At 49.7% G+C, this 72,089-nt stretch overlaps 1 long non-coding RNA gene across 1 annotated transcript; it reads right to left on the bottom strand.

Annotated features, from left to right (window-relative positions):
- Positions 1–14,201: 14,201 nt before the first annotated feature.
- LOC144111909 (uncharacterized) lies at positions 14,202–47,254 on the bottom strand. The gene is made up of 3 exons (XR_013310153.1): positions 47,061–47,254; positions 17,334–17,511; positions 14,202–15,235 (listed from the first exon to the last, which is right to left on the bottom strand). It is a non-coding gene; the product is annotated as an uncharacterized LOC144111909 (long non-coding RNA).
- Positions 47,255–72,089: the final 24,835 nt, after the last annotated feature.

Raw genomic sequence — 72,089 nt, 5'->3', positions numbered from 1 at the left:
TGATTCACTGTGGCTTTGATTTTATGTGCTAAGCAGTAAATTCAATTGTTTTGAGAAGAAATGATCCATAGATACACCCTTTTTCCTGGTACTTCTGGTTCAATTTAACTGGCAGCAAGCATTTGGCCTTCTGAATTATCTGCTTGAAGAGATGATTGATATTTCTTCTAGGGCCACTGTAGTTGCTTTACTGGACAACAAAAAGTAAAAGAACTCTTTAATTTGAATTTTGATTTCTCTGAACTATTACTTTGGTTCTCTCAACTTGCAGTGCATTAAAAGAGCTTTTTATTTCGATTATTACTAAAATAAATTTTTTGTCTGCTTTTCTTGGGAATTGCTCTAAAACACTAAATCTTAATTATCATAGCTTAATGGTCTGTTGAATTTACAAGCTTGTTTCGTTATCAGGAAATGATTATCATCTGACCAAAACCAAGCACCAAATTGTGGCATTCTTGTTCGAGCCTTAAAAAGGCACTGAAAGGGGAGGGGCCCAATGAGGGTAAGAAATGCTGATGAAACTGGTAGATACTGAATGGCCTATCAGCCTCCTGCAAAAAATTTTCATTATAGCTTATGTAAAGCAGAGATATTTGCAATTAAGTACTGCCTCTACGTTTTACCTCTCAACTCGTACACCAGCCGCCACAGCTACAGACAGAGGAGGGAATACAAAGGGGGAGATGGTGCAGTCACCTTCGGGGCCGGGCAAGCAACCGTCCTTTTTCTCTGTATTGCTCGCGAACCAGTGATAGCACTCTGCATCATGACGTCATTTGCGTTAGCCAATGCAATGCGCGCAATCTCTGGCGAACATCTGGTGACATGGGTTGCGGCGCAAGAGCGCGAATTTTCGAAAATGTCTTGCAATTTACCAGCTTGCTCTCGAGGACTTGTACGTGACAAGAACGCTCAGTGGCATTTCCACTATATAATGCACATATTTGATTCCCACTTTTTCAACCCCCCTTTTGCGACCCTATAGCTTAAATTTGAGCTCTTTAATTTTCAACGTTACTCACATCTAGACCACCTTCGATTCCAAGTGGACACCCTTAAGTTAGAGGCCAGAAAAGTAATTTGCGAAAAAAACCCTGCAAAATGCAAACAGCAGTTGAGAGAGTCGCACACAAGAATTTTGACACTGACATTTGTTAGCTAATATTTTCTAGCATTTGCCCAGCCCTCTTTTAGCTGGGCCAGTTCTGGGATCAGGCCCTGTATTGGTACAGCCCCCTCTTTTTATTGGCTTTGAAATTTTTTATAACGTTTCAGTTGTTTGCTCCTTCCTTTTGTGGTCGAGGCAAGCCTGTCACATATCGTGTGAAAAACTACACAGACAGATAGACAGAAAAACTTTATTGAGCAGATGAGTTTTAGACCCAGCTGGGTGCCTGGGCCACTGCGCGGTCCCGCACTGCATCAAGTAGGTCATGCCGGGACATGTCGTCGGCAGCCCGAGTCACCGCAGCAAGCTGCGATGTCGGGTCTGCAGACATAAGCAGGACCTCCCAGTCCTCCCAGCTCGAGATGGCGTGCTGTTCTCGCGGGGGAGGGTCAGCAGGGCAGCCGAAAAGGATATGGGAGAGTGTGGCGTGGAGGTCACCGCATAGGGAGCATGCAGGGGATGTGCCGCAGTAGTGGGATAAAAGCTGAGGGGATGACAACGAGCGGGTCTGGAGGCGTCTGAAGAGCATCTGTTGGGAATGCTTAAGAGAGGGGTGGGGAGGAGGGTAAGTCCGACGGTCCAAACGGGGTATTTGCGTGAGCTCCGCAAATGTGTGCGCCCGCTCCCTCGAGAATCCTGGATCGAGACTGTCCTGAGCCCGGCAAATCAGACCTCGGGCCAATTTATCGGCAGCCTCGTTTCCATGGTTCCCAGAGTGAGCCGGCAGCCACTGAAGCTCTACCCTGCGTGGTAAATTTTTGGTAGGGGTGTTCAACAATTGCCAGGCAGGGGCGTGAATCCTGCCCCTGGTAAAGTTGGACAGAGCCGTTTTGGAGCCGCTGAAGATGTATTGGGGCGTAAGAATGTGCAAGGGCTAGGGCGATGGCGGTCTCCTCTGCCTCCTCAGGCGTAGAGCTCGAGGGAAGACGGTGAGTTAGGGGGTGAGGTAGGGTTGGATTGTAGGCAACTGCTACAGCTTCATGCGCTGTACATGCGGCGTCTACCCAAACGGCATCGTGGGCTTGCCCATAATACTTATGGAGGGCATTAGAGCGAGGTACGCGGCGAGGGATGTGATATTGGGGATGGACGTTTCGAGGAAGGGGTTTCACAACGAGAGGTGAATGGATGTGTCGAGGGATGGCTATAAGGGTTGACTGGTCAGCGGTATGTTGATGTGAAGGGAGGAGAGTATATGGCGGCCAGTGGCGCTCGTGGCAAGTCTAAGGTACTGTGTCTGAAGGTGCGCGTCAACTAGTTCCTGAATGGTATTATGTATGCCTAGTGCAAGAAGTTTGGCTGTGCTAGCGCTACGAGGTAGGTTTAGGGCTGCCTTAGTCGCAAGGCGGATCATTGCGTTCACGCGTTCGATTTCCGTGCGGTTCAATTTGAGATATGGGGTTGCGTATAGAATGCGGCTAAGCGTAAATGCGTGCACTACTAAGGTTCTTCTTAGCGTGATGACAATGATGAACCTAATTAGGGGTAAACCATTGGGCGAAGCAGCATTCTTCCGTATTTACTCGAATGTAACGCGACCATGATTGTAACCCGATGGTCGACATTTAGGGTGTGAAAAGGGGGAAAAAAACTACGTTTGTAAGGCGAGCTTGGACTTCGGGCGTGCGACAGAAAAACTGAAAGAACCAGAATATGACGCGAGGAACTGACATCGCATAGTTCTGAGGGTCAAAGACAACTTTATTGAAATACAAGCCAAACAGGCGTTCCTATACACCCTCTTCCTCACGGCAGTTGTCGCCGTCACTCTCATCATCATAGCTTGACTCTTCTTTGTCACTAGCTGCCTCCCACAGCAGGTCGTCCTCGCTTCCGTCTAGAGCATTTGAAATTGAGCATTTATTAAATGCGCGGTAACCCAAATCATCAGGCAGCCCGTACCAGGCTGCTGAAACCCAGTGGGCAACGCGCTTGGGCTTTTCAGCCTACCTGCAGGTGTTGTTGACCCGCTTTCAATCCACTCCCAGTATAATTGTCGCAAGCCATCCTTGAAGGGCTTGTTCATGCAAACGTCCAGAGGCTGGAGAATGGAGGTCTTGCCACCCGGTATAACAACGAGATGCGTTCAGTCACGCTGTAGCTTTTGTTTGACGCCGGGTGGCAGGTGACCTTGGAAAGAGTCCAGAACCAATATTGCTTCCAGATGCAGCAATGCGCCTGGCCTTCGGTCCCACACGCATTGAATCAAATCTATGACAAGATTCGAGTCCATTCAACCTTTTTCGTAAGAGCTCACGATAACGTCTTTCGGGAGTTTCCTTTGGGATCGTCTTCCGGCGAAAAATGATGGAGGGAGCTTGCGGCCGTCAGCTAAACATGCCAGCATAATGGTAATCCAATTTTTTTCGTTGCCTGTGCTTCTAAGGCGAACTTCATGCTCACCAGAATTGTGCACTGTTCTGGACACAGGCATGTCCAGATACACGGGGGTCTGGTCGGCATTGCCGATATGTCCAAGTGGCATGTTGGGAGAACGACGAAGATTGACGACGTAGCGCTGGAACTCTCGAAGTTTTGATTCGAAGTCCCCGGGCAGCTTCTGGCAAATAGAAGTCGTGCGTCGAAGGGAGAACCCGGCCCTTCGCATAAACGTCTGCACGCAGCCTCGTGATGCCTTAAACTGGTTTTGGGTCAAATCCGTGTTTCGCGCAAACTCCTGTGCATTGCACTGAAGCATTTCAATGCTTACTCCAAGTAGTCAAGGACGTTGCTCGCTAATGAACTCTGCAACGCGACGCTACAACACCGGGAAGCGGCCTTTCTTGGGCCCCTGAAAGCCTTTTCGCAGGCTGTTGCAGTTAAACAATTCCTCGCGATGTTTCCTCCATCCCCTGATCGTCAATTCGTTGACGTCAAAAATGTCTTGAAGCCGCTGAATTTCTCTCAGCAAGCGAAATAGCGTTGCGCTTGATGCCAGCTGTATACTGAACGTGTGAGCACGTCATTCCGCTTGACGACAACTCGACCGTTTTATGGGGATAGGCCTAAGACTCGAAGCACGGAACGCACAACTGCACGCACTGGCACCAAACACGAGAAACAGCGAACAAAGCGCGCTGCTCCATGCCCTGCTGCATGTTAGTCACGGGGCCACGTCTTTGGATCAGTTGCAAGGATTAACAGACAGATGGCGATGGGATCGCTCGCTCCTTTGCCGGCATCTTGGCGGCGATTGCGAGCGCTCGGTGCCTCCGAGATGGCCGTTCCATTTTGCGGTCATGGTTTCTAGACAACCTCGCTACAGGTTGCGAGCATTCGTCAAGAGGTGGTGCCCTCTTATCGCGCCAGTGACTAGCTGGCGTCAACTCCTGTTGGCTCGTTCTCATTGACGTCGTTTTTTTTGCGTTTGCGATTAGGTTGCCGCTTTTTCCTAGCAGTTGTGACCTGTGGTTCGCGTACTGGTTGACCGGCGAGTTGGACTGCGTGATTTCGAATGACCAGTACGATCAACGCACACGTTTGACACATGAAATGATTTTAATAGTGTGTGTTTGGTGCTCTTCATAACGTTTTTAATCCTAGTATTCGATGGTAACGCGGGGGATAACATTTTCTTTCTACTTTCGGTAAAAAAACTAGCGTTACATTCGAGTAAATACGGTAGATTGGGGTAATCTGTGGCAGGCCACATTGTCAATGAAAACCCTGTCAGTGTTACACTACCTCCTAGAAACTTTCCGTGCTATGCGATGCTGGCACTAGACAAATTGTGCAGCTGCACTCAACTTGTCACTTGCTTGCCTAATGCCGATGTGAAAGGTACCCCTTACTATATTTAGTTCCGCCTTGGAATACTGACAATGTACAAATGGACTGTTAACTACTTATGCATCAGAGAAAATGTTCTAGACTGATTGATCGCCTGTGCACTGCCACAGTATGGCATTGGTTCTGTGGAAACTGCCAATAGCAAAGTACTTATAACATTGTCTAGTTCCAAGATGTCGTATGGGTGAATAGTTTTGTGGATGCATGATGAGCAGCCGCTGGAGAATGTAGAATAGCATTTTCATTCAGCCTCATCTTTTATTAGTAATTACTGTAGTATATAATCCAGCATTAAATTGGCGCGCAGAAGTACACCCTTTAAGGACATTGTTCTTTTTTTGTTAACAGTAAAAAGTTTGCGGGACTCATTGGTATGTTGATGCCTGTGAGATGGGAAAATGCATTGAATGCAGAAAATATCGAATTTAAATTTAAAGTTTTTCCACCTCTTGTTCCAAGTTTGTGATGTTTACAATAGAAAAGATCCCATGGTCACCATCTTCAAGTTGCCGTGTAACATAGCATGTAGAATATGTGCTAAAAATTGGTTAGTGCTGCTTTCAGCTGTGTAATTAGTGAGCAGCAGTGGTACCTGTATTTTAATTTGTGGCTATTTTTAGCTTACCAAGGCTGTTTTCAGTGGGATGAGTTTTTTGGGATTAGCATGCATTATTTATTCAAACAGGCTAACAGTAGCGTTCTCTAGGTAAAGTGATGCCATTACAGGAAACTGGAATTACATTCTTTCACAGGCTTAGTAGAGCAGATACATATAATATAGATGATATGCGACTCTAGCTGAATATTCTGGTTCGAAATAAAAGGTATGATACACAGGCTATAACATAAAAGTACATGTTTGCGAGAAGCAAAATTTATTTACTGATTTCTGCTCATTGTTTATTAGCATTTGCTGAAATTTATTGTCATGTTTACAAAGATGTGCTAATAATTGGGAAGCTACAGACAGCTGGTCAAATTTGTTTTATTCGGTTTACATAACGAAAAAGTATGGTGCACATTCGAATGGAACAATGCTTTCAAGTTTTCGAGGTAGAGTTAATTTGCCGTAATTTTGAATAGAGCATGCTGTGATTTTTCCCTTTTCTTTTGCTTTCTCAGAAAACAGTCCATTTTGTGAGTCGCTAGCAACATTGTGCTCTTCAATTTGGTTTGTGCAGCTTCCACGCCTTCTCAGATTTGCACAAATTTCGTGCCTACTTTTGTGGGTAATGCAAATACACTTAATGTGTTTTTGCTGCAGTATTCTCTATGTTATTACAAGGTTTGGCCACATAGCTGAGAATTCATGTTTTCCACAGTTTGTAATTAAGTGTCTGATTACAGCTGCTGTGGAGCGGAGGGTGCCTGATGCAGATGTGGCCCGCATGAACTCCCGTATTCTAAGCTTTTTGTGTGGCGCCAGGGACCGGGACGGTGGCCGGAAGGTCAGGATGATCCTTACGCGGGCACTCCATCCTGACCACTGATGGAGCTTTTGTGAAATAATGCAATAAAACGTGCAAGAAAACTACTTTTCAATTTGATATATCATACTTCAGCTTTGCACTGCCATACCAGAGTCTGACTCTGGCCAATTTAATGCAGAGAAGCTTAAGATATTGGTGCATCTGCATAAGATGTTGCTTTGAATACATGGGATTTTGTATAATTTGACCTGTTTATGCATGAATAATGTGTGTGCAGCCAGTATTGTGTAGAGTTGAAATGAGTTGCCCAAACTGGGTTTCATCAGGGCAGCTCAGTTTGGTTGCCCTTATAAATGCTGGTCTGGGCCAAATTGGGCAGCGCACTTGTGCCCAGACTGGGCTACATCTGGGCAACTAAAGAGGGTTGCCCACTTTGGGCCGAACTGGGCTGCATAAGGGCTGCCCACTCGGTCCCAACAAGGGCCTCACAAGGGCATTGAAAGTAGGCTGCCCACTCAGGCGCAACAAGGGCCCCACCAGGGCTTTGAAAATGGCCTGTCCACTCGGGCCCAACACGGGCCCCAACAGCACATTGAAAGTGGGCTGCCCAATCGGGCCCAACAAGGGCCCCACCAGTGCATTGAAATAGGCTGCCCACGTTGGGCCAGATCTGTTTTTTTTTTCTGGCAAGCGAAATGGGCTGCCCAATTTGGTTCTCTTCTGGCTTCTTTAGGTTAGCCCAAGTGGGCTGCCCATTTGGGCTCCTCCTGGGCACGGGTTGCAAATCCCACATGGGGTCCATATGGGCTGATCACTTGGGGCCGACAAGGGGCCCCAATTCGGAGTCCACATTGTGCTACTTGGAGACGAAGGTTTTTTTCGTTTGGTTTGGCTTATGGGGGTTGAACGTGCCAAAGCGACTGGGTTTATGGGGGTCACCTGCGGTTCTTTACCGTATATTGACATCGCATTGTAGACGGGCAGCTAGAATTTTGCCTGCATCGAAATTCGACCGCCACGGCGGGTATCGAACCCGCGTGTTTGAGTCGGCAGGCGGGCACCATAACCAGAGCGCCACCACGGCTTTTTTCCTTAATGCATGAATATACACATCAATAAAATATCATAGTGGACATGCCCCTTGGCAGACAACCGTGTCTAATCGACTTTCATTACAAGTTGGTCTATCAGAGTCAATACATCATCTGCATAGTCCTACTGCTTCAGGACTTCTCTTAATTTATACATATGTTCGACAAAATAATCACATACCGATCGTGCATCCAAGTCACAATATCTGAAAGCCATTTTACTCCTGCAAATGCTGTGAAGGCCCATAACATAATCTGGTCATACTGCGCAACATCACTTTCAGTGTTCAGGTACCGAATTCCGCGCGGTGTCAATGACAAGTCTTTTTTAGGGTTCTTTGCAAAACGTCCCAGAAGAACACCGCATCCCAACAGTCCAAGAACAAGTGTTCTACCGTCTCTAGCTTTCTACACAAGAGACAGTTTGAGCCCCAAAGAACAAAAAGGCCCTTTTCCTTTAACCATGTTTTTACTGGTAGGGTTCCTGTATGCAATTCGAAAAATAATGTTTTAACGCCAGGTGCAAGTGTCATCTTCTTAACTCGCCTGAGAACGCCTTTTCCAGGGCCTTCACATTATAAGGTTCTGTACAGTGGAGCTGGAAACAACTGCTCAATAAGACCTTCTATAGTCGCTTCGGCGTTACACTCGCTAAATACTCTAGAGAGAACCGCTCTTGCAAAAACCTGAACGACCAGACCACCTCTCACAGGAAGCGAGACACTGTGTACCTCCGAGCATTGCACGAAGAGACAATGAATTCTGGAAGTGCACTGTCAGCATGGTTTGTATGAATGTTCGCAAGAAGGCGTCATTTTCGTCACGCAAGAAACAAAACCTTAAAACCACCTGCCGTACATATAGATGCATAAGAGGCAGTCCGCCAACCTTTACTCTCCGGAAGAGATTATCTCTGCGAATTCGTTTCCAATCGGACGCCCAAATGAAAACAGCAAACCCCGATGGAACCTTTGGATATTGTTTCGTGCACAATATATTATTGGAGTAAATACATGATCCTTGCAACAAGAAAGGTGTGACATACAGTTGCATGCGCGAAAATGGAAAGATTGCGGCCCATTCACCCTTTCGTCCTGTCCAGCATTTCTTCTGCTTTTTCATTCCTGTAATTGGTATTCTCCCCATATTTGTTCAGCGGGACTCCCAAATAGACCCCGGAAGTTGTAGCCCAACGTACTCCGCAGAAGAATTCTGGTTGTAAGTCCCATTGCCCATGCCAGACTCAGAGACATTTGTCTAAGTTAACAACGCTGCCAGTTTGCCTGCAAAACCTTTTGGTTATTTGTAACACTTATACAACACTTTTACGGTCTTCACGAAAGAGCGCTACGTCATCAGCGTATGCCAGTATTCTCACCTCACACGCTCCCAACCTAAAACCTCGCATGTGCCCACTCGCAGTTATCATCCTACAAAAAGGCTCCAAATAAATTGCAAAAAGTAGAGGGGACAGTGGGGCATCCGTGGCGAACAGATGCCCTTACATCAATTCTTTCACATAACAGTTTATTTATCATAAGACGTGTCAAACAACATGCATAATCCATTTTTATCCCTTTGAGGACAACTGAACCAATACCAATATGTTCCAACAAACAGTAGAGTATTTCATGAGACACGCGATCGAACGCTTTTTCAAAGTCAATTTGAACCATAGCCACTTTCTTATTTAGAGCATCGCAGCACACGAGCACGCTGCGTGCTACATGAATATTTTTAAATATGCTTCTTGTTTTTATTCCACACGTTTGGTGAGGTCCAACAATATCCTTTATGACGTATTGCAATTGCTTAGCTAACACTTTCATCAGAATTCTATAATCAACGTTTGTTAACGTGATCGGTCTATATCCTGTAACCTTTATTAGCTTGACTGGGTCATCTGCGTTAGGAATTAAGACCGTATGAGCATTGCTAAACGAAGGTGGCAGCCTACCGACCTCAAAACACTCCTTGAAAAGCTTATAAAGCATAGTGGCAAGGTCATATTTAAAGCTATTATAAAAGGCCGCGCTCAAACCGTCAGGTCCCGGCGACTTTCCGGCATTCAGTTCACCAATTGCTGTCACTATTTCGTCAATACTTAATTCGTTCTGTAATTCTTCAGTGATCTCATTTCTTAATACTGGCATAAGAGGCAAAAAGTTTTCCCGAAACCTTTCCGCACTTGGTGCTTTGCTTGTAAACAGCTCACGGTAATGCTCCACGAATGCACTCAAAATTCCACTTTGATCACTCAGGATTTGCCCTTTGTATTCGATAACTGAGATCTGGTTCGAGCGCGCGTATCGCTTTTCACTGGAGAGCGCGCGTTTTGTTGGCGTTTCGCCAGTAAGCCATTTTTCTGTGCGTGCTCTTATCGCTGCCCCTCTGTACTCCTGAGCATTTAAAGCTTCTAGACTAACTTTGACGCCCTTTATGTCATGCATGTACATGCCCTGCGTTTGTTCCTCTTCTCGCCATAAATTCGCCAGAAGCTCTCGCAGTTGCTTTTCTTCTTTTTTTCCTCATACTTTATTATGCTTGAACGCTCAATGGCATGAATTTTCACCTCTTGCTTAAAGCGTTCCCAAGATTCAATACATCCTGTTTCACTATTATTAAACATAACCATGCCTTCCTTAACTTTTCTTAAACATATGCCGTGTTCTATAAGCCTTGAGTTTATCTCCCACATATCCCGGTTCATTCTTGTTTTACGCTGATTCCTTCCTCCCAAAGTTACCGTAACAAGGCAGTGGTCACTAAAGGACACTTGCTTCACTTCATACTGCTCACAGGAAGGCGAAAACTCCGGCGACTTATATTCTGTCAAGTCGTGCACGGCTACGTCCTTGAAAATGCGTAAAATGCACATGTTTATGACTTTTCGCCAGGCCCATTACGTCCTCTAAGCTGCATTCGTTCAGGACACGCTTCAACAAATCAGCACTCCGGTCTTATACATCCTTTACATTTGAACGATCTCTAGGGTCTAACGCACAATTGAAATCACCCAATAATATGGGCATTCGACTGCATTCAAGGAACGACCCTAACTGTTTAAAAAATCCGCGGCGTTCCTTTTGTGTCGTAGGAGCATACAGGAAAAAACCGTCACCGCGAGTGTTTCGTATCTGAAGTAACACGATAAACCGCCCCCTTGGACAAGTTATTTTTTCCTCTAATATGCCTATGTTTTTCCTCAGGAAAAGACAGCATCCCGGCGACAAACCATCCACATGGCTTACAGCAACATTGAATCGCGACCGAAAACCAAGCACCATGTTATCTGTTTGCTGGTCGTCCTCAACTTTTGTTTCTTGAATAGCCGCGATATCTAGATCTAACTCGCCGAACAGTCGGTTCAACAGCACTTGCTTACGCTTCGAGGCAAGTCCTCGTACGTTCAGCGTGCCTACTTTTAGCGGTTTCTTCAAGTAAGCCATAGAGTACACACAGGAAACAAACAACAGTGCTTTCAAAGTTCCCTGCTTGGGTCTCTCGTCACGACGAGGACCGTGACAAGGCTAACCTGCCTTTCTTGGCTCACTCCCCTATACAATGTCTTTCTAGCCGACGAAGTTCTCTGTCCGTAGCCGGTGCCTTTTCGAAGTCACGAGATCGCTTAATGGAAGCGACTGTCGTATCCATCGGTTCCTCCGAGTCGTGGTCGCCTGTAGTGCTGCCCTTCGTTGGCTCTTCTGGCGGCGCAGCAGCATCCGCCTTCTTGCCAGTCGTTTCTGCAGTGGGGTCACCTTGTGACTTCTCGTTGCCAGCAGACAGCTCCGGCTGCTCGAAAGCAGGGCCGTCGCTGAGTCCTGATGGGGGCGGGGCTCCGGCGTTCTCAAGTTCCTCCTGATCCATGAGCAGCTCGCTTCCGTCGTCATGCGGCGGAGCAGTACCCGTAGCCACACGCGCATACGTGAGGACGCATCCGTCCCTTTCGTGTCCGAAGGACCGACACAAGCTGCACCTCGGCTTGCGGCAGACGCGTCGAATATGTCCCGTCCTCTTGCGCCGTAGGCATATTGGCGGACCAGGCACCAGCACTAACACTTGCCCTCCGTAAAACTTGAACATGTGTGGTAAATCATCGATAGAGAGCCCCTCCTTCAGAACCATACGCACCAGCCGGGTTGTCGACTCGGCGTCTTCCAAACCCGGACTGTTCCACTGCTCACGAGTGACATCTGTTACATCTCCGAAGTCTTCAAAAGCCTGCTACACAGACTCATTCGACACATAGAAGGGCACCCAGTGCACCCTGAAAGCCAACTCGCGTTTGTTGGGTTCATTGACTGCACAATAGCGTTTTTTTTCACTTCTTGTGCTCCTTCTGTCAGCAGTAGTTCCTTCGCTTCCGCAGTTTTCAGCTTCAACATCCACACATGCGACATTTGAAAGGGCCCAATGCCCGCCACGAAGGGTAGAGCACCGGCAGTTTCCAATGGCTCGCGAAAATCCTGTATGCGATAAGGGCGCCCGGAAATATCGGAGTGAAGGAAAACCGTAGTCTTCAATGCGTCTCCCGTAAGCAGCGTAGGTAAAACTAAGCGATAGCCCACTGGTGGGCGTCGCTCACTGAAACCTCGGCCAGGCATGACCGATAACAAAGCGCACACAGAGCTTCCCATCACACGACCGTACGCTGCGGCTTCCGGAAGCGGAATGAGCGCCACCGCGGCGTGCTTTTGCTCGTGAACAACATTACTTGGTTATCAGTTTCAGTTCTTGTGCCCCGTCGACGACTTTGTTCACAAGGAACACGATTGCAGGAGCAGCAAACTTAAATGAAAGCTGAAGAATTACGCCGGTGCAGAGGAAGACCAGGAGGAATAAATAGAGTGTGATATGTGCCTCACTGTGTCTGCTTGAAACTGACAGTTTTACATTTGGTGTTTGAAGTCTGCACAAAGACCAAAAATTGCATAGAGTGTAGATTAACTGCTCACGGAATGCATTCGTTTAAGCCCAGCATGCTCAACTATTAGTCTTAGAATGTCGCTGTCGATACGAATTGCATTTTTTCTTTGTGTGCCGCTGCTGTAGTCTCGCATGTTTTCTTCGATCATATAAACGGTGCAAATCGAAAGATTAGACACCGTAATCGATCAAGGATTATGGCAGCTACTTTCAGAAATGTGCCACCTAATCGGTGGTAACCTCGGAGGCGTTTATCCTGGATGGCACGGCAGTCCTTGCGTCGGCAACTGACAGCTTGTGTTTTGACGCATAAAAGTTCGGTGGTGGTGTCTTCGACTGCAGACAGCTCCTAAGGAAAAAGTTAAATTTTTATATAAATTAATAGGAATCTGCGTCCTGCTCAACAAACATCTTATTTCAAGGCTACGTTTTGAAATCAATCCTGATCCCTCCCCGGAGACTAAGACGGCTGACAGCAAGATTAACAGCCTGAAATAGATGAAGGGAGGGGGAAAGCAAGGGACTAGCTGGAGTGGGAGCTTATGTTGGGAAAGATCGGGTTAGGAAGGGAGAGGGGCATAATAGCGAATCTGAGCATTTTCGACAGGGTTAGCCCACCCCTCCCTCCCCCAATAGGAAAGGGGGGATCGAAGGGGGAAATGAGGCGAGATAAAAGGGAGGGCGCCATCCAGGCGCCAGTTTACTGTTTTGAAAATTCAATCTAAGAACCTGCTGATTTTTCTTCTCGTTTACACCTTTTCCCGAATTGTTCTTAGACATTTAACCCTTGCCTTACAAGCCGAAGATACTGTCCTTAGGAGGCAATCGGTTTGTCGGAGTCGGTCAAAATGTGTCCCGAATGACGGTTTGAATGAAATCATTGGTCTCCATTGTGTTATGCAGCCCTTAATTGGTACTTCGCAACATTATGGTGTTGCTCTTCTCAGGACACGATTGTTTCTCTTTCGCTTGTGCAGTCAGCCAGGCGCGATGTCGTGTGTTTATAAGTTCAGTTCCAAACAAAGGCATTGGCTACGAGCCCGCGGAATATACGTACCATGATATTGAAAGCCCAATTTGCGATATCTATTGATGCAGAATTTTTTAATTACAAAGAAATCTGACATCAATTGACGATTGCGAGGCGTCCGTGCTCACTCCTCGTCTACTTGTCGGGCAATTTTCCTCCGGATTTCTTCTTTAGACTAGAGCCTCCTCAGGTCACGAAGAGCACCTGCTGCACTCGTCAACGCTACGCATGAACGCGCGCAGCACTATCGAAAAAGATGGCGGTATTCAATGACTTTCAAAATATAAGTATTCGAGCTAAATTTTGTACACGCAATATGCCATCTGGGAAGGCCAGGGGCCCTTGCACAACGAAGGCATGCGATGAATAGGACTGGTTCGGCAAGAACATTATGCGCGCAGGAGTAGAGTGAGCATCTGTTAATCGGCTTACCTAGTTTGCAAATAATGTTTCCTATCATATGACCGAAAATCTAGCCGGACGCGGCAGCGGCTGAAAGAAGCACATCTACTGCAGTAGCGGCCTGCCAAACGCTTTATCTGGTTGAACATTAACTGCGCTAAATGCTTTATGGGTTGCTTTTAAACTTCCTTACCACAGGGCATATGGTACGCCATAAATATACTGAATTTAGTGAATAAATGTTCTAAATAAAGAGGAATATGTTTTGCGATAAGTTGCACTGTCAAATTTTGAAAGAGTTTGCGCTGAACGACGGTGGTATTCGAAGTCTCCACTTTATTGGTATCAAAATCATCCACAATACACACCAACAGCTGTTCTGCAGAAAAATCGGTGCACTTAATGCGCTCTGTCTAAGGCTAAAATAGCTCAGATTAATTAGATGTTAATGACTCGAACCTGCAAAGCTCTTGCTAACACCGCCTCGTGGTAACAATGTCGTTCAAAAACGGTGGATGTAAACTTTATATTTCACATATAACCTAATACTTCCCTCGTGTCTGCAATGAATGGATAATTATTTCTGCGTGGAGTGTTGTGCCTCTACCCAGTTTCATCATCACACGCGCGTATTATTAAACAATTCACAGCCTGTGGCCGGAGATGTGCTGTTTGAGGCTCTGGATACTTGAAAACACTAAAGAACATAGACTACAATGAAAGCCTTCAGCGCTTTTATGCGTAAGCATGTGACGGTCTAAATGCCCTTTCTGAATCGTCGAATACGAACACACTTCACATTTGTGGGGTTTTTCGCCTGTATGCCCACGCATGTGCCGAAGAAGGTCGTCACTTCTAGCTGCTGCATAAGGGCACCTGTCGCACTTGTAGGGTCTTTCACCTGTGTGCCTACGCATGTGCCGAACTAGGTCGCCACTTGTAGCCGCTGAAAACGGGCAGTTGTCGCACTTGTAAGGTTTATCGCCTGTGTGCATACGCCTGTGCCGAACAAGCTGGCTATTTGTAACAGCTGCAAAAAGGCAGTTTTCGCACTTGTATGGTTTTTCCCCAGTGTGGGAGGACATATGCCTTTTAAGGTTGCTGGACGTAGCGAACGCCTTTAAGCACAGGGGGCATTTAAATTTCTCTCCTGGGGCGTGCGTATTGATGTGTCTCTTAACATCGGCGTGTTTCGTAGAAGTGTACGGGCAATGGGGGCATCGTAAGGGCTCTCCTGTTATGCCAGGGTTCTGATACTGAACAGAGTTTTCTTCATTCGTAGCCATCGAAGAGCCCTGGTACTTCCAATTTCCATGCATCACACATCCGGGCCGAGAGGTAGACGGCGATTGTAGAACAGAACTCGCAGGAGGGTATTCCGGATTGGATGCAACATCTGAAATCAACGTTGGTAAAAAGTGTACTTTAGGGAAGATCTGATGTTTAGTACCACCACATTAGACATTTTCGTGCAATGGTTCAAAAATGCCACACCATTTGGCACAACGCACTGTAACAAACTGGTGCTAAACAACACACAGTATGTAGACACAGTGAGAAAATGCACCACATCGACGAATACTCAAACTATCAAAAAAATTTCAAGCGAGGACAATGCATTTTAAGCCGCGATACGCGCACAATCGGTAATGCGATTTGGGCTGCCCGGCTTTCAAATGCAGCTCTGATAGCCCTCGGAAGGGGATAGCTTTTTTCGTCCCATTGTGCATAACGCAAATATATAGCTGTGGCAGCGTCTGATGTTTGCGCACTCTGTGTAGCCCCAGGCTACATGTATGCCGGTTAAAACGCGGTTACTCTCTTCTCTGGCCACCCTTTAAATTTAGACCGTACAATGGTTGTATCGTTTCGAAGCCCATCAGTTTTGTTTTGTCTTATGGGGTTCACATGCCGATGCGACTCGTGTTATGAGGGATGCAGTAGTGAGGGGCTGCGGATAATTTCGGTCACCTGGGGTTGATCAACGTGCACTGACATCAGGCAGACCAAGGGCCTGTATCATTCCGCCCCCATAGAAATGCGACCAGCGTCGATTTGAACGTAGCCGCAGCCGAGCTCCACATCTGCTGTGCAACCGCGGTGGCGCAGTTACTAGAGAACATTAGAATTCATTCTATATTAACACCACATTATTCAGATCGCCACTTTTGAAATCAGTATTTCATCTGAGTAGATCAATGTGTCTACGCACTTCGCACAAAACTAAGAGGCGTCAGAAATTCGTGTGAAATGCTGTAATACACGATCTCAGAAATAAAAAAAATTGCAGCCAAGCCATTCATAAAAAGAAAACTTTACACTGTCGATATGAATGAAAGCCAAAAATACACTGTACAAGTGTTTATAAGAACTATCCAAATTATCACCAATAATGCAACTAAAAACAAAGAGAGAACCGTACGCAAAGAATACACGTGATTTATCTGGGTTGGAAATATGCATCCACTTCAGTTAGGTGTCAAAGAGCGAGTGAAGTACAAGCTTAAGGGAAAGGAGATATTTTCTGCGTAAACAGAAGAGTTGCCTGGAAATATGTACACAACACCATCTGACGAAATAACTGCTCTCAAGTTTGCGTTTTATCCACAAATGCAGGCCTCTGCTTCGTGTACCTACTTACTACGAAACGACGATGCCAGGGCGAATGGTGTGGCTGATCGGACTCAACTACTCAACTTGGTGGTCATATACATACCCGTTCTCTAAACTTCGAAAAACTACGATATAGCCAGAGAAGCATATTATCCATGGTAGGAAATTCTCTTGAGGTTATGAAAATTCTTGAGAATTTTAATTAAAGCGCTCAAGGCACCTCACAAAGGCGCATTCAAGAGTTCAGAATTCAGACGTAACGTTTTGTGAAACATTAGAGAATAGTATTCACGACTCAGAAGGTTGAATGCGGAAAGAAACCCGCTCTTTACCCGAGCAAAAAGATAAAAACACGCTGCGCAAATTTCCCATATGTGATGAGAACATGAGTTTCCAAGCCTGATTTACTGTGCTGTTCCTATGACACTGCTAAAAATTATACCGCTAAGAAAAATCTCTGTACACGCATAAAATCCGTATACACGTATGAGTGCTACCTAGAAGAAAGCTCTACCGCACGGCTTCCGCAGCGACAAGTCTGTCTGCGAGCCACGAATGATCTAGGGAACAGAAGATAGTCTTCGGGTCGGACCCTCCCGCGAACATTCAAGTCGCCAGAATGTCGCAGAGGGCGGTTAGAATTTTTTTTTGTTCCTTGGCTGCTGATTCACGGGTACAGTGTTGCAATATCTCTTTGTACTCTTGTATTTGTCAAGTACAGCTTTGTGTGCTGTCGCTCTGTTTTGTAGAAATATGACAAATCTGTAAAATCTCTGAACCGCGTCCCATGTGTAGAAAGCGCGGTTCAGTGAACTCGTTCACTGCGACCCATTCTCGAGGCCGGAAGCGGCGAAAGCGACTTCCCCCCAAATCCCCCTCACCGTTTTTCACTTGGTGGTTAGGTTCCTGCTGAAAGTCCATGGTAATTTCAATTAGGGCTTATGGAGGAGGGGGGGGGGGGGCGTGGCTGATTCGGCCTAAGGGTTGCTGGTTAACTTCACCACCCGTCCGTATGGCGAAAATCCCCGATGATCTCTTCAGATTACGCCTTGTGAACACCTGCAAGAATGAAAATGATATGTTTTGAAAATTTAAATCTTTGCGATGTAAACCAGGAACGAAATGTTTAGGCGGCACGCGATTGCCTGAAATATATTTTCTCGCGTTGCCCGCGAAGAACCTGAAAAATCCTTTCGTGGTCCCGCGTTTCTGTCTGAGCTTGATTTCACGATCCTTTTTTAATGGGGAGGTAAAATCTTTTTAGGGTCTGGTGTACCCGTAAATTGGTGACACCAGGAGCACATAATCACAGGAAGACACCACTGTCTTTTTAAGTGATTAACTTTCCCTCCTCTTAAAACGCAACCGCTGCAGAGCGCGCTGTCATTGTAGTTATCTGCGCAAAGGTGGTTTTTGCTTTATAGGGTTATCATCCCAAAGCAGCTCAGGATATGAGGGCGTCGTAGTGGAGGGCTTCGGATAATTACGACCACCTTAGATTCGTTATCGTACACTGAAATAATCACAGTGCACGGTCCTCTAGTACTTCGCCTTCATCGAAATGCGACCGCCGTAGCCGGGATCGAATCCGCGTTTTTGGGGTCAGAAGCATAGTTACATAACCACTGAGCCACAGCGGCGGCCTCAGCTGTAAAAAGGCTTTAAACAGAGTGCGTCATTGTCCAAACGAAAAGCCCACCGTATAGGCGAAATAGAAACGCTCCTTCAAGAAGTGGGAGTGGCGCCTCTTTAAAGCATCCACAGGGCCATTCTTGCCAAGAGCGGGCTAGCGCAGGAACTTCTGCAAAAGTTGCAAACCCCATCAGTCTCTCACATGTAGCCTCCACATTCTCCAGCTCTAAACAGTTGCGCTGGTGGTGAATCCCATCAAAAGATCAACCACCATTTATCCAGATGCCAATGGGAAAGAAATGACAATATGCTCTGATGTCTCGCAGAAATAGGGTAGGTGGTGGAGAGGCCATGTGCTGGCGTTAGGCCCTTTTAATACAGTCCTCACTCTCAGAATAATGATGGAGCCGCCGAAGAAATTACATAAAGGTGACCATACACTGACAAATCCTGTCGTGCTGAGAAATGCTCACTTAAAAGTGCAAGAATTTCCTTCGATATTGTCATGAAGTTGTGACTGCAGTCCGTAGAGGAGAAAGGCTGCGAAAATCGTGCCTTAACAAAACTCTTCATTTGGGTTAAATTGCTCCCGCAATAGACAATCACTCAGCGACGGCGTAGCAACAAGGGTTCTCGGAAGTCGTCGAACAGAATACCCGCCGCTGTCAGCCGTGCTCAATTTAAAGCTGATAGCGAATTTTCAAGATACGGTGTGCAAAGTTACTAGATTATTCTGGAACAAAGTAGAGTCACGTCTGCCTGCATGCGATCAGTGGAGATAAATCTGGTCGCGTCTTGCATCGCAAAAAAGAGATAAAGCGGTGCTACAGTAGCTTTGAAGAATGGACAAACACTGCAAAGATTCGCGACTACATAAACTTCTAACGATAAGTGGACGCCTCGCTCGATACGCTGGAGGACACGAAATGAAAGGCTAGCTGTGCAGTGTCTCCTCAACTCTCACCGGGTATCTTGAAAAGGAAGCATAAAACCTGTAATCATAGAATAGGGATGAAAACACCACATCAGAACAAGTAGCGTCAAACGAATATTAAAAAGCAGCGAGCTAAGAAGTGTTATTTCATCGCCTTGCGCAGTTTCAAATAGGAAGACGAAACGCGTTTGGCACATAAAGCTCGCGGAAGGATTTCCGCATGCAGGAAGATGTATTCTGGTTGCAAGAAACCTAAGCTTAATCAAAATAAAACCAAATTTTTGTTTTATTTTAACAAGTCTACTGTAGCGACAGTAAACCTTGAACCCGCCGCGGTGGCTCAGTGGTTATGGCGCTGGGCTGTTGGCACAAAAGACGCGGGTTCGATCCCTGCCGTAGCGGCTGAATTTTGATGGAAGCCGAAATTTTAGAGGTCCGTGTACTGTGCGATATATCGCACACTCAGCACAACTTCAGAACACGGTTGCGCAGGCTGCAATTGTGTAGCGCAGAATGCGCGAGATTTCCTTCATATTTTGCTATCTTTATTAATTTGCTGTGGAAAAAACGCGCAGAAAGTATGTTGCCGCCAGAAATACTGAATCGACAGGTCTCAACCACATCTACTATTTCAATACGTGCACTGGGGCATTAAGAAAGTAAAGTTAGGCCTCGTTATAACGAAGTCAAAGGGGAGCTGCGATTCCTTCGTTATAGCCCCATCTTCGTTATAGGCAGTGTTAGCCGAGCTTCTAGGGAGAGGCGTCGTTCCTTTGTTATTTATGTTATTTCGTTGTAAGCCGTTACGTTATCATGAGGATCAACTGTAGTACTACCTTCGCAAAGGTGTTCTTAGCTAATGATATGACTCGGTGGGATTTATAATTTCCTTGGATGGCGCAAGTGGAAGGAAAACCTATTCCAGATAACGCATATCTCTTATTTTATAACTTTGGTTCAAGTAACTTGTTAATAAATCCGCATTTTACACTGCGTTCTCAGCTGTCTCTACATTTATTCGTACAAGTTTTACGTAAGCTGGCACGCTATTGGTGGATCACTTGCCTCTTGGTTTGCCAATTTTAACACCCCACCCAGTGCTTACGTACTGGTTCACAAAACCGAAAGGCTCCACTGCTTTTGATTGGATCCAGTACAATATACACGAAAGAAAGGTCTGCATATCATGAAAATCAATCTGGTTCATCCGCATTCAGAAGAAAAAGTAGACCCTTTTATGAAAGGGAAAAAATTCGTGAATTCATGCGCCTCTCTGAACACTGGCGTCAGTAATTGTAATACAAGCAACGCTTTTTTGCTTCTATGCCTTCAAGCAATGCGGTTCTTACGTAAACATTTATCACTTAGGTTCGAGTCAGTGGTGCACTAGAAAACTGCGAGCGTTCCCCTCAATTCCCTTTTTGTAACGACTTGATCTTTGTAAAGATTTTTTTGGTCGTACACAATTTCCGAAAGCTAAAATAATGAGGATGATGAATCAACTTTTGCTGGGCCCTAAATAAATCGGTGGTGCACGCAGGTGCTAGACGGGGTGGTTCCCTATTTACGGGACCCATATATTCCATGCGGCTGCTAGCCCCTGTCCGTCAGTGCGAGCTGAATCGGTAGGGCGGGGCTGGATAACAAGGTCTCCCATCGCTCAAGGGGTTGACGATTGGTGGTGCTGGCGGGAAGGGAGGAGGGGGGTCTTGATTTCCGTGCACTCTGCCAAGACGTGCGGCTGGGTGTCCTTTTCTCTTTTCCAGAAAGGACAGAACATATCGTGTTCCGCAGGGTACGTGCGGTTCATCAGTACGCATGCGCAAGCGATCCCGTCTGCGCTCGACGCAGGATCGTCTGTTCTTGCCTGGTGAGTTTAGGGTGTGCTTCTGGCAGTCTGCACCTTTAATCTCGGTACATCCGGGTAATGTCCCGAAAGCTGATAACCGGGTGCGGCTGCTCTTCCGGCTCGTGCTCGGCCCGGTTGACATTTCTCGGTCATGGTAGTCGGCGATGATGTTGCCTGCTACTTGCGACTGAGCCGGGACCAGCACGAGCTATATGGCTCTACCCGGAGGCTTGCACTTGGATAGAATGACTCGGGCCGCAGATAAGATTATCCCCCTGCGGAAGCTTCCGTAGGCAGTCTTTGAGTCGGTGACCACGGTGTCCAGGATCGGCTCTGCGAGTGCGAGGGCCACGGCCGCTTCTTCGGCAACTGCGGGGTCTGTTTTCTTCAGGGACGCGCTGACGATCAGCCTGTTTTTTGTCGTAGGCACCACCGCTGCACGGTGACTGTGTTTTCGGAGCGAAGCCTCCGCGTAGAGGACCCTGGGGTTCTCTTTCAGCTTTGGAGCTATGGCTCTGGCCCGCGCGGTGCGCCTCTCGTCGTCCTCCCCCGGCGTCATGTTCCGGGGAAGGAGTTTAGTCGGAATGGTTGTTTTCCAGGCATCCGGAAGGGCCGCGTTAATGGGTACTGGCTCGATCTGCCATCCTATCTTGGGTAGGACGGCTCGTCCGTGTTCCGTGTGACTCAGTTGGATTCTCTGATTAGAGAGGTGGGCTTCGATGAGCTCCTCCACCTTGTTGTGGGCGCCCATGTCTAGCGGTCTTTGCGTGGACGAGTGTATGGGCATGCCCAGTGCTTACTTCGTCGCCTTACGAAGAATCGTGCTTAGGGTGTCCCTTTTCGCCTTCGTCAGCTAGAGGTACGGAGCGGAGTAGGTAACCCGCGACATGACGAACGCGCGTACCGGGCGCATGGCATCGTCTTCTTTAAGGCCTCGGTTTCTGTTAGATACCCTCCGAATGATACTAAATATCTGTTCGGTTGTCATCTTGATATTTGTGACTGCGGTGTGTGCCTTAACGTCGTTCTGAAGTAGTCGGCCGAGAAGCCTAATCTGTTGTGTTGGCTTGATGGCCGTTCCGCCGATGGTGATGATCACGTTCGGCGGCAGCTCCTTGAATTTTCCCGGTTGGATCATGAGCAGCTCTGATTTCTGGGGAGCGCAGCTCAGTCCGCACAACTTTGCGTACTCGTGCACGGTAGTTGCCTCCCACTGCAAGGCTTCATCCATACAGGCATGGAACCCGGCTCGGGCCGTCCACACAGTAATATCGTCGGCGTAGAAAGTGTGGTCCATGCCTTCTATTCGCTTGAGGAGATCAGGAGGGCCAGATTAAAGAGCAGGGGCGACAAGACCGATCCCTGAGGGGTGCCCCTATTGCCGACCTTTACAGGGTCCGACTTCTCCTCCCTATCCTGATGGTCGCCGTTGGGTTTGACAGAAAATATTTTATGTGCTCCTAATGTCTTTCGGCCACACCTGGTCTTATTCAGACTGCAACACGCTCACGTGGGACACATTGTCAAACGCTCCCTTCAGGTTGAGGGCGTGTATCCCGCGCTTCGCGTGCCTCATTGCCGGTTTGACGACCAGTTCGTGGAGTGGGATCATCGCGTCTTGAGTGCTGAAATGTTGCCTGAAGCCGTACATCACCTCCGTCATCTGATCCGTTCCTTCAAGGTGCTTCTGCAGCCGGCGAAGAAAGATGCGCTCCATCACCTTTCCCACGAACGACGTGAGGGAGATGGGCCGCATGTTGTCTATCGTGAGGGCCTTGCCGAGGTTTGGAGTGAAGCGGACCTGGGCGTCTTTCCATTCCTGCGGCAACCGCGAGCTCTCCCAGGCTTCCTTGATGTGCTCTAAGAGGGTGCGCTTGTCCGCTCATGTTGTTGAGTAGTTTGTTAGACATGGCGTCGCTTCCGGGTGAACTTGTCTTGTTACTTTCATCTAACGCTGTCCACAGTTCCGTCATGGTAAACGGCCGGTCCAGCTGCTCGTTGTCGTGTCCGTCGTACCTCTCGGGCACCGGGTACTGGCCCTTCTCTATCTTTGGGTAGTTCGCCTCCAGGAATGATCAAGGCTTCCGTATGGAAGCCGAAACGTCTTCGTTTTAAACAACAACCTTTTGGTCGGCGTTCCTTTTTCTTCAGTCATGAGTCTTTCAGGAGTCTGCGGCCGTCTCCCTTGTACGTGTTCAATACTTTCGCGAGGGCGCGATTGGTCCCAGTTTTGCTAATCAGCGGGTCGATCAGATGCCTCAACAGACACCACGTCTAGCACGTCGAGAGCTTGCCCTGCGGACCATCGCAGGTCTTCAGCCAATTCTCCCTACATAGTTTGGCCGCGTGCTCGGCGATCTGTTTGTTCAAGACTGCAATGCGCTTCACCAGCTTTCTGTTGTGTCTCTCACGCTGCCACTCCCGCGTTAACGAGTGCCGGGCCGCCCACATGTGGGCGAGTCTGGCGTCCACATACGGTGTCTGTGACGTCGTTGCAATTTCTTGGATAAATGTTTGGAGGGCCATCTTCTGGTCCTTCGCCCATTAGGTGTAGGTCTGTTGTGTTCCTTCCTCAGACGCCTCTTCTTGATCTTGAGTAAACTTTGTCATCTTGCCCGAATCCGTGATCCGCGCAGTCCCCATAGCAGCATGATCACGAGAGCCTCGGATCGTGATGCCGATCAAGCTGCAGTCAGACCGCAGGTCCACATCTTCGCTTTTCCAGGAGACATCTAGCGTGCCCGACAACCACGACAGGTCTGGCGTGTTGTCCCTCGTGGCACTGTTGCCTCTTCTGCTGGTTACGTCCGGCTCGTTCAGGAGCGCCATCTCGTGATACTCCATTGCTTTGGCCGATGCTTTTCCTCTCTTGGACTTAACCATACAGCCCCACGCTGTGTGACGGGCATTAAAGTCACCGAGGAACAGGAGCGGCCTTGTCCCCTCCAGCCCGTTCGCCTGGCTCAGGATGCGGTCAAATTCGTACTGCCGCTGTGACGGCCGGCAGTACGCGCTGATTACAAATAAATTGTCCGAGCTGCCAAATTTTCTGGCATGCATTTCGACCAGCGTGTGCTCGCACCCTCCCTGCGCCTTGATATGTTCAGTTGCCGCCACCTTGCTGCGTACGAGCATCGCCGTTCCGTTCTCCGTGGGGTCCGTGTAAGTGACGTACCCTGGGAGTCTTGATTTCCTGTTTGTTTCCTGTAGAGCAATTACATCGGGCTTGTTTTCTTGCCCGTCAACGTGTAACATTATTTCTGCTTCTTTGTTGCAAGCCCCACGGCAGTTTCATTGGTAAACTACGGTGGCGTCCCCCCCCCCCCCCCGGTCTTCTTCTTGTGTCTTTTACTTGGCCTCTGAATCATACTTCTTGGACGTCTTGAGTCGATTGCGCCTTCTCGCGATCGCGTCTTTGATTTTTTTGGTCCGCTCATTTTTCACGGACGCGAAGCGGTTCCTTACCGATGTTGAGCCTACTTTTGTCGCTAGGAGCTTGCGTCTCACCGATGGCTTGTCAGGCTGACTTTCTAAAGCTTCGATTTGGGCGTCCATTTTGCCTAGCCTTGTGTTATGTTGGGAAATTGCAACCAAAATGGCCGTCAGCTCTTCTCGCGGGATCTGTGCCGTTGTCGTGGTCGCGATTTCTGCGGTCGGCGCTTCCTCACCGCTCGCGGGGTTCTCTTCGGCGTCCATCCCCTCTTGATTATTTGATGAACGCTGTGTGGCCCCAGCCTCTCCCGCTGCCCGCTCTAGACGGGGCGAGGGGGCCCCTCCGCGGCCCCCTGCGCAAGCCTGTGGCGTTGCTTGCCGCCGTGCGGTTGTTTTGAGGTCTTGCATTTGCCGAGCTGCCGTTACTCTCCAGCGTTTTGATCTGATTCATATGCGTATTCGGGCGTACTGCTCCTGGATCTTAGCGTTTTGGCGCTCTATGAACCTGTTAAGCTATATCACTTCGCTACGGTCTTTTGCGGATTCGCTTGTGGGAAAAGGGATTGAGAGCAATGAGGGCTTTGAATTCGGTGTCGCTGGTTCGAGCGACGGGCGACCAGTTGTCTCCAGCCCACGCTTTTCTCGGTGATCTCTCGGCGTCCGGTTGACTCGCTCGGGGCCCTCGAACTGGCCCGGATCTCGAACTGGCCCGGAAGCGCGAGCGCCGGTTGCCGCAGCCGTTGCCGCCCCCGGATAGTGTATTCGATCGGAGCGACTGTGGCGGCCGTTTTCGCCGCCACTGTTTTTGCTGCTGTAGCCTGGCGTGTGTGACCGCCCAGTTATTTCAAAGAGCTACATCGGGGTCCGCCTGAAGGACCTCTATTGTCTCGGTTCCTTCTCCCGGCGTGTTCTTCCTCCGATAAGGTGTTTGTATGGTCTAGTCGGTACATGGTATTAACTGAAGGCACAGGGCACGAAGGACGCGGCATAGAAGGAGACATACAAAGCGCTGTGTTCCTCCGCTCGGCGCCGTTTCCAGCTACGATGGCGGACGACGTAGGGCATCTTGAAGCGTGCTTTGCAGGCCTTATTCGCGGTCTGGTGTTTTCCTCCGCACAAGCCACACTTCGGGACACACGCGTGCTCTTCGGCGGGGTTGGAGACTCCGCACCCTCTGCAGATCGTGTTCGAAGGATCCGCGCACACGTCCATTTTGTGGCCCACTCTTCCGCACGCATAGCATACGTCGACTTCTTTTCTGCGCAACGTGCACTCCGTGAGCAGATTACCGTATCTCACATAATGTGTACTTTTTGCCCTTAGAAGGCAATGACGACTGATCGGGTCTTACCGATTCGGTTCGCCTGTAGGGCTGTTGGGTGAAGCTTGCGCACTACATTGCCCTGATTCTCCTGGGCCGTATAGTCGTGCGGGATGCCCTTTATGATGCCCTTCATCATGCCGTGGGGGGCCGCTTCGTAGGTACTTGTTTCGTGCACCGTGCCGCGTATGTCGATTATTCCTGCTCGAGCGTACAGGTCGGAATGCTCTCTTTTTGGAGATGCTCACCACGACGGTATTCTGCTGGAGGTTGGGGCACATGACGTCCTGACATGCTTCATTGGCCGGTATCTGTGTCGCGGCCGCAATTGCACGACTTAGTTCAACGCGGGTCACGTCGCTCACGCGAAGCCCGCCTCGTGGTTTTAACACAATCTTTATGTCGCCGCGCGGAGTCTGACATGCGCGCGCCCTTCATCAATTTGCCCTTATTTACACGTTCCGGCCTTAAGTGAAGTTATCGCTGCCAGTGGCGCCACCGCCGTGGCTGTTGCTTCGGCAGTTGACATCAGCCGTGGCCTTGGCGCCATCTTGGCTCGTTTGAAGCACGGGATTTTCCAGGCAGTTTTCCAGCCTTGTAATCTTGTGCACTGGTCTGGCGGAGTTTCGATGCCGTCCACCTCTACACACATACTGGTAATCATCTTAGGTCAATGCTCACTTGCCTAATCTCCGATGGTTCGATGTTCCGCTGGCTGCTTCACCGAGGCTCGGGCTGGGCCTATCGCTCCCCCGCTAAGGCCGAAGTCGACGTTAGGCCCAGCAGCGGACGCTCCTCTCGGCAGACAAAGTCCTCTAAATTCGGGAAAAGCGGTCCTCTACGTCGGAATTTGGGTTCCCGGTGGTCCACAAAACTTCATGTATCCGGTCGATGCACTTTAAGGTTTGACTAAAAAAAGCGGAAGTTAAAAGAAGAAAAAAAATTGGCTATGGTTTAGCGCTGGTTAACCCTAGTTGAATTGCGGAAACTTCCTTTCCTCTGCCCGTCGTTTACGCAGCGTCTCATTCCCACGCTTTCGAGAATTCAAGCCGGTCTCTTCCACAGTTGAGGAGTCACTCCGGGACGTGGCATGACTTCCAGCCGCATCTTCGTTACGACGCTTCTCGAGTCGTGCGCCGCGTTCTTCTTGCATCTGTTAAGCGCGTTGTCTCTTCCTCGTTCTGCCGTTCTCGCGTCTCTTTAACGCTCTCCAAAACGACTGGTGGTGGTAGTGGTTTTATTAAAAATAATAGTAAAAAGGAAGGAAAAAATTTTTGCTAGCCCCGGCATCTGCCATCGATACTGAAGCACCTGAGCTGGGGCAGCGGAAATAAAGGACAGCAGGCAGAATGGAGAAATGAAATGAAAGAGGTGAGGGGACAGGAATAGAGGAGAGGGGGAGAAGTAATATGTACAAACTATTTACACAATAAGAAATGTGTCCAGGTTGTGCGCGTGATTAGTTCAATTTAGAGGAATTAAATCACACACGCGCACAGCACTGTGTAGGTTACAACTGGAGTGGGGCGTCCAGTTATTAATCGTTCAAGGTAGAGCTCGCGGAGCGTTCGGTCACTGCGTGTAACTACCTGACGGAGAACAGACGGGACGTCAAGCCCGTGTGTTCGAGGAATGCACAGAGGCTCACTAAAGTTCGCTCACGAGTGCGCGCACTGCCCTGCGGCCACAATAGCGTCTTGATGGAGTCTGGTAGTATGCCCTGCGCCCTATAGGCCGCGAGCATATCGCGAGGAGCATCGGCGAACGCGGAGCAGCGAAGGAGCAGATGTTCTAGTGTTTCCACTGCACCGCATCCGTCACACACATCACTCGTCGCGATTCCGTGACGCACCCGTCGTTCCACGGGCCACACGCAGCCAATGCGCGCGCGGAGGATCATTGCACGTTGTGACCGTGTAAGTGCGCGACAGCCGGTGACACTGTCGATGCGCTCACCTCCCGCGATGCGTGGGTCGGGGTGCTGCTTTCGGAGACGGTCGTGAATGGCCGCACGCACGTCCTCCAGCGCAAGGGGCAGATCGCTGGCAGGTAGTTGGTGTGCAGCGGTCGCGAGGTCGTCAGCTTCTTCGTTGCCGGCGATGCCGCAGTGACCGGGCACCCACTGTGCACGCACGGCACAACCTCTCTGCGCGAGGCGCTCGATGCTCGAGCGAATTTCCCGCACAAGTGGGGTACCGCGGCCGTTAGATTGCAGGCGGCTGAGGGCGGCGCGGGAGTCGCACAGCAGAGCACTCCTGGGCGGCGGAGGGCCGAGGGTGAGCAGCAGGTCCAGCCCGAGCCGGATCCCCATCAACTCCGCTGTGGTGGAGGAGCCCAGGAAGGCTGCGTGTTGCTGGCTGTGCAGTCGCAGGGCGGGGATGGTGGCCGCCGCAGCAAGGGAGCAGCTGTCGCGGGCCACTTAGCCGTCGGTGTACACGAGGAGATGGTCCTGGAGCTCCTCGTGTATGACGGCTCTGGCCAGCTGCTGCACACCGCAGAGGGGTGTGCTCCGCTTTCCTGCGATGCCGACGATCTCTCGCTGTACCTCCGAGGCAGCAGGCCAGGGCGCGCAGGAGCCGTAGGGGGGTGGGCCTTGGGTCAATTGCTCATACTCGGGCATCGCCGCGCCCATTCGTGAGCGCGGGTGCGAGCGCATACGCTGCAGCAGCGAGCCGCCGTCCGGTGCGCGGTGAAGCCGGTGGATGTGATTCAGTGCCCTGCGCGCTGCTTGGAGCTCAAGGGGCCACGCTCCTGCCTCGGCCAACGTTGCGGCGCACTGCGAGTTTTTGGGCAGGCCTAGGCACACGCGCAGGGACTTGCGGTGCTGAAGCTCGAGCTTCTTCCAGCACGGCTTGCGCACCGTGACGAGCGGCAGCGCATAGAGCACCGCCCCCAAAGCTGCGGTATTGTATAGACGCAGCGCGGCTTGCTGGGAGATGCCCTGGCCTCGAGCGGTGAGCTTGTGCACGGCGGCGGTGATCCTCTTCATCTGCAGACAGGCCTTGGTCGCCGCGGGGCGGAAGGAAAGGCGCCAGTAGATGTCCAGGCCAACTTACCGCACCGATTTACGCCAAGGAATCGGAGTCCCGTCCAGTGACAGTGGCGCAAGGTGCGCGCGCGAGCGCGAAACGCAGGCCATGGCCACCGATTTGTCGGCGCTCAGCGACAGACCAAGTCCGCGCAAGCTGGCATCGATTGCGGTCAGGGCTCTCTGAAGGCACCCCCGCACGCGGAACGCCTCGCCCGGTGGTCCCCGGCACCACAGAGCTATGTCGTCTGCATATATGGACATGTATACATGATGTCGCCCGCTCGTGTTGAGGGAGGCCGGCACCACCGACATGGCCACATTAAACAGAAATGGTGATAGGAGAGAGCCCTGCGGCACGCTCACGTCGACCGGGCGAGACTTGGAGAGCTTACTCCCTACTCGTACACGCATGGTGCGCCCGCTCAGGAAGCCATGAACGTATCGCAAAAGGCGCCCGCTCACACAAGCCCCCTCAAGCACCGCGAGAATTGGTGCGCGGTGAACGTTGTCAAAAGCGCCCGAGACGTCCAGTAGCAGCAGCAGCGCAACCTGGCCTGCTGCCCTGGCATGCTGCAGCGCTGTAACAACGTCCGATATAGAGTCAGCCGTGCACCGCATCCCACAGAAACCCGTCTGCCGTTCGTCAAACAAATGAGCCTCCGCAGCCCGCTCGTTCAGACGCTGCAACGCCATATGCTCCATGAGCTTACCTGCCGCCGATGTTAATGCCACTGGCCTACCATACACTTCTGGTGCTGCTGTTGTTGATAGGAAGGAACAAAAGGAAAGTGCACGTTCCTGCCTACTGGCTCAAGCCCAGCCACAGTCGCTGCTGCGTGCTGGAAGTAGGAGAGTTAAAGGATAGAAGAGCAACGATAGAAAAAAAGGCGCGCGCTAATATGCCCAGGGCCAATCCGGGAAGCAGTGCAGTACCGGACAGACCCGTGCCGGAGTGCTTCAAGCCCAGCACTCGGAGATATTCGAAAATAAGTTTAATATCTTGAGTCCAAGGACCCGCATCAGATATTAAATCAAGTATCAGATATCATGGTGGTGTCAGAGCCACCTCCTACACTGACGCGAAGCGCATATATATACATCACCGGGAGGTAACACCTCCTCTCTCTCTACCTCAGTGGAGAACATCTGGTGGAGCGAGCGTGACGGCAGCGGCGTTGACGGCGGCGTCATCTGTTGGAGCGCGGCTGCGGCGTTGCTAGGCAACGGCGGCTCAAGGTCATTCGTCGGCTAGCGCATACGGCATACGGCTCGCCGAGCAGAAATGGCTCGCTGGCTGTCATAGTATAGCTTTCGCTTTAAAAACATTAGCAGTGGCTTAGCTAAGCTATGCAAGGATATACGTAGCGAGAGCTGAAGTTCCCCGCAGGTTACACATGCTGTTGAGGTTGTGGTGATTAAAATGTTAAGCATTCAAAAAGTATGCGGTGAGACACGTTATTTATTGAATTGATTTGACAGAGATAAACACTGCCCGATGATCGGTAAAGTAACACGCAGTTGTATCAATGCTGCGTACACAAGGTCAATCGTTCCAGCCCAGGATGCGGAGGAGTACGTAGGTCCGAACCCGACCTCGGCGGCTGCCTTTCAATGGAGGCCAAACGTTACGGCGCCAGTGCGCTGTGCCATGTCAGTGCAGGTTAAAGATCCCCAGGTGGTCGAAATTTTTCCGTAGCACTCCACTACGGCCCCTCTTTCTTCCTTTCTTCTCTCAGTCTCTCCTCCATCCCTTCCATTACGGCATGGTTCAGGTGTCTGCCGTTACAGTGAGACAGATACTGCGCCATTTTTCCCCAAAAACCAAATTTTCATCAAACGCCGGTGGGATTCTTCGGCGGGCGCTTGAAGCGAGCGGACACGTTTTTTAGCTCTCTGCTCCTTCGGACGCTGGGCCTAAAGCTTCGCGGCGTTGCGGGGTCTCCCCATGGAGGCCATAGACACCGTGAACGAGCGAAGACCTGTGTTCGGCGGTGACAATGAGCAACGCAGGGCAGGCCGCTCATGCTGACGATCACGGAGACGAACGCCATCCAGAACAAGGTCGTCCAGCACCATTCGGCGAATGCAGGCCGAGATCGCTGATCTGCGGGACACGGTGAGGTGCCTGACGGCGGCGCTCATCACCACCTCGGAGAACCTCGAGTCCGTCATCGGGACCTTGGACGTGTCGCCGGCGGACCCACGCGTTCTAGCCTTGAGGGACGCCATGGCGCTCGCTCACCAGACGCAGAACTCCACGGCGGCTCCCTCCCCACCTCTGGCCACCCCTGCGCTTACTGCCGCCATTGCTACACCTGGGGAACCGGCTGTGATGCCCTCTCCCCCTGATGCTGCTGCTGCAGGCACACTGCGGACAACTCAGCCGAGGAGAGCATCTGCTCCCCAATGGACAAGTCTGCTCTCCGGAAACGGCGACGCTCAACGGGGTCCGAGGAGGCGAGGGACTCGGAAACCAAAAGGGACATCGCGGTGGCAAAGCGGGAAGCCCGAAGCCCCCCCATCGTCACTGTTCCCTCTCCCTCCACACTCGAAGGAGCAGGGCCTTCCCAGCACGAGCCCCATGGAGCCCACCTCCAGCCTGCTGCTGATGCTGCTGCTGTTGCTGCTGGGGCGACGGCGTCCGGAAGAAAACCGGATGCGACCTCATCAAATCCCGGAGCACGAGATCAGGCTGCGGCTGGGGCTTCGTCTGCTGGCAGCGAGCGCGCCCAACTCCGCGGCGCGCCGCAGCAATGCGCCGCAGACAGCGGCGACGCTGATGCTGGGGTCAGCCTGGTCCCGTGGCGCATTATCACTACCAAGGCGCAGCGGCGTCGGAGAGCTGCCCTGGAGCGAGCCGCGGCCGCCGTGGAGGTCCCGTCCAGCCTGGTGGGGACGGTGCTGTTTCGGCCGGCGAACCGGGGCACTGCCTTCACCAGGGAACAGGGCTAGGAGTTGGCCGAGGAGATCGGATCCCGCCCGGGCGTCCTCGCCCTCCGGGTAAACATTCGGCGGAATGTGGTGGCAGTGGACGCGGGGAGCAGCGATGCTCTCCAGGCCCTGCTAGCCACAGCCGTCATCTGCGGCGTGCCGGTCTGCGCCAAGGAGCCTCCTCCTCGGAATCAAAGCTCCAGCCTGGTCTTCGGTGTGGACGGGCGCAGGACGGCGGAGTAGCTGCTAGCGGCGGCGGAGTCAACGGTACCGATGGTGTCGGCGTCTCTGTCGGGCAGCAAACTCGCTCTCCGTTTTGCGGCGCCGACACCCCCGGCGTTCATCACCATATTCAAGCGCAGGCTCGCGGTCCGCCCCTGCCGTCCCCGGCCGCTCCAGTGTGCCAAGTGCACCAGCCTGGGGCATGCCACTGAGGTGTGTCGTGCTCCTGCCCGATGCACGAGCTGCGGCGGGCCGCACGAGCCTGGTACCTGCGCGAGGAAGCCCCGCTGCATTAACTGCGGGGGGCGGCATGCAGCCATTGACCAAGCGTGCCCGCACTGGCAGCGAGAGCGTCACGTTGCCACTTTAATGGCCACGTCCATGGCACCGATGTCCAGACAGGTTGTCCGAACCGTCGTCTAGGCTGAGACAGCGGCCCCAGCCCAGCAACATCAGCTGACGCCCCGCGCGCTTTCTTATGCGCAGGCCGTCAGGGGAACACCCCAGCAGCAGCAGTCACCGAAGCAACGGCAGCGCCGGCACCGGCAGCGGCGATCCGGTTGCCTGGCGTCCCGTACAGCGTGGCCCGAGCCTGCGGCCGCTTCTCATGGCCAGCCCCCTGACGCACGGGACGCGGAGATCGCGCGCCTAAAGCTGGCATTGCGCGCCCTCAGCGCACTTTTCCCGGAGGGCACCGATGGACATCGGGCTTGCTTAGAAGCAGCGGGTGCTCCCGCACAGATAAGCCAGCATGATGGCTAGCCGCCGAAATCCCTCCCTCATACCATCCATCCTGCAGTGGAACGTGCGCTCACTTGCAGCGCGGTACGCCGAAATGCGAGTTCGCATCGCACAGGATTCGCCAGAAGTTATCGCGCTGCAGGAGACGTAGGTTCACATGATGGGGAGCCCCAGATGCGGCTACCTGGCTACACTGGCTACCACTCAGCCACCACGTGCGAGGAACCCACCTGTGCCGCAGTGCCCTGTTGTGTCACATCTCATCGCCCCGGGAAATCAAGGTGCGCGTCACCCCGGACCGGACGGGGTGACATACCAGATGCTGCGAAACCTGGATGCGCAGCAACCTCCTGCGCAGATCAACCTGGTGTGGGAACGAGGGGAGCTACCGGAGGATTGGCGAACCGCGGTTGTTTGTCCCATCCGAAAGGCAGGGCGCCCACCTATGGAGCTGAGCGGATACCGGCCAGTAGCATTAACATCGGCGGCAGGTAAGCTCATGGAGCATATGGCGTTGCAGCGTCTGAACGAGCGGGCTGCGGAGGCTGATTTGTTTGACGAGCGGCAGACGGGTTTCCGTGGGATGCGGTGCACGGCTGATTCTATATCGGACGTTGTTACAGCGCTGGAGCATGCCAGGGCGGCAGGCCAGGTTGCGCTGCTGCTACTACTGGACGTATCGGGCGCTTTTGACAACGTTCACCGCGCACCAATTCTCGCGGTGCTTAAGGGGGCTGGTGTGAGCGGGCGCCTTTTGCGATACGTTCATGGCTTCCTGAGCGGGCGCACCATGCGTGTACGAGTAGGGAGTAAGCTCTCCAAGTCTCGCCCGGTCGACATGGGCGTGCCGCAGGGCTCTCTCCTATCACCATTTCTGTTTAATGTGGCCATGTCGGTGGTGCCGGCCTCCCTCAACACGAGCGGGCGACATCATGTATACATGTCCATATATGCAGACGACATAGCTCTGTGGTGCCGGGGACCACCGGGCGAGGCGTTCCGCGTGCGGGGGTGCCTTCAGGGAGCCCTGACCACAATCGATGCCAGCTTGCGCGGCCTTGGTCTATCGCTGAGCGCAGACAAATCGGTTGCCATGGCCTGCGTTTCGAGCTCGCGCGTGCACCTTGCGCCACTGTCACTGGACGGGACTCCAATTCCGTGGCGTAAATCGGTGCGGTACCTTGGCCTGGACATCGACTGGCGCCTTTCCTTCCGCCCCGCGGCGACCAAGGCCTGTCTGCAGTTGAAGAGGATCACCGCAGCCGTGCACAAGCTCACCGCTCGAGGCCAGCGCATCTCTCAGCAAGCCGCGCTGCGTCTATACAATGCCGCAGATTTGGGGGCGGTGCTCTATGCGCTGCAGCTCGTCATGGTGCGCAAGCCGTGCTGGAAGAAACTCGAGCTTCAGCACCGCAAGTCCCTGCGCGTGTGCCTAGGCCTGCCCAAAAACTCGCAATGCGCCGCAACGTTGGCCGAGGCAGGAGCGTGGCCACTTGAGCTCCAAGCAGCGCGCAGGGCATTGAATCACATCGACCGGCTTCACCGCGCACCGGACGGCGGCTCGCTGCTGCAGCGTATGCGCTCGCACCCGCGATCACAAATGGGCGCGGCGCTGTTTGAGTATGAGCAATTGACACAAGGCCCACACCCCTCCGGCTCCTACGCGCCCTGGCCTGCTGCCTCGGAGGTACAGCGAGAGATCGTCGGCATTGCGGGAAAGCGGAGCACACCCCTCTGTGCTGTGCAGCAGCTGGCCAGAGCCGTCATACACGAGGAGCTCCAGGACCATCTCCTCGTGTACACCGACGGCTCAGCGGCCCGCGACAGCTGCTCCCTTGCTGCGGCGGCCACCATCCCGCCCTGCGACGGCACAGCCAGCAGCATGCAGCATTCCTGGGCTCCTCCACCACGGCGGAGTTGATGGGGATCCGGCTCGGGCTGGACCTGCTGCTCACCCTCGGCCCTCCGCCGCCCAGGAGTGCTCTGCTGTGCGACTCCCGCGCCGCCCTCAGCCGCCTGCAATCTAACGGCCGCGGTACCCCACTAGTGCGGGAAATTCGCTCGCGCATCGAGCGCCTCGCGCAGAGAGGTTGTGCCGTGCGTGCACAGTGGGTACCCGGTCACTGCAGCATCGCAGGCAACGAAGAAGCTGACGACCTCGCGACCGCTGCACACCAACTACCTGCCAGCGATCTGCCCCTTGCGCTGGAGGACGTGCGTGCGGCCATCCATGACCATCTCCGAAAGCTGCACCCCGACCCAAGCATTGCGGGAGGTGAGCGCATCGACAGTGTGACCGGCTGTCGCGCACTTACACGGCCACATCGTGCAATGATCCTCCGCGCGCTTATTGGCTGCGTGTGGCCCGGGGAACGACGGTTGCGTCACGGAATCGCGACGAGTGATGTGTGTGACGGATGCGGTGCAGTGGAAACACTAGAACACATGCTGCTTCACTGTGCCGCGTTCGCCGATGCTCGTCGCGATATTCTCGCGGCCTATAGGGCGCAGGGCATACTACCAGACTCCATCAAGACGCTATTGTGGCCGCAGGGCATTGCGCGCACTCGTGAGCGAACTTTGGTTAGCCTCTGTTCATTCCTCGAACACACGGGCTTGACGTCCCGCCTGTTCTCCGTCAGGTAGTTACACGCAGTGACCGAACGCTCCGCGAGTTCTACCTTGAACGATTAATAACTGGGCGCTCCTCTCCAGTGGTAACCAACACAGTGCTGTGCGCATGTGTGATTTAATTCCTCTAAAATGAACTAATCACACGCACAACCTCGACACATTTCTTATTGTGTAAAGAGTTTGTACATATTGTCACGTAGTGGTGACGGCAGTCGAAGCAGCGATGAAGACGGACGAAAGGACCTTCTAAAAGAACTTTTTATTGGGCTGACTTGCACCCAAAATGGACTGAATCACTGGGCGGCGGCGAAGCGACAATCGTGCTCGGCGGTCGTCGAACAGAATGCCGGCCGCTGTCTGCCGTGCTCAATTTAAAGCTGATAGCGAACTTTCGAGATAAAGAGCGCAAAGTTACTAGAACATTCCGGAACAACGTAGAATCAGCTCTGCCTGGCTGCGATCAATCGAGATAAATCTGGTCGCGTCCTGCGTCGCAAACAAAGCGATAAAGTGATGTGGCGGCAGATTTGAAAAACGAACACACTGCAAATATTCGCGGCATTACTGCCCTCTCAAAGAAGCATCGACCAGATGCATTAAAACAAATAATGCGACTAGTAAGGAAAAAAAAACGGATCTTGCGAAAATAGAGCATGGAAATGCAGCGGCCTTTAGCGCGCATAATACGGCTTCAGACGGACAACATGGACAACTTCTGGTCGTACGCGGCGTCGCTGGGATGCTGTCATTGCGTCAGGGATGACTCCATAATCCAGTTCACCCAGCCGACGAAGAACCTTGTACGGGCCGAAATAGCGTCTCAAAAGCTTTTCACTCAATCCACGGCGGCGAATGGGCGTCCACACCCAGACCTAGTCTCCAGGATTGTATTCCGCGTTGCGTCTTCGTAGGTTGTAGCGTCTGGCGTCGGACCGCTGCTGATCTTTGATCCGTAATCGGGCAAGCCTTCGAGCTTCTTCTGCGCGTTGAAGGTAGGCGGCAACGTCGACGTTCTCTTCTTCTGTAACGTTGGGCAGCATGGCGTCTAGCGTGGTCGTGGCCTCCCTGTCATGGACGAGCCTAAAAGGCGTCATCTGGGTGGTCTCCTGCACTGCGGTGTTGTAGGCGAAAACGACGTAAGGCAGGATGACATCCCAGGTTTTGTGTTCGGCATCGACATACATAGCGAGCATATCGGCGATGGTTTTGTTCAGGCGCTCGGTCAGTCCGTTGGTCTGCGGATGGTATGCAGTTATCCTTCGGTGGCTGGTTTGGCTGTACCGCAGGATGGCTTGCGTTAGTTCCGCCGTGAATGCAGTTCCTCTTTCCGTGGTGAGCGCATCGGGGGCTCTGTGTCGAAGAAGAATGCACTCCACGAAAAATTTGGCGACTTCTACTGCTGTTCCGTTCGGTAGGGCTATCCCCTCGGCGTAGCGGGCCAGGTAGTCGGTCGCTATGATGATCCACTTATTTCCAGATGTTGACGTTCGAAAAGGGCCAAGCAAGTCCATGGCGATCTGCTGAAAGGGCCTTGAGGCAGGTTCAATGGGGCTCAGAAATCCTGCTGGTCGTGTGAGAGGAGGCTTTCGTCGCTGACAATCTCGGCAGGTTTTCACATAGTGTGCGACATCGGCAGACAGTCGGAGCCAGTAATACTTGTCTTAAATGCGGCGGAGGGTGCGAGTAATCCCGAGATGTCTAGCTGTCGGCTCGTCGTGTGAAGCCTGTAGAACTTCTTCGCGGAGACAAGTAGGTACAACAAGGAGGTAGGCTGTTTTGTTCGCTGTAAAGTTCTTCTTCACAAGGACCTCATTCTGCACACAGAAGGAAGACAGTCCTCGCTTGAATGAAGCGGGGGGTGAAGAAACCTTGCCTTCCAGGTACTCGATGAGAGCCTCTTAGGTCGGGGTCCGAGCGTTGCTGCTGAGCAAAAGAGCTGGGGCTGATGGGTCCCAGGAAGGCGTCCTCATCGTCGTCCGGCGGCGGTGCATCTACAGGGGCTCGTGAGAGGCAATCGGCATCAGAGTGCTTGCGTCCGGACTTGCAAACGACGGTGACGTCAAACTCGTGGAGACGCAGACTCCATCGAGCGAGTCGGCCAGAGGGGTCCTTCAAATTGGCAAGCCAGCAGAGCGCGTGGTGGTCGCTGACCTCCTTGAACTGCCGTCCGTAGAGATAGGGGCGGAATTTTGACGTAGCCCAGATGATGGCAAGGCACTCCTTCTCAGTTGTCGAATAGTTAGCCTCGGCCTTGGAAAGGGAACGGCTAGCGTATGCGATGACTTTTTCCAGCCTGTCACTTTTTTGAACGAGGACGGCGCCTAGTCCCACGCTGCTTGCGTCGGTATGAACTTCAGTATCGGCGTTTTCATCAAAATGCGCAAGGATCGGTGGGGACTGTAATCAACGCTGAAGTTCCTTGAAGGCTTCTGCTTGCGGCGCTTCCCATTTAAACGGCACGTCTGCCTTCGTCAGTTGGGTCAGGGGCACGGCGATGCGCGAAAAGTTTTTCACAAATCGTCGTTAGTATGCGCACAGTCCGAGAAGTCTGCGCACTGCTTTCTTATCGGCCGGCGGTGGAAACTGTTCAATAGCATCTGTTTTCTGCTGGCCTGGGCGTACTCCTTCCTTGCTAACGATGTGGCCTATAAACCGCAGCTCTTCTTAAGCAAAGTGGAATTTTTCTGCTTTCAACGTTAGGCCAGACGACTTGATTGCGTCTAGTACTGTTCGAAGTCTTTTGAGGTGCTCTTCAAAGTTTGAGGCGAAGACAACAACGTCATCTAAATATACCAGACAAATTTGCCACTTCAGGCCTGCCAGCACTGCATCCATTACTCGCTGAAACGTCGCTGGTGCGGAACAGAGACCAAATGGCATCACCTTGAATTCAAACAGCCCATCCGGAGTGATGAATGCTGTCTTTTCGCGATCTCTTTCGTCGACCTCAATTTGCCAGTAGCCGCTATTGAGGTCCATCGATGAGAAATATTTGGCATTGCAGAGGCGGTCCAGTGTGTCGTCGATGCGGGGGAGGGGGTAGACGTCCTTCTTTGTTATGTTGTTCAAGCGGCGGTAATCCACGCAGAATCGAAGTCAGCCGTCTTTCTTTCTCACTAGAACAACCGGTGCCGCCCATGGGCTGTTTGAAGGCTGGATGACGTCGCCGCGAAGCATTTCTTCGACTTGGTCCCGGATGGCTTGTCGTTCTCGCGGGGACACACGGTAGGGGCTTTGACGGAGAGGTCGAGCGTGTTGATCCGTTATGATGCGATGCTTGGCAATTGGCGTCTGTCGCACCTTCGGCGATGTCGAAAAACACTCGCTGTAGCTTTGAAGCAGATTGCGGATCTGGTCTTGTCTGTTCCGGTGCAGGGCTGGGTTGATGTCCAAAGTGGGCGAGTTCTCTTGGTCAGGCGAATCTTCTGCGAAGGGGTCGGAGAGGGCGGAGGAGTCTCGTACGTCAGATATTTCGTCGAAGAAAGCAATCGCCGTTCCTCTGTTAATGTGCCGGTATTCTTCGCTGAAGTTAGTCAGCAGTACTTCGGCCTGGCCATTGCGTAAATGTGCGATGCCTCTTGCGATGCTGATTCCTCGGTCTAGGAGCAACTGCATGTTGCCCTCGATGATGGCTTCAGCGTTAATGGCTTTCGCGGCGCCTACGGTCAGGATAACGCTTGATCGGGGTAGGACGCTCACTTCTTCCTCCAGGACACTCAGGGCAACGTGATTTTCCCGAGTTTCCATCGAAGCGTTGGCTTCGTCCGTCGAAAGCGTGATCAGCTTGCATCGCAGGCCGATGATCGCCTGATGCTCATTAAATAAATCCATACCCAAGATCACTTCGCGGGAGCATTGCGGTAGCACAACAAAGGTCGCAGGATAGGTATGTCCTTTGACAGTCACTCGCGCTGTGCATCGTCCTGATGGCGTAATGAGGTGTCCCCCTGCGGTGCGAATTTGTGGGCCGTCCCAAGCCGTTGTGACTTTTCTCAGCTGCGCAGCGAATGTTCCATTCATCACCGAGTAATCGGCTCCTGTGTCGACTAGAGCGGTAACTTTCCGGCCGTCGATAGTCACTTTTAAGTCAGAGGTCCTGGCTCTTGCATTGCACGTCGCTCTTGGCGTCGGGTCACGGCTTCGTCGCGTATGCGAGTCGCGGGTGGGGCGTATGGTCGAAGCTCTTCTGGGTGGCGGCGTCGTTTTCAAGGCAGCCTGCGTCGTGGTCGGGGTTCTCATTGTGTGCGGCATCGGTGCAGCGAGTGTCGGTTCTTCATGTGGCGTCGCGGGTGCAGCGTCTTCATGGGGCGTGGTCGGTGGAGGATCTTCGGCGTTTCGCTCTTTAGCAACCTCACCTACAGAGGTTGCTGCCTTCAGTTTCCCCTACGGGGGCTGGGAGATCTTCCTCGTACCGCGGCTGCGTAGCTGCGGCATGCCGACGCAAAGCGCGAGGTTGACGGCAATGGTGAGCACGAAAAGCGGTTTGGCGTGTACTCTTCTCGAAGCAGGTACTCGTCGATTTCCTGCGGGCGTTGCCGGAAGCGTGGTCGTGGGGCGTTAATGGCAAATCCTCGAAGACCGATACGTCGGTACGGGCAGTGACGAAGATATGGCCGGCCTCACCGCAATGGAATCACAACGGCCGGTTGTCGGAAGTCCTCCAGGCGTCGCATTTCCTGGGGCGTCGGTCATAGGCTGGGCAGGCGGGGGCTGGGAGGCGGCGTTGTGGTACAAGTGGCTCATCTCGGGGAGGACGGGGGGGTTGTCGTTGGGGCTGGGCAGTTCTTACTGCAGCGGCGTAGGTCATGACCCGGGGTTCTGTGGCCGTCGGGTGCCAAGTGCTTGTTGCACTTCTTCCCGTACCACGTCCATCAGAGTCGCTGCTTGTGCGCTGTGGGGAGGATGGCAGTAATCGGCGTAGCTCCTCTCTGACGATTTCGTGGATAACTTCCCGCAAGCTGTCGCTGGTGGTGGCCGGCGTGTCCGAAAGGATTGCACCGGCAGAGGAAGGACGATTGTACTGCCGAGCTCGGACGTCGAGGGTCTTCTCAATCGTGCATGCTTCTTGCATGAATTCCTCGACTGTTTTTGGCGGGTGGCGGACGAGGCATGCAAAGAGTTGTTCTTTTACGCCGCGCATTAAAAACTGAACTTTCTTTTCCTCGGTCATCCCGGGGTCGGCGCGGCGAAATAGGCGCTTCATCTCCTCGACGTAACCGCGGACGGGCTCATTCGGAAGCTGGATCCTGGACTCGAGGAGTCGTTCGGCTCTTTCTTTCCTCACGACACTGGTGAATACCTTCAATAGTTCTCTCTTGAATAACACCCATGTCGTAAGGGACGACTCGTAGTTTTTGTACCACGTGCGTGCGGAGCCATCCAATGAGAAGAACAGGTGTCCAATTTTTGCCGCATCATCCCACCCGTTGAATGACGCCACGCGCTCAAATTGATCCAACCATTCTTCAGGGTCTTCGCCTAGGGATCCATTGAAAGTTGGCGGCACCCGCGGCTGCTGCAGTATGTCTCGGTGTCGACATTTTCGGCGATGTTGCGGTGCTCGTAGCCGCGTCTTTTCGCTGTCTTGTGCGGTCCGGCAGTTTCCCGAACTCAGGCTCCTCTCCCTGGAGACGTCGGCTGGCTCGTCCTCGGGTGCGAAGCGCTCAGGGCTGGCTTCACGACTAGAAGGGAGCGTCCGGAACATGGAAGGCTACCCAGCACCTCCGCCAAATGTCACGTAGCGGTGACGGCAGTCGAAGCAGCGATGAAGACGGACGAAAGGGTCTTCTAAAAGAACTGTTTATTGGGCTGACTTGCACCCAAAATGGACTGAATCACTCGGCGGCGGCGAAGCGACAAGCGTGCTCGGCGGTCGTCGAACTGAATGCCGGCTGCTGTCGGCCGTGCTCAATTTAAAGCTGATAGCGAACTTTCGAGATAAAGAGCGCAAAGTTACTAGAACATTCCGGAACAACGTAGAATCAGCTCTGCCTGGCTGCGATCAATCGAGATAAATCTAGTCGCGTCATGCGTCGCAAACAAAGCGATAAAGTGATGTGGCGGCAGATTTGAAAAACGAACACACTGCAAATATTCGCGGCAATATTACTTCTCCCCCTAACCTCTCTTCCTCTCCCCTCACCTGTTTCATTTCATTTCTCCATTCTGCCTGCTATCGTTTATTTCCGCAGCCCCAGCTCAGGTGCTTCAGTATCGATGGCAGATGCCGGGGCTAGCAAAAATGTTTTCCTTCCTTTTTGCTATTATTTTTAATAAAACCACTACCACCACCACCACCACGCCGGTGCACTTTCGTGCGTTCAGCGGAACGGTAGGTGTGATCCATGCGACGCCTGCCGTGGAGACCCACACCGCGGACCGTGGCCGCAATAATTGGTTGTGGTGGAAAGGAAACGGCGCAGCATCTGTCTGATATATCGTTGGGCACCTGAACCACGCCGTAAGGGGAGCGATAGAGGAGAGAGTGAAAGAAGAAAGGAAGAAATAGGTGCCGTAGTGGAGGGCTCCGGAATAATTTCGACCACCTGAGGATCATTAACGTGCACTGACATCTCGCACAGGACACGGCGCCTTAGCGTTTTGCTTCTATAAAAACGCAGCCGCCGCGGTCGGGTTCGAACCCGGGAACTCCAGGTGAGTAGCCGAGCGCCCTGGCCACTGATCCATCGTTAAATTAAATTAAATAAAATAAAAACAATGAAATTAAGGTTTATATTAAATAAATAAAAAAACTTAAATTGGTTTTCAGGAAAGGAAATGGCGCAGTACCTCTCTCACATGTCGGCGGACACCTGAAGCGCGCCATAAGGGAGGAGGAGAAGGAGAAGGAGGAGGTAAACTTTAATAAAGAAAAGGAAGAGATAAAGGAAGGACTCCGGAAGAAAGAGGCGCCGTAGGGGAGGGCTCCTCGCGCATGCGCAGCATGGCTCTCCAGGAATTACGTGAAACTGCGCAGTCTCGGCCAGAGTTGCGCACGATACAGGAGGAGGAAAAGGAGGATAAACTTTATTTTCATCCACCAAGGTAGCAGTTGGTTTGGAGTTATAGCCTCACTAAGTGGCCATGAGTCCGTGGCGTTCGGCGACTTCTAGGGCTTTTGTGACAACCCGGATATATGTGTCCGAGTAGGAACTGAGCAATGCGGCCTCCCGCTGGTCTAGATTCGAGAGCTGAAAACCTCGCGGAGGGGAGACCTGAAGGCAAGCCCAGAGTATGTGGAATAGAGTGGCATGTTGGCTACATAGTTGACAGGAGGGAGAGTAGAGTCCAGGGTATATGCGGGCATATATCGCGGGGGGCTGGGGAAGGAGTTCGTTTGGAGTTGCCTCCACGCACCCTCTTGGGGCTTGATTAGAGAAATATGTGCGGGGGCATATAGAAGTCTACCTAAGCGGTAGTGCATGGTCATGTCATGAAATGTAACCATACGATCTCTCGCCGCACGCAGGACGGGCGACACCACATCGCGGTCGACGAATCCACGGACATGATTTCGGGCCACCTTGTTCCCTGTCTGGGATGAGAGCTCAGTTACCCAGATCAAATGGATCGGGCGGATTTGGTCCTTGGTGGAGCAGAGGAGAGATAGGGTGGTGGGGGAGACCCGACCTTTGGTGAAATTGCGAATCGCATATTTAGAGTCGCTGAAGATAATTCCTGCAGAAGTGGAGACCATCGCCATGGCTATGGCCGCCTCCTCGGATTCTTCAGATGATCTAAACGGAATGGAGCACGCAACCAAAGGCCGTCCACAGTAGTTTACAAGCGCGAGCAAAAAAACATCGCGATCGGAGTATTCGACAGCGTCGACGTAGACCGCTGTCTGATCTGTTAAATACTCTTTATGCAGAGACTTCGCCCTGTCCTTGCGGCGAACGGCATGATACCCTGGGTGCATGTTTCTCGGTTGAGGTGTAACGATAAGGTTGCTGCGGATATGGGACGAAAGCTGGGCCTTGTCGGCGAAGGTCGTTTCCAAGCTTATTCCAAGCTTGTCGAGTATGTGACGTCCCGTGGAGATGTGGTTGAGACGCTCCTAGTGAGAGGTGAGATGAGCTTTCGAGAGCTCTGTAACAGTGTTGTAGACCCCTAATGACACTAGTTTATACGTGAGGGTCCGGTGGAGGAGATGGAGAGCAGCCTTGTATGCCTGTCTAATAAGGCAGTCAACGCGGTTCCGTTCCTGGCAGCTAAGGTAGAGGTAAGGGACGGTATATGCCAGGCGACTGATAACAAACGCCTGAACAAAACATCGTAAGTCCATCTCTCGCATGCCTTTATGTTTATTAGCAATGCGACGAATTAGAAGAATGGTCTGCGAGACAGAGGCTATGAGTTTAGCCAGAATGTCGGGGTTTTTCTGATTGCTCTGGATGAGAAGCCCCAATAACCTAATGGCGGATACTTCGCGTATGGGCTGGCCACTAGCAGTAATGCAGATGGGAGGATGGCCGTGGATGCCGGGTTGACCTCGAAAGAGCAGCTCGGACTGCTGTGGTGAGCAAGAGAGTTCGGCTCCGGCTACGTGGCGCTCAATGACATCCACCGCTTGTTGAAGTGGGGATTCAACCTCAGCATCGTTGCCTGTTGAAACCCAGAGGGTGATATCTTCTGCGTATAAGGTGTGGGACAGCAGGGGGATAGCGTCTAATGTTGAAGGTAGCATGAGCAAGGCGACATTGAAAAGAAAGGGGGAGAGAACGGATCCTTCGGGGGTGTCATTGCTAACGAAGGCTATATGGTAAGAGGGAAGAGAGCCAAAGCTAATTTCAGCTTTACAACGAGAGAGGAAGGTGCGTATATACTCGTAGGTACGGTGACCAAGATTAATAGGAAAAGGTTAGCGAGACTAGAATCGTATGGTTTAACTCGCATAGTGGGGAGGGCGGCCGGTGCGTCTACCCTAGCTTCAAGACCTGTGACACGTGTTTGGAGTTGCTGCATGAGGGTGTTAATTCGATTTTCGATTTGCTGCTGCATTTGTTGGTGGAACTGGTGCATTTGCTGTTGGATTTATCGGGAGAACTCAGCACATTTCGCTACGAGCTGAGGATCAATTTTAGCCCCTAATTTGTGTTCTAGACGAGCCCCACATTCCTCGAAGTCATCAAAATTAACGTATCTTTCTGAGCGGCAGATAGCTTTCCGCTTAGAGGGAGGACTCGAGGTAGTATCTTTGGGTTGCGAGGGAGTAGATGTGGGCGCCTGAGGCGAGGTGGTGGAAACAGGTCGAACGGGTAGAGTAGAATTTATTTGAGATGGTGGATCGGATCCAAACAGTGGACGCTTTAAAGAAGCGTTCTCTTGTTGTCGTCTATGGTTGCCAGCTTTAACGGTGTTATCTTGTCGCGGAGGGTATGCTGTTCTGAATCGCGAGACTGAGACTGCTGAGAGTGAGCAGCCGCGACTGCCCGGCTCACCTGAATTTTCGTGAAGAACTCTCGGTGAGAGACAACCTGGAGTCCAGGGGTGGGAAGGACCTGGAGGGATTCCGGCTGGAGCGCCGGTAAGAGGAGGAGGAGTGGTCGGAATCCATTTTGGCCGAAGGAAGGATGGAAGGAAGGAAAGAAGGAAGGAAAACGTTTATTGAGCTCTAGAGAGAGATTACCCGCCGCGGTGGCTCAGTGGTTAGGGCGCTCGACTACTGATCCGGAGTTCCCGGGTTCGAACCCGACCGCGGCGGCTGCGTTTTTATGGAGGAAAAACGCTAAGGCGCCCGTGCGCTGTGCGATGTCAGTGCACGTTAAAGATCCCCAGGTGGTCGAAATTATTCCGGAGCCCTCCACTACGGCACCCCTTTCTTCATTTCTTCTTTCACTCCCTCCCTTATCCCTTCCCTTACGGCGCGGTTCAGGTGTCCAACGATATATGAGACAGATACTGCGCCATTTCCTTTCCCCAAAAAACCAATTATAATTATATAGCTCTAGAGAGTAGGTGAGCAATTTGGCGGAGTCAGGTGTGTCGTCCGTCTTCTTAGCAATGGTCGTCTGCCCCAAATCCAGGGCTCCGCTTGATGCCGCTGCCAGCTGTGCTCGCCGGATTAGGTGTTCCCCGCCCCTTAGCGTCGTGTCCGGGATCGGGAACGACGGGAGGTGGGGGCACTGTCTTAGTTCGCAGCGTGTAGCTGGCGTTGCAGTACGACAGCAGACACATTGTAGCGGCGTTTGCACTTGGAGGAAGCAGTCTGGTGAGGCACAGAACAAACTAAAAAAGGGGGTTGCATTTATGGGCCTCGTCATGGTCGCGAGCTCCGCAGTGAGGAGACTTGGAGTGCATAGGAGACGGGCAAGCGTCGTCTCGGTGTCCCGTTTTTCGACAGTTAAGGCAGGCTTCCACATTGTTGTTGAAGATGTAGCGGTGCACAGCACTGCTGGCGTAGGAGATATGGCGGGGGAACTTGATCCCTGCGAAAGTGATGAGAATAGATTCGGTCTTGCCTAAACGGCGGGCGGAGAGAATCCAGAGTTCTCGATTTTGGGGTATCAGTAGTCTATGATTTCCTTCTGTGTCTGATCCACGTATTGATGGTGAATGATACCTCGGGCGTATGCGCCTGGTGGGGCAAAAGAGGCGGCAACAGTGTAGCTTGTCGAACGCAGGATGATTGGTTGGAGCTTCGCATAAGTGATGGCGCGGTCCCGGTTCGGGGTGCTAAAGGTGAGGGTGTTGTGAACGAAATTCACCCGATGGCTGTCGTCTGCAGTGTCGGATTAGGTCAAATGAAGGCTTGAGATGATCGCTCTGCGAAGACAGTTCTGTCCCAGGCACGCAGACTGACCCCCGCGCGAGGACGAATGATGACTTAAAAGTCTTCAAGAGGAAGACGTGGCAGTGACGCAGCGTGGCGAGGCAGCTTACGTGTTGAGGAGGGAGATGGCTGTTGGGACGCGGAATGCTGTGCGGACGCGGAAGGTGACGCCGTCAGCGGTGTCTTGGGAGTGCGTTTTGAAGATGATGGAGTGGCGAAGCCTCGTTCATATCAGTGGTCTACGTAGGTCCAGTTTGTGGGTATATACTGTTCAGGAGCTAGATCCTCCCCTTCACGGTGACGACGTCCACGTTTGGAGAAGCAGTGGGCCCGGATGCGAAGCGGAGCCTATCGCCAGCGGCGGTAGGCTTAGAGAGGCTTGCCTTGGGCTCAGTGGAAACAAGCGTCCATGTGCGCCACAGAAACAGAGTGCCGGAGTCGAAAATGGGCTGGGAAGGTGCCGGGCACTTTCTTGAACTTCGGGAGACACAATAAAATTCAGCGGAATGTAAAAAGTTGGTGAAAATAAGAAAAATGGCCGGAGCCCATACGCACACACCTCTGCACACCAAGCCAGGAACGCCGACCCTCCGGCTCACGCAAGAAAAACACGGAGCCCAGGCGCGATGCGTCCGCTCGCTCCGCCGGACGCGGGCGTTCCCAAGGTAAAATAATGCAGATGGGATATTGTTTATGTGTCCTAATGCGAGTTACGAGCTTCACAATAGCGGGTTAGCTTTTAGTTGTTATGACGTTGGTAGACGGAGACATTCAACTTTCTAATTATTGCGTGTCCACGCGAAATAGCGTTGACTTTTTTCTTTCACTTGCTGCCGCAGGTTCATATCATGGACTCCTAGGAATCTGCTTGCATGCAACAGGTTGACGGTAAAATAGTCTAAACGCGAGTAAGAAAATCAAAACGGCCGCATGTGTCAGGAGACTTCTACTGTTTTGTGCAACCTGTGTCAGCGGGAGCTGTTGCACGCAAGTCGTAACTGTGGATTAAAATTCTTGGTAAACGAATACGGAGCAATTCGAAGGTGCTCGGCTGTAAGTGGAACTGAAAGGACGCGAAGCAGATGAGCTGGGAAGAGCTGCAGTACTTACACGTGGTGTCCTCAGAATTTCCTCCTAGGTAGTCTGATCTCGCCTGGTCCTTCACGTGAAATGAGCACTTCACGACGCTTACAAGCCGCTAGAGTGCGTAAATGCTTTGGAGTGGGTGGGCACTAGTGCTAATGCGCACGGCTCGAATGCGCCACACTCCTGGGACTGCTAGGTTACGCCCATGCCACTTTGAGTTTCATGTGTCGCCACCTAGTAAAGTCCGCGTGAACCGAAAGGTGACGCTGCATGTGTGCTTTTCTTAATTGCACTATTTCTGAAAGTCCTCTGAAAATCCTCTGAAAAATTCTCTGAAAATCCAGCATGAAGTCCAGCATGAAATTCTTCAAGGCAACATAAAGCCAGCCTAAACGTCGATTTTGTTTAGTGATCACATATACAAAAAGAAAGAAGCTGAGTGGGTGAGCTGAAGTTGTCAAGGCAGGCGTAGTAATTTCTTGTTTTTTTTTGTGTGCACCACTGCGCAATCTTCGACGTCGGTGGCGGCGGCCCACATCAATGCGCTTAGCGCACCTGCCTAGTTCGTCTAAAAAGTCAGTTGCGCAGGCTACAATACTCCAACGTAAACAACATGACACTTCCTTCATATTTTTCAAGGTTTTCTTTAAAATGCTGCGAAAAAAAAACCAGAGAGTAAGATGCCGCAAAAACTGAAATATGCAAGTCCGCAACCAATTGCACTATTAGGGCGAAAGCATTTAATGGCTGATAGTGGCGGCCATGACCTTGTCCGGTCTCAGGTCATGCCCGGTCTCAAATCGTGTCACACCGATGACTAAATTAACTCGATAAAGAAATCTTTATCAAAAGTTGAATGATGGAAACAGAGGCACGGCGCATAACCGCGTCTCCCTCAGCGCCGACGCTGGCTTGAGCAACAGATATCGCAAGTGCATACGAAGTCCCAGCGATGTCGGCACTGGTTACCTCAATGTCGTGGCATTATTCCTGAATGCATTCACCAAAATCTTGAGCAACCATTCGTACTACTGCATTCTGAGTGAAATGGAAATTGGTGTTTGTGGAAAGGAAATGGCGCAGTATCTGTCTCTCATATCGGCGGGCACCTGAACCTCTGCGCAAGGAAATGGATAAAGGAGGGAGTGAAAGGGAGAATGAGGTGCCGTAGTGGAGGGCTCCGGAATAATTTCGACCATCTTCGACCAATTTCGACCACAGGGGCGCCTTTGCGTTTCGCCTCCATCGAAACGCGGCCGCAGCGGTCGGGTTCGAACCCGGGTAGTCCTGATCAGTAGCCGAGCGCTCTAACCTCTGAGCCTCCGCGGCAGGTATCCGAGTAGTGTCTTAGAATATCTCTTTGGATATTATCATCATCATGATAGTCTGCATGTTTTAGCCAAGTTCCGGGCTAGCTTGCGACAGTGGTTTGGACCAATGATATATGCACCTTTATGCTGAACGTAAAAGCGCAAAAAACAAGGACTTGTCTTATTCTACTTCCTTGTTTTTTGCGCTTTTACGTTCAGCATGGTAAACCAACTCGCCCAAACTCGGCCTTTATTGAAGTATAACCACCTTCAGTTGCGTGGTACAAGGCACGGTTGAGGTGTCCACTGAGATGTCGAAATCTGAGATTTACGGCGTCCTTTCCTTCCCTAAACAACCTTTCCTTTCCTCAAGATACATGCTTTCGCATTCTTACACCTAAGCAGAGTAACGCATCTGTGCTTTAGCCTACTGCGCATGCGTGTGACGTCACTGAGTAGCGCCACAGTCGTTCTAGAGGAGCGCTCCCCAGGCAGTTTACCGGACGCCTCCCGAACGCCGATAAGGAAGGATGCCGTTTAAACGCTCTCTTGTGTCTCCAGCAGCCAAGCGCGCGCGCTAAGGAACAGCAGCGACCAAGCAGCCACAGCTCGATAAAGGCTTTTGCCTTACCGCTATTTAGGTCAACAAAGTGCCCCCTTGAATTGTTTCGTTACACTGACATCCGGCAGGTCTGCTTTCTCCGGCAGCTGTCCGCACTGTGCGGTGAAGTCTTTGGACATCTCTCAGATGGTGTCTGCCTCCCCTTCAACCCTGTTATCTCCCTCACACCAACTCCACCCGGGAGGACTGGGAGGCGGCCCTGCTCGGCTGCTCTGACCTACAGGCTCAAAATACCCTAGTTGAGCGCGCGCGGCTCGTGGCCGACGCCACTGGGGTCCCGTGCTAGGGGCCCCACCTAGTATTTGTTAGGGACGGCCTCTTAGTAGTGAGTCCAATCATACCTCTCTGCGCGTGCCTCTCTGCGCGTGCCCTCTGCGCGTGTCTTTCGCCACCGCCACAGCACACGGCCGCGTTTTGCGTTCGAAAACTGAAATTAAAAAATCTCGTCCCTTACAGACCCGCCGTCGTGGCTCAGTGATTAGGGTGCTCGGCTACTGATCCGGAGTTCCCGGGTTGGAACACGCCTGAGGCGGCTGCGTTTTTGGGGAGGCAAAACGCTAAGGCGCCCGTGTACTGTGCGATGTCAGTGCACGTCAAAGATCCCCAGGTGGACGAAATAATTCCAGAGCTCTCCAATACGGCACCAAATTTTTCCTTTCTTTCATTCTCTCCTCATCAGGCAGATACTGCGCCATTTCCTTCCCGAAGTTATCTTCCATTACAGCGCAGTTCAGATGTCCAGCGACATTAGACAGATAATGCGCCATTTCCGTTCCCCAACAATCAATTTTCATTTTAGCCTATTAGGTAGCCTATTAGGGTAGGACGTTGGGCCAGTTGGCGTAGCGACATATTTAAAAACTTTGCGCAGAATAACACAGGACGGGAGGGAGAAACACGCACACACATACACGAGCGCAAAACAAGCCTATTACTGATCCCTAAAAATAGTCATTCCCCGTCTTGCTCTCAAGACTGGCATTCCGTCACTTTGTTAACTTCATATTACAAGTTACTGGCTAAAATAATTGCCGCAGGTTTAAGAACTCTGCTTCCTGTTCCCATCTCGTGTCACCATGTTTGTTCTATATGCCGTCACGATATCCGTAGTCAATGGTCAATAATTACCAAGGGACTTAAGTTTTCTTACGGGGAGAAATGCGAAAGCACGAACTTCTTGAATGCGGTTGTTTTCCACGACGGCAGAACGGAATTGTTAATTCTTCGTTTTTTAGTTTCTTTTTATGTATTCTTATTTAATCTTTATTTTTATTAATTTGTAATTGTTGCTTCTTTCTTTGTTTTTGCTTTTATTTTCATGACCACATTCTATGTCGACGTTCATAGCTGTTTTCACATCCATGTGCTATGTCCATATGCGTAGCTATTGTGTCGTCGAAGTGTAATTAACTAATTGCAATTCATCAACCAAATGTTCGCACAGCAAGATCTCATCACGCATTACCACAATCAAACATTTGCACATTTATTTTCACAGAACGACGTAATCGTGACGAAACATGAGACATGTACACTTGTCTCCTGTGACGCCAAAGTATTAGTTTCGCAGTTTATTTAATTAACTAATTAGAATTCATCAATCTAATTTTAAGAGAGTGAGCTCTTACTCATCAGATTTCGAGTTGTCGTGGGGTCTGCTACCACCCAAAGATCACAGCGCAATCGGTGGCAGCAACTAGAAAACACCGCATCTTGCACTGAGAATTGTAGGGACATCTACAATAGCATTGTAGAAGCAAGCACCTGCCGCGTGCCAATGATCACGTCAAGGTCTAATATGGTGGATAGAGTGCAACTATGTGAGTATGACGTCAGGGGACGAAATGGCGGCCTAGTTTTAGTGCCTAGAATATACTGACTAGTGAGCCGACCGGGGCCTCCCTGGTGGCACCGCAAGCGATGAATGCCGACGGCCGAAGCGCGTGGACCGCTGCGGCGTGGCGTGGAGAACTGCGGGACGGGAGGGTGTGGGCCGCGCTGCCTCGCTCTTGTGACATGAGGTAAAGGCGCGCTGTGAATTTGCTTTTGTTAAGTCGTAAGCGACCACAGCTGCCATAGAGGCAGCTGATTGCAGGTTTCAGTGTCTCTTTTGAGTCTCCCACAATAAGCTTCACATTTTGTGCTTGTCGCTTGCGAGAAAGTCTTTATGAAGTTCAGAACATCTTCGAGGTTCGAACACCTGGCGCTTCCGAAGGAAACAGGAAATTTGTTTTCTAGACGCGATTACAAAAGTACTCTTTCGGTAGCATTTTCTCTAACGAAGCAAGTGAAACGCGTCAGTTAGTTTTATGGGCTTTTATTTAGGTGTTGTGAGTGTTCGGTTTTGAGCCACAATTATTTGGTACTTACAGAAAGCTCAGGGCTCTGCTTCGGGCCTCGTAGATAATAAACACTCCTTCCCTGTGTTCTTCCCTGAGGTCGGCTTTATATACGCCGCATCCACCACTAAAATTTTTGAAGGAAACCTCCAGGATCAAGGATTCGGCCTTTTTGCAAGTTAATTGTGATGGCATATGTTTTGGCTCCTCTATCCTCCTCAGGTAGATAAGCTCGCCTGTGACTCACCTACGCATCACTATTTCCTGCAGACTTGCACATTTCAACTCATAACTAACCCATGCTCCCCTTGACGCAGGACTCCTATAAACTCGCACAAAGGACAGATGAATAGGTTTTACTCCCAACCGCCCAAGTTGCGCGCCTACAATGCCGAAGACACGATGATGCGGTGAGCTTTTAACTGCAGCTATCCTAAACAGTCACACGCGCAGGCGCAGGCGCAGGCGCAGGCGCAGACAGACAGACAGACAGACAGACAGACAGACAGACAGACAGACAGACAGACAGACAGACAGACAGACAGACAGACAGACAGACAGACAGACAGACAGACAGACAGACAGACAGACAGACAGACAGACAGACAGACAGACAGGCAGACAGGCAGACAGACAGACAGACAGACAGACAGACAGACAGACAGACAGACAGACAGACAGACAGACAGACAGACAGACAGACAGACAGACAGACAGACAGACAGACAGACAGGCAGACAGACAGACAGACAGACAGACAGACAGACAGACAGACAGACAGACAGACACAGACACACGCACACGCACACGCACGCACACGCACACACACAGACACACACACACACACACACATAGCCTGGCCAGGCTCTGAATGTGAGCACGTTTATCAACTTCGAAGCTACCCGACGATTGGAAAAAAGCAAAGGTTCTACCCATTCATAAATCCGGAGATACAAACTCACCCTCTAACTATCGACCCATTTCCCTCACCAGTACGTCGTGCAAAATCATGGAGCACATTATAGCAAAACACTTAAAGCACTTTCTGGAGACGGAAAACCTATTATCACCCCATCAACATGGCTTTCGTCGTGGCTTATCAACCGTCACCCAACTAACAGAGGTTGTGCATGACCTAGCCCTTAGTATTGACGACTGCAGACCAACAGATATAATACTACTAGACTTCTCTAAAGCATTTGACAGTGTAAGCCACAACAAACTAATAACAAAACTAGGCATCATAATTGGAGATGCCAAGTGTTACACTGGATCACAGATTTTTTGACGAACCGCTCACAATTTGTAAATTTCGAACAAGTTCAATGAAGACCAGTTCCCGTTACATCAGGAGTCCCGCAGGATCTGTCCTAGGACCAGTGTTGTTCTTAGTTTTCATCAACGATATTGCCAACAATATTGAGTGTAACATAAAACTTTTCGCCGATGATTGCATTCTGTACAAAACGATAAAAAATTCTGAAGACTACTTTATGCTAAGCAGCTCTCTTAACACAATTGTTGAATGTTGTAAAACTTGGCAGATGACATTAAACAATAAAAAATCCGCTTGCATGACAGTCACCAGGAAAAAACAGCCACATAACTATGCCTACAGTATCAAGGAATCAACTCTTTCAAGGGTTTCTGAACATAAATACCTAGGGTTAACTTTAACTCCTGACCTAAGATGGGACGCACATATAGCCAATATTACCTCTGCGGCTTTGCGAAAGCTGTTCTTTCTTAGAATATGCCTACGTCTGGCCCCTCAAAACACCAAACTGTTTGCCTACACTACCCTCGTAAGGCCAAGTTTAGAATACGCAAGCACTGTTTGGTTCCCACAATCAATCACTAACATCACTCGGCTTGACAAGGTGCAACGAAAAGCTGTAAGGTTCATTCATAACAAATACAAACCCTCTGTTTCACCTACCGATCTTGCCGCATCATCTGGCCTTCCATCACTATTATCTGGGGCAAAAGAATCCCGCCTGAAGTTTTTATATCAATTACTACACAACAATTACAGTATAGATGTGTTTAAATACGTATGTTTCTCACAGTCACGACAATCCCGGCACAAACATGCGCACACGCTAGCTGAATACTCATGCCGAACGAACACTCTCAAGCATTCTTTCTTTCCTTTAGCCATCAGCAAATGGAATCGACTCGATCCATCGATTACCATGTCGGACTCACTATCTTCCTTCGCTTCAAGATTAGTAGAATGTAACAAGAATCAGTAATGTGCCAATAGGCCCACATCTTACCAGATGACTGCCCAACAATTACATCTCTTGATACTATGTTACTTTTAAGGATGATTGCATTGTCTATTGCCACCCGTTGCCTTTTTATCGCTTTCTTCAAGTTCCTATTGTTAAATATTTCGAATACCAGCATGCTTGCTGGCATGAATGGCTGCTGCTGTACTTGTTTTCTTTTTTGTTACAGCTCTGACTCTTAAAGGTATTCTTTAGTAACCTGCCTACTAGTAGTTATGCAACATGTATTGTAAGAGTTCTTTTTGTTGATCTGCTTGTAATTTCTCTTTTGTGTTTTGAACATTATATTGTACTGGTTGCCCACCTGCCACGGTCTCTTACTGAGACTGGCAGTATTGTATATTGTATTGAACGCGAGCCCGAACTCCCAACTTAGATCATGATATGCACATGAGTCCGGGCTCATCCCGCGGCTCAGAACGTGATCTGATGTTAGTCCGGACTTACTCCACGGCTCAGATCATGATCTGATATTAACGTGAGTGAGGACGAGTGAGCCGATTCACGAGTGATTTTGCCGGCCTATGCCTTCTCTTTTCTCTTTTGAAGTTTCGTTTCCATTCTGCAAGACCTGTACCATAAGGTTGTGCATTAAACATAAGGATACACGCTCCTTGTTCGAGCGGTAACCGCCTTTGCACAGCGGCACTCGAAAGCGTCTCTTTGCATGGTCGCTTAGGTTTTGACATTATTTTGTGCTGTTACATCTAGCTCGTTTAGTTATAGACACGTGAAAAGTGCAATCGGGAGTTCAGTCGATGATTTTACTACACGACTAAAATGCGCAGAATAGATACACGCGGGCACAGAACGCGCGCACATAACCGACGAATTCACACAGAACTCTACATACCTATATTCTGGATGTCCTGGCGCTTCGCCACAAAGTGGACGTTGCTTTGACTCAATCAGACAGCGTGGGCTGCAATGGCATTGTGTATGATGCTTTTCATTTGTTTCTCTGCAAGGACTGCACTATCTTTGGCACCATCAAGGAGTGCCATCGCTTCGAGCAAATTGAAAGCTGCTGTATTCCGCAGCCGTTTTCATGGCTTCCTAAAACAGTAGGAACCCCTTCCTCTGAGGCCCAGCAGCTACCACCACGTCCACTCTTTGAAATGCCTGCCTTCGCAGACGCAGTCGCAAGGATTGTGTGTCTTAAATTAGAGGCCTTTGTGCCTATCCCAGTCATATGTCTCTGCCTATTGTGTTGCTCATCCAGGCATTCGTGTAGCAAGAAGTTAGCAATTGGAACCTCAATCCAGCAGTGTGTGTGTTCTTGGTTGCTCAGCTGGCACTGAGGTTCCAACCACCAGTATCCACCCCCACTGTTTCTCCGGAATCCCGCAGACAACCGACAAAACCGCTTTCACTACTCTCACATAGGCTACATTGCTCGGCACTGCTGCAGACCCTAGTCGCATCCTTATGGCAACTCCACTAGTCGCTCTCCATGCCTTTCACCTCCCCACAGTGTCTTCACCCCTAGCTCCCGCCCAGACTTTTCCTGCCGCTTCTCATCACAAGCTCCACCACACACCTCGGAGGCATGCTTCTCGCCGATATTTCCTCTTGTTGTCGCTTCTAGGCTGTTGCTCTCAATCCCCACAGTCGCCTCATCGCGCTCCGATCTGGAAAACTAGCTGATGCAGCCCCCAAAGGTGACGCTGCATATATGCTTTCATGGACACTGGCATGCATGAGTCCGTGATAAGCTCCAACTTTCACCTCTGTCATCGCAATGTCCTTATTTCTGCGACATTTTGTCTGTGCATTGTGGATACTGGATTTCTTGTTTCTGACGGCCAATGCAGCGCTCGTGCTGCTACTGCTGGCCACGGCACCCCAGCTTGTTTGGCCGTTTGACACATGTGCGCCCATGATCTGATTCTCGGTTTAGATTTCCTGTCGGAATATTCGCTTCTCATTGGCTGGTTATAGGAGTACCATCTTGAGGTCTCATTATTCGATAACTTCCTTGTGGGCTTCCCACCTCTAATATTCTCTGAAGATAATGTTTTCCTGCCATCTGAAACTGCATCCTTTGTTGCCCTGTTCCCATTGCGGCCGGTTCCTGATGGTGACTATATGGTTTGTTTTTTTTTTTCAAAATACCTTACAGGGCCCAGAAGGGCATTGAGTAAGGGGGGCAAAACAATAGATTAAGCAAATAGGAAGAATAAATTAAAAACAACGCGTGATACAAGGCAAAAATTAAACACAATTATAAATATACAGGGCAAAACGTAACTAAAAGACATACATCACCGCGAGCAACAAAAATTAAATTAGTAGCAAGAATGCATCGCAAGTGCCCAATAGGCATCAAAAAGAAAAAGCAGTAGTCATAAAAAACATACAGATGGCTGAAATTGCACAAGAAACCAAAACTTTGTAAAATACCAACGAGAAGAAAAGGGGACCAAGGACACAGAACAACCTGAAGCAAGACACAATGTCGTTAAAGAAAATGTTTGTGCAGTTGGTCTTGAAATGATTGGTGGTTGCCGATAGATGCGATACAGTTGGGAAGATCATTCCAAGGAATAATGGCACGTGGAAGTGCAGATGAATTGAATGCTAAGGTTCTTCCGTAAATGCGTGTAATGCTATACTGATTATGTAGGCGGCGTGAAATGCGTGAAGGCTCTTCGAGGGGCAAGGGAGATGGCCTGGTGCTATGACGATATTTATGAAGTAAGCATAAAAGAGCGATGGAGCGACGAATATGTAATGGTTCGAGGGAGATATCAAGTTTAATCTTAGTGATACTGGACTGGGGGTGGTACTTTTGTGTGATGAAACGAGCGGCTCTATTTTGTACGGATTCAAGCTTGTTGATCAGGTAATTTTGATAAGGGGACCACATAGGTGAAGCAAATTCTAGTTGAGGACGCACGATTGTTAAGTAAGCGACTTTTCTCACGTTATTAGGGGCGTTTCGCAAGTTCCGGCGCAGGTACCCAAGTGATCTTGAAGCTTTGGCACAGATGGATTGAATGTGTGTGGCCCATGAAAGATTATCTGAAAGATTACCTATTCTCGATATACTGCTCATCTGCAACGCTGCGCTGCCCCTTACGTTTGCTGCTGTCAAGGCCAACACACTGTTCCTACCAGTTCTGAATTTCAGCGTCTGCCCTTTAGTACTTCCATCCGCAATCTGTGTGACCATGCTTTCTCGCCTTTCTTGTTGCCAAGTCGCTGCATTAGATGCTACCCTAGTTCGCGGCCCCGATGCCACCCGCCAGCATTTCCCTTTCTCAACAGACGTGTTCACTACCATGTAAGCCACTGACCCCTCACCTGCCTAATCTTCCCAGCTTCTCACGCTTTTAATCTGCATAAAGCTGCCCTCGGTCAAGCTGTCACACGTCACATAGGAACTGGTGGTGCCCCTCCTGACTGCTGGCACTCCTACCGTATGTCTCACCCCAAGCGCCAGGTTATCTGAAACGAGCTAGTAAAGATATTTGCCAAGAACATTATTGAGCCTTCCCGAAGCTCTTGGGACTAACCAATGATCCTCTAAAAAATATGGCTCTTAGCAGTTCTGCTCGGATTACCAATACCTCAATAATATTAACCAAAAAAGATGTCTAGCCATTGCCACTAATCAATTGCACCCTTGATAGTCTCTAAGGTGCCAAATTTTTCTCCTTTTCTCCTCCACTGGCCTGTGCTCTGGCTGTAGGCAAATCGCCATGGGTGAACAAGACCGCGAGAAGATGGCATTTGTTGTGCCTGCTGGGCTGTATGAATTTAAGGTTATACCTTTCGGCTCATGCAATGCCCCTGCCAGCTTCAAACACATGATATGCACAAATAGCCCCACCTAGCGCCTTAGCAGCACTCTTACCGTTATGCTCGCAATATACATTTCACTGGATCTTCGAGACGGGAATACTGCTTTCTCTTACGTAACATTTGCAAAGAACTCTTCCCTTCATTGCACTTTGGTTGCTCCCTAGTCTATCTTTTGTACGGCGAAGAGCCCCCGTTACCTGTGGGCACTGCTTCCTATCTTTACTGGTGTACTTTCTGAATATGCCCACGACGTGATTGCCAGTTACGACCAAGCCCACCATCTAGCATGCTCCCGACTACCCGCCTCGCAGAAATCACAGCAGGACTATTACAAACGCCTTCACCACATGGTTTCTTTCACCCCTAGCTACCTTGTCCTGCTTTGGTCACTATCTCGCTGCATCAAGCTCTCTGTGCGGTGCTAGGTCACTGCCGTCACCTATGAGATCACTCCGGCCTTCTTGGAGACTACCTTCGACCTACCTCAACCTGATATTGCGCACCTCTTGTGCCTCAGACCCTACCAATCGCTGTGCCCTGATGTGCCCCAATCTGACTACACTGCGACTATGTTTTGTGCCCGGAAGGCTATGCTGCGGATAATCAGTGACATCGAAGTGACCGTAGTGTTTCAGTGGCCATGTTCCTGCTCTCAGTGCTCGCTGCTTTTGTGCTCAGTGCGGGTTCTTTGTTCATTGCCTGCATCATCACTGCATCTTGCGTCACGTACCGTGTTTACTGTAGTAAGTCAACTTGAATGTAAGTCGACCTCCCAGCCGCGAAATTTAATGTCCGAAAGAAAAAAAAGGACGTTCCACAATGAACATTTATTATCCAGAAGCTCCCCACTTGTGTCGTTGTCCTCACTGGTAGTGCTCTTGTCATCACTGCAGCGACCCACAACACATTCGTCATTGAGTGAAATTCCACACTTTGCAAACAACTGTATCATGACATCACGTGGAACAGCTGCCCATGCCGTGAGTATCCACCCGCACACAGCCGCCCGTGAGGGTGTGTTCAATCACCCTATTGGCGTAACTTCTCTGCCTTCAAAAAAGCGTCCAGATTTTGTCCCACGGAAATCTCATCGCATGGCATCACAGTCGAAAATTTTGCGCCACTGCCGCCGCCACGCCCACACACCACCCATTCAGAAACGTTGAACTGGTGGCCACTCGTGAACGTTTTGTTTCTTCAACAAAAATAATGCGCGGCCTGCAGTGAATAAACACCAAATGCTTTTTGGACCGGAGATCTTATCATGATTGACGAAGCACGTGGCTGGCACTCAAGTCAAACGTGCCAACACCAAGACCTGAAGAACAAACCTATTGCTTGAAAAACGCGTATTCAGGACAGAGCTTAAATCATGGACTCCGAGAGCACAGCACAGGCATTGATTCATTAACAACGTGTGGATTTCTGGCACAAAATTGCAGGCACTGTGAGTTTGAGCCGACCAACGGTGCTACACATCTGCTTGGTACGGAGGCGCCTAGTTACAATGTGAAATCTGTAAAACCTTCCACATTATAGGGAAGGTGAAGATTGTTTAGCAAGCGATATATTACTTTGTCACGAAAGGAGTTGGGATATGTCAGTGGCAGTCTGCCTTATGTGTTTAGAAAGCAATATCACTTGTATTTTTCTTGTTTTTCGGTTAATTCCAGTGCAGTGAACACATGTTCAAATGAACTCTACTTGAGGGTCTTTCATCAAGGTAATAAATTCAGTTATCTTTTTACTGCACCTCCGGTCTGTATTTCTTCGTCCCCATCTGAAGTGGTAATCTTTCATTATAGAATGATATTTATGCTATTCAGATATATGCAATATGGGCAGCTTTGGTAGTCCAAAAATTATGCTTAGTCTATGAAGGATATTGTAGTAAAGTGTTTCAGATAAGACAAGCTGGAGCCCTATAAAGTGCATCAAAATTGCAGGGCAAATGGTTGGTAATGGACTTTGCCTCTATAAAAATTCTGCTACCATATCTGGACTCCATCCCACGATCTTAAGCTTTTCTACTACTTGACATACACGGACAAAATTTAGCGCTGAGGATAGTAGTTAGGCAAGACAACTGCACATATTAACTAGCCTGCACTCTTTCTACCTTCCTTCAATCCATCTTTTCTTTCCGGGAAGTATTTACTCATGAAAGAGATGACTAAAATCAATGATTTGCAAACTGACCAGCACATGCTCATAGCAAATGCACCCTTGAGTTAATTTTTAATCTGTGACCTGGTTTGGCTCCACTGCGCAGCAAATTTAGCGAAGTATAGCCAAATTTTTGAGGGACTAAAGTTTTTCATGTATTTCTGCAATGTTAATATGAAAATTTGCAGTGTAGACTATGGCAAAGTGGAAATTCACAGATCCTTTTAGTGTTAATTTATTCCCGCCATGTCACCATAGGCAATCATCAAGACAAAACCTCATTTTCCCCAGCCATATGTTTCCTTTCCTGTACATTGAAATTTTAATGAAAGTATGTATAAACGCGATGATGATGCCTTCATTTTATGTTTTGTGCTTTCCAATGCGAAAGTGGTCCGTCGATGCGCCTTACCATTTGTTACATTGTAAGAATGACTGTGAAGGAAACTTTCTATGCAGAATTTGCCATATCGAACGCCACCTTCAGCACGTATTCGTCCACTGAGTACAAATATGCAGTACCACCTAGCTTACAGTACATTACCATTCATACTAGAAAATACATATGTTACATCATGAGACGTCATTGTGCATCTTATTACCCGCTCAGCACTTCAGAAAGCATCAAATTACGATAAATAAAATGACCTTCCTGGTGGCGCAGTTGGGCCTTCCAAAATTTTAACCAATTACAACTTCACTGCAAACTACTGTACACAGAAGCGACCTGAAAATTTTTTTGTGAGCATATTTATTGTTTTTTCTCGCAATTATTTATTGCAGACAACTTGATTTATGAAGTTTTTTTGAGGAACCTAGTGTACATTATTAAGAAGCCACAACTGTTTATAATATTTATTTTGCATACAGCAGAAACAGATCATTGTTTCGCTGCTGTCTTTATAACTTTTCCTTTATTTTTTGTTCACATCTATGTCATTGCTTCGCAATGCCATTACCTTGATATGCCATTGCCAGCCTTATTCTAATATTCTTGATGGTTTGAAGGAGACTGCACATTGCAAATCTAGAAACTCACTGAAACACCCAGGTTAGGGAATAAGTTGCGTTAACACGTTTTGGCGGGCTAGTTGGTTAAGCATCTTGAACAAACAGCGCGAACAAAGACGAGCACAAAAGACAAGAAAGACACAGCGCCGTGTCGTTTGTTCAAGAAGGTTAGGGAAGTAAATACTTAGGTATAATATATAGTTTGGCGCCAGCAGCTCTCGAGAAATATGGCTAGCTGTCTTGCGATCTATGACAGTGTAGCGGCACTAAATTGCCATCATAAGTGTTGCGCCGTCTCGGCTTGCAACACGCGCTAGCTCCGGCTGCGCGGAGCCACGCGCTAAGGAAAATAAGAGCAGTTTCACACCTGGTTCTTAGCTTATTTTCTTCGTCCGCGTCGCACTCGTCTAATTTGTAGGGGACTCTACAGTCTCCGCCGCCCTAAACTATATAGAGACGGACCCTCCAGCACACCTGTCACAGTGGTTCTCTTGGATAAATTTTAACACATAATATGATTCACATTTCCGTTTTCTATACTGCGTGGACATCACTGAGTACATTCTGAATATAAGGTGTGAACTAGCCTCTAAGAACATTAATTTTCATGCAATTGAGTGCTGCAAACTGAGCTGTTCATTCTGCAATTTTGCCATGCTTAGTATGCTTATATTATTTTTTTTGTAATAATCTACTTAATCTGATTAGCATCTGCCGAGCAGTGTTTCTAAGCACCTCATGCTATTATAGGAACAATGAATAACTGCGCAAAAAGGACGGGACAAGAGAGAAGAATCATACAAAAAGAGCGTGAAGTTATCGAAGCCTTAAAAATCACGAGATTAGTTCCTGACAAATGTGTTAGCCAGGCTTCCATACACCTGTACCGCGAGGGGTTGGAGATTCTTGGTTTGACGTGATGATTATGGCTTTTGTCTTTGCGGTTGGTGCGCATGCGCTTTGTTGCCGAAGGAAGGAGGCGTTGGTGCAATAAACCAGTTGTTAGTCTGCGCTTGCCTCGTGTGATTCTTCTCTCTTGTCCCGTCCTTTTGGCGCAGTTATTCATTGTCTCCATAATTTCGTACCAACTAGCCCCTCACCGCACTCTTTTAGATTACACCTCATGCTGCAGTGAAAGTAGCAGTAATCATCTGCGCCACCCCAAGTGGCATCCTATCCATTTCTGTTCATCTGTTGTTTTTGTTCAGTTGCTGGGCTATCATTGCGGCATATTTAACACACAAATTTTGTCAGCTCTGATTGCTCAATAAAATTTTGAGTAGTGGAGTACACGTCTTGTTGACAACTAGAAAAGACTGAAAAATCACAGCTGAATTGAGATCATGCTACAGATTTCTGAATTATTATTCTGTGCATTGACTTAATGGCTTACCGTGTCAACTGTTGACGAAGATATGACCGTTATGTAACATCTTTGCGGAGAGTTAGTGCATGATCCTGCAAACTGCCGGGATTCTGCAAATAGCATGCAAAATGATTTCCTTACCCCATACAAAGCAAACACAGTTAACAAAATTTGCACTTTGGCGTTTGAGCGAGGAGCTTGCTACAAATTGGTGTTTCAGTCAATCTAACATCCTAAATGATCGTAGGCAAGCCCAACTTGGGCGGCCCCTGTGATACCCCAGTGGATGCCACAAGGGCTCTGCACGGGCTATACAAGCTGGGCTGAGGCCCTATAATACCCGCATAGGGTCTCGGTGAAGTAGCTGGGCTGCCTGCAGAAAGAACGCGGGCAGGCCCAACTTGCATGGCCCACTTAATACCCTTGCGGGTCTCACATGGGTTCTGGAGGGGCAAACCGGTGCATGTTTCCATGTAATACACATACATGGCGCTTTGGTAGGTATATGCTTGGGCTAACTTGGTGTGGACCAGCGCTATGGGATGATAGGCGGAATGCCGAAGTTGGGCTTTCCCCTAGTTTTCCTGCACTGAGCCCAACTCGTTTTCAAGTTTGAATTGTTGCTGGCAAGGGACATATGCGGGCTGAACTTGGCAGCATGGCTCACATTGCCCCATAATTACCAATATGGGGCCCTAGTTGGCTTCTCATGGGCCAGCCCAAATTGTCTGCCCACATGATGCCCACAAGGGTCCAAGCTGGGCACAAGATGGGCTGTCCAAATTAGGGCTGCCCGTCATGTTTCTCTGTATAGCCCAGTTCTGCATCAAATCAGCCCGATCATAGCCGATTAAGGCCCCATTCGGGTTCTTTTGGGGATGAAAACATGTTTAGCCCCTTTAAAGCCCATGTTGGACCAATTGTGGTGATAGGCGGGCTGCCCAAGTTGGGCTTGGCCCCAGTTTTTTTGCACTGAGCCCAACTCGTTTTCAAGTTTGCCCTAATGTTGCCGGGAAGGAACCTGTGCGGGCTGAACTTGGCAGCTTGGGCTCACATTGCCCCAAAATTACCAATATGGGGCCCTAAGTGGCTTGTCATGGGCCAGCCCAAATTGTCTTTGCCGACATGATGCCCGCAAGGGTCCAAGCTGGGTTAAAAAGGGGTTTCCCAAGCCCACGATGCCCACATGGGGCCCAGATGGGCCCTAAACGCTGTGCTACTTGGGTCCTTATCAGTACGAGGGCAACACTTGTGTGTAACTGGAGCGATCGGTAGCTAAGCAGGCAGCGGTATGTAGAGGACGATTTTTCGAAACCTGTGTGAGGGCAGGTTGCACCCTGCGAGCAAAGGATATGTGCAATTTCATTCTTTTGTGCTAGGCTCATGTTTTCTTTTTTTTTTTTTTGCTGTCTGAAAGCGAAGTAATGCTTTGATGCTGAGAAGGTGGATGTTCGTCGTGGCATCGAGCATTCGACGGCACCCGGCGCGCTTGTTTATTCTACCTGCATGCACCTTTTTAGAAATGCTGAATTGATTGTAGCGCTGGTAACATTTTTTTAGGTCACTGTTAGTTTCAAGCCAAAGGTGCACAACTAATAGGATTGGAAACACACTTCACACGATATAAAACAGCCGAAAACAGGAAGCAGTTGTTGAATTGGTCAACAGGATGTCGAGATCCCTTAACTGCGTGCGTGGTGAGGGGTTCCAAATGATATAGCCACAATGGTATGGGATTGAATTATCTCTAATCGCCGACTCGACTTGACTGTACTCCCCGACTCCTGCAAATATTCCAGGTTTCGAGCTCCTCGAAGAGCACATGGCCGGTCACTGGCAGTGAGTTCTTCTTTGGTTAAAGCGATATGTGATGATCATGATGCTGACAAGTGGCTTGCGACTTGCCTCGAATAACCATTCTCTTAGCCGACATGAAAGTAGTTTTGTCTGAAATTCGGCCGACATCTGTTTTGTACATCCAATTTCTTACTGACTAAAGCTCAGCGGAAGGACTTTGTATTTTTATGTTATTAAAGCGCATCGATAGAGTCATACTTCGTTAACGGTCATTATTTTTGGATTAGATTCAGCATCAACCGCTTCAGTTTTTACCAGTACAGCCACGTTTCCATGGCACATGCAGAAAAAAATACTCACGTGGGAGAAAAGATGTTCAAATGCGCCCAGAGCATACCGGCGTTTTAGGGTTGAAGGATATGTTAAAAGCGGAATACGCACTGCGATACTACAGAAGGACAATACAGACGGACAAGCCATTCTCAAGAGGCGCTAGTGCTAGTTCACAGGAGCCTGGATCCGACGCGGCAATGCTTCATTCTATTTCTTTAGGAAAATGCACCGCCACAAAAGGCAACACGCCGACGTGCTCTACCGCTCCTACCGAAATGACCTTTTTATCGGCTTCGCTGATACACGGCCGTATCACGTGACTCTTCAGGACCAGTGGGTTCAATACGTGCTGTTATCTAATACAGTGAAGAAAAGGTAACATGAAAATAATATATATTATCAAGGTTTCCTCAGTGCAATAAAAACAAGCAGCCCTTTTATCTTTGATTGTTTTCTTCAAGCTTCGAACGCAGTAAGTTCGGCTTCAAACGTGTGTTATGATTTATGGTTTAGGAGGTTTAACGTCCCAAAGTGACTGAGGTTATGAGAGACGCCGTAGTGAAGGGCTCACGAATTTTTGACCACCTGGGGTTCTTTAACGTGCACTGACTTCGCACAGTACACGGACCTCTAGAATTTCGCCTCCATCGAAAGAAGACAGACAAGATACCGCCAGCAATGTGCAGCTAGTTGCTTAATAGTGGCCCGAAAATCGGTTTTTATCAATATTGAAGAAATGAAAAAATTAGTTCCAATAAATTACATCACTTGAGCTTATAAAAGCAGTATACTTTAAAGTTTCCTTTTTTTCTGTGGAAGGTGCAGGGCAACAGGCTTGTACAGCATGACCCATTGGCGAAGCGAATTATACTAACGCTTCACTAGCATTTTCCAGGCTAGGGTTGTTTGCAAGAAATTTTCGACGAAATTAACGGCTCAGCATGAAAACAAAGTTTAATAACGATATGAACAAAACTTGTAAAAGTCTTTTGAACAAACTGAGGTGCTGTATTTACAGAGATGGGCCCTTTGGTAAATTTTGGAAATAGCTCAATTAAGGTTAGCCTTCATGCAGCGTCACATTTCGGTTCTTGTGGACCCCAGTAGGCGGTGACACGTGAAATGCAAAGCAGCATGGGCGTGACCTTGCAGTGGCAGGAGGGGGGAAATTCGAGCCGTTCGCATTAGCAGGAGTACCCAGCCGCTCCGAAACCGTTACGCGCTCGAGCGGCTTTTAAGTGTCGGGAAGCCCTCAATTCAAGCTGAAGGACCAGGCGGGACCAGGACACCAAGGAGGAAATTCTGAGGAGACCACGTGTGAGTACCGCAGCTTTTCACAGCTCACTTACCTTCGCGTCGTTTGGGTTCCACTTGCGGCCTAGAGCCTTCGAGTTGCTGCGCAATTTTGTAGGAAGAAATAACATCCACAGTTACGAACTGCGTGGAAAAGGCTGCAAAAAACGGAGGAAGAGTCCTGAAACATGCGTCATCATTTTATTTTATGACTCGTGTTTGAAGTACTCTACCGTCAACTCAATGCATGCTCTAAACCTGTGGCGGCAAGAGTAAGAGAAACAATCAAAGCTCTTTCGCGTGCACCCGCTATAATTATCATGTTTAATACCGCCGTCGCCATCGTCCGAACCAGTAAAAGCTTTCCCGCTACTGTGAAGCGCGTAGTTCGCAAGTGGGACTGCCTGAATCGTTGCACCTATCGGAAATAAAGTGAGAATAAAATTAAAAGCTGACAAATATCGAGTCTTGTAGAAACTAATAATTGAGGAGAACGCATACAGTTTTGTAGTGCACCGGTGACTCGAACCTAAGTGATGAATGGGTGCGTAAAACCCGCATTGCTTTAAGGTGTGAAAGTAAAAGTGCGTTTGTTGATACTACAATAATTGAAGCCGATGTCGAGTGAGCCGCATCAAACCACGCATTTTTTTCTGTTAGGTAAACGCGCCTATGTTTTTCTTTTCGCTGTGGATGGACAAGAGAAAATTTCATGCTATACAGACGTTTTTATTTCTATAATGTACTGGATCACACCAAGAGTAGAAAAGCCTTTCGATTTGGTCAACGACTACGTAAGCACTGGGTGGGGTGTTAACATTGGCAATATTAAAACCCAAGTTATTCAGCCATCGCGTGCCAGCTTACACAAATATTGTGCGAATAAATGTTGAGACAGGTAAGAACAAGGTTTAAAATGGGGTGTGTTAAGAAGTAACTTCAACGAATGTTATAAGAGATACGCGTTATCTCGAATTGGTTTTCCTTCCACTTGCGCAATCCAGGAATTTTGAAACCCGCCGAGTCCTATCATTAGCCAAGAATACCTATGCTAGGGTAGTAGTACAGTCCATCCTCACGATAGCTGAAGTATTGACATCGACATAAGAGAAATAACTAAGGAATGACGATTCTTGTTGGAAGCTCGGCTAACACTGGCTATAACGAATCTGCGGCTATCATGAAGGAATCACTGGTCCCTATTGTCTTCGCTATAATGAGGTTGACTGTATTTTCTTTATACCCCAGTGCGTATACGAAAGTAGAAGAAGTGGTTGAGACCAATCTATTCAGTATTTTCGGCGGCAACGTAGTTTCTTTTATTTGTTTTCACAGCAATTTAAAAAAAAAAGATTGTAGAATATCAAAGAGATCTCGTGCACTATGCGCTACAGTACTGCAGCCTGCGAAACCGAGTTTTGAATGACTTAACGGGTGTGCTGACCGCGTCGATGTGAGCGCACGCTACTCAATCCAAATTTGTCCGCCAGTGGTATACGCACAAAGAAAAAGTTTCTATGGCAGACTTCAACAACTGAACTGCACCCATTTGGTTTCGCCTTCTCTTTTAGTATATGCGATCGCCGAATAAATTCTACGCTGCAGCCGGCTTTACATTTCCTTGCGGTAATTCTTCTTCTATGGTGTCTGAAAAACCGCGAAAAGCGCTCGACAGCAAGTAGCTGGCAGGTCCGAAACAAACCATGAAAGTCATGAAGGGGCCCGAGGTAGCCGACGCCGGGTTCGTTTTTTCTGTCTCCGGAGGTCGGAGCCCGTTGCGTTTGGTGGATGGTCGGGCATCCCTTCATCAGGGCCGCCCCATTGGGCCATCTTGACGCCCTACCTGTCCTGGAAGGCAGGCCAGTAATGGAGTCGAGGTATATTAAGGGTCAGAGCAAAAAACTCGCTGTCCCCATTTCCATCCCAATACCCATCACGCATTTAACCTATCCTCTCCGCTACGTCGCAGGGGAGATCAGGGGAGTATCCCCGGCCCACTTCCCTTGGGCTTGGGTCGCTACCTAGCTTCCCCCCACCCCCTCATTCTTCGATTTTCGCCACATACGGGTGGTAAAAATAAATCCTTGCCTTCGGGCCTTTCCATTTGTCTTCAGATGGCATTAAGCATTGTGCACGTTAGTGGTGTAAGCAGGGGCTTATTTGTCAATCTTTTTAGGTTGCCCCAACCTAAAACCTCGTGCATGAACCTCGTGCAAAAAAAAAGGCCTACTGCCAGCGGTATCGGCGCATTCGAAACTGGTAAAGAGAGGCATTATCAAGTATTGCCTGACAAATGCGCTCAAAAGCTCATGTGAGCACATGATGCAAGAATGCTTAGCATCACAGATTAGACGACTGTCTGATTCTGGGTATCCTGGGCCACTAATTGTTTCTGTGGCTGAAGGCCCGCTGCAAAAAATGAAAAAAGCACGATTGTTCAACAAGCAGGCAGGTACCAATGAACAGCAGGATCGCAAGAAAGTAGCTGTCATCCCTTACATTCATCATACATCCCACAACCTAAAGAAACTAGGAAAACGAGCAGGCGTTGAAGTTGTATTTTCAGCACCCGTAAAACTGTCTATGCTTTGCAAAAAGACCAATCCGTGCGGTATCCAGGAGAAAAAAAGATGTGTAATAGACCATCAGAAACGATTTGTCACTTGTGAGGAGGGTGTTGTCTATCGCGTACCGTTGTCTTGTGGCCATGAGTATATTGGGCAAACAGGGAGATGTGTGAATAGCAGGCTAAAAGAACATGACTACAATGTTAATGAAAGCAAATCGGGCCACCTAAGCCAACACTGTCGTCACTGCAAGGTCGAGGCTGAGAAACGGGACCTTCCAAATTCGTGCATGCCACTTTTTAAGAAGAGCCAAATCATAACCCGCCACAATGATAAGATTGTTCGAGAGATTATTGAGGCTCGTAGTATTTTGCGTGCTGGTAACAAGTGTGTGAGCGTGGCATCAGTGGCATTGTCAGCTAAAGAGCTCTCCTATCTAGAACGATGGAAACCAGCGAAAGGCTGACTCATCAATCTTTTTTGTTTTTCGTTTCGAGTTGTGGCTCATGTATTTATACGTAGCGACAGCAAGAAATAAACAGTTGATAGTTAGCGCTCGTGTCGTTCTGTGTCTCTCCCTTGTGTCCTGTTTTGTTACGCGCTGCTCTATTTTCATGGATCACCAACTCGCCTAACAAGCAACACTTCTGGATTTCAAGGAACCTTTTTCGGGAAAGGGTGGTTTGATTTGCAGTCTGATTTGAGGGTGTTGAACGTGTGGTCATTAGCCTATGTATTGCACTCGTCTTGGCGCATCATGGTTGATAACGAAAAGTATCGATTCTAAATTGGTTTCCTATCTTCAGTTGGCGTTAAATGGGTTATGCTCAACTACGTTAGGAGCAACAAACTGCTCAGAATAATTTCTGGATAGGTCTATAGCGGCGAAAGTGCAATATCTCCTTACCCTAAACTTACTAGTGGGTGCTTAGAGACGAATGGCTCGTCGCGTCGCCGGCGTTCTTCTCTCAGCTGAAGTGCTGTTGAATCCTTTACGACAAGCTATTGCTTCCATTTTCGAATTTCCATCCATAAGGCCTATACATCACAGCAAGGAAGTTGGTAATCGCCGAGAATTTACAAATTAGCGTTCAGGACGGCACGGTTCAGGGAAATTACCACCGGTCCTCATGGGTGCGATGGTATTGCATTTTTTCAAAAAGGAAAGCTCTCAGGCACAGAGGTACATAGGCTGCACTACCGTGGCATGCACAGACTCCACATTAGTGATTTCGACGTCATGCTGAATGAAAACGTGGCTGTTTTTCAGAAAACGGCAGCATTTGATGTTGTATGTATTCCTAAAATAACGAGTAATAACAAAGTAAACAACAGTGGCAATTTGTTTAAATGACTGAAAGTTGCAAAGACAATCGCTGTGAACCCGCCGTATATACATACCATGATTGTGAAAGCCCACTTTCAGATATCTATAAAAGCCGAACTTTTTTTTTCAAAAAAATCGGAAATGAGTTGACAATTTTCATGCGTCCGCGTTCACTCCCCGCATAATTGTCGAGCATTTTTCCACTGCCTTCCTTCTCTTGATTACAGTCACCTAAGCCCACGGTGCGCCTGCTGCACTCATATATGATACGCATCTACACATGCGGCAATCTGGAAAAATATGGCGATGCTCTAAGACTTTCAAGTTTTACATTATCGCAAAAAAGTTTCTATACGTATTGTGCCTACGCGCGACAGAACAGGCGTCTACGTGGAAGCGTATTTTGCTTTTATCGCTGAAGTGCTCTTCTACTTATGACAGTTTCCTGTCAGCTGTTCATCGCCTTTTACAGTTCTTTTCGAATGAAACGTGCCACATATTTGATATCCCTCACTACTCATATCCCTGATATTCGAGACGTATCTCCTGAGCAGCCTTTGAATCCCCTTCAACGTTTCTCACAAAAAAAGAGCGGGCGAGCGACTGACGCGCTTGAAGTATGATATGTAGGCTTCGATAAAACATTACCAGATCTAAATATCGGATATGGAAATACGTTTTTAGGCTTCGATTTATTACTGAAGCGGAGAAGGGTGTGTTGAAGCGTAGGAAAATTGTTGGCATCGCTGGAGATAAGCTTGAGTGTACGGATTCAAGATTCCATGGCCGCTCAAGCCTAAGATATATCGCGCATTTCCCGCGACAGGAACCGAGGCTTCTTAAGTTCCTTGAAGTGGGCTTGCGCAATACATACTGCTTGTCAGTTTCGGGGAATTATTTACTACTTAAGAATAATAATGCAGATATTTCACAAATTATTTTACACCACGCGTTATTACTGAATTTTTAGCGGGGGCCTACTGTTTTTTTTTCTTCCCGTTAGATGAACCACAAAAATGTGAAGAAAAACCCCGACGTAAATGCACACCATTACGCAACGTCACAATGCTGTGAACCATGTCTTGGAAGAAGTGTACGTGCTATGTCGAAATAAGCAGGCGCCTTCCTCAGGGACAATGACAATGCGTGCCGTCGCCCCTGATAAGTGATAAGTAGGCAACTGGTAAATTTCAACGCCCCGATACACACGATCAAAGGAACCAGGAAGGGCAGAAAGAGGCACTGTTTGAGCCCTTGTATTTCCAGTGATTTAACCCTTCGCGCCATTCAATTTTATAGCATGAACCAACTATCTCTACATTCGTTAGGTTGGGGCAACCTAAAAAGATTGACAAATAAGCCCCTGCTTACACCCCTAACGTGCACAATGCTTAATGCCATCTGAAGACAAATGGAAAGGCCCGAAGGCAAGGATTTATTTTTACCACCCGTATGTGGCGAAAATCGAAGAATGAGGGGGTGGGGGGAAGCTAAGTAGCGACCCAAGCCCAAGGGAAGTGGGCCGGGGATACTCCCCTGATCTCCCCTGCGACGTAGCGGAGAGGATAGGTTAAATGCGTGATGGGTATTGGGATGGAAATGGGGACAGCGAGTTTTTTGCTCTGACCCTTAATATACCTCGACTCCATTACTGGCCTGCCTTCCAGGACAGGGAGGGCGTCAAGATGGCCCAATGGGGCGGCCCTGATGAAGGGATGCCCGACCATCCACCAAACGCAACGGGCTCCGACCTCCGGAGACAGAAAAAAAGAACCCGGCGTCGGCTACCTCGGGCCCCTTCATGACTTTCATGGTTTGTTTCGGACCTGCCAGCTACTTGCTGTCGAGCGCTTTTCGCGGTTTTTCAGACACCATAGAAGAAGAATTACCGCAAGGAAATGTAAAGCCGGCTGCAGCGTAGAATTTATTCGGCGATCGCATATACTAAAAGAGAAGGCGAAACCAAATGGGTGCAGTTCAGTTGTTGAAGTCTGCCATAGCAACTTTTTCTTTGTGCGTATACCACTGGTGGACAAATTTGGATTCAGTAGCGGGCGCTCACATCGACGCGGTCAGCACACCCGTTAAGTCATTCAAAACTCGGTTTCGCAGGCTGCAGTACTGTAGCGCATAGTGCACGAGATCTCTTTGATATTCTACAATCTTTTTTTTTTAAATTGCTGTGAAAACAAATAACAGAAACTACGTTGCCGCCGAAAATACTGAATAGATTGGTCTCAACCACTTCTTCTACTTTCGTAATCGCACTGGGGTATAAAGAAAATACAGTCAACCTCATAGCGAAGACAATAGGGACCAGTGATTCCTTCATGATAGCCGCAGATTCGTTATAGCCAGTGGTAGCCGAGCGTCCAACAAGAATCGTCATTCCTTAGTTATTTCTCTTATGTCGACGTCAATACTTCAGCTATCGTGAGGATGGACTGTACTACTACCCTAGCATAGGTATTCTTGGCTAATGATAGGACTCGGCGGGTTTCAAAATTCCTGGATTGCGCAAGTGGAAGGAAAACCAATTCGAGATAACGCGTATCTCTTATAACATTCGTTGAAGTTACTTCTTAACACACCCCATTTTAAACCTTGTTCTTACCTGTCTCAACATTTATTCGCACAATATTTGTGTAAGCTGGCACGCGATGGCTGAATAACTTGGGTTTTAATATTGCCAGTGTTAACACCCCACCCAGTGCTTACGTAGTCGTTGACCAAATCGAAAGGCTTTTCTACTCTTGGTGTGATCCAGTACATTATAGAAATAAAAACGTCTGTATAGCATGAAATTTTCTCTTGTCCATCC

Source organism: Amblyomma americanum, unplaced genomic scaffold (assembly GCF_052857255.1).
Source record: "Amblyomma americanum isolate KBUSLIRL-KWMA unplaced genomic scaffold, ASM5285725v1 scaffold_13, whole genome shotgun sequence".
Lineage (NCBI taxonomy): Eukaryota > Metazoa > Arthropoda > Arachnida > Ixodida > Ixodidae > Amblyomma > Amblyomma americanum.
This window is presented reverse-complemented; position numbering and strand designations above follow the sequence as displayed.